Source organism: Choloepus didactylus, chromosome 7, assembly GCF_015220235.1.
Source record: "Choloepus didactylus isolate mChoDid1 chromosome 7, mChoDid1.pri, whole genome shotgun sequence".
NCBI classification, from domain to species: domain Eukaryota; kingdom Metazoa; phylum Chordata; class Mammalia; order Pilosa; family Megalonychidae; genus Choloepus; species Choloepus didactylus.
In genome coordinates this window covers 126,817,201-126,878,148 of record NC_051313.1, presented here as the reverse complement: position 1 = coordinate 126,878,148, position 60,948 = coordinate 126,817,201, and the positions used below count along the sequence as shown (strand labels likewise).

Genomic DNA, 60,948 nt, shown 5'->3' with positions numbered 1-60,948 from the left:
CATTCCAGGCATGCAAGGATGGTTCAACATAAGAAAAACAATCAATGTATTACAACACATTAAAAACTCGAAAGGGAAAAATCAATTGATCATCTCAATAGATGCTGAAAAAGCATTTGACAAAATCCAACATCCCTTTTTGATAAAAACACTTCAAAAGGTAGGAATTGAAGGAAACTTCCTCAACATGATAAAGAGCATATATGAAAAACCCACAGCCAGCATAGTACTCAATGGTGAGAGACTGAAAGCCTTCCCTCTAAGATCAGGAACAAGACAAGGATGCCCGCTGTCACCACTGTTATTCAACATTGTGCTGGAAGTGCTAGCCAGGGCAATCCGGCAAGACAAAGAAATAAAAGGCATCCAAATTGGAAAAGAAGAAGTAAAACTGTCATTGTTTGCAGATGATATGATCTTATATCTAGAAAACCCTGAGAAATCAACGATACACCTACTAGAGCTAATAAACAAATTTAGCAAAGTAGCGGGATACAAGATTAATGCACATAAGTCAGTAATGTTTCTATATGCTAGAAATGAACAAACTGAAGAGACACTCAAGAAAAAGATACCATTTTCAATAGCAACTAAAAAAATCAAGTACCTAGGAATAAACTTAACCAAAGATGTAAAAGACCTATACAAAGAAAACTACATAACTCTACTAAAAGAAATAGAAGGGGACCTTAAAAGATGGAAAAATATTCCATGTTCATGGATAGGAAGGCTAAATGTCATTAAGATGTCAATTCTACCCAAACTCATCTACAGATTCAATGCAATCCCAATCAAAATTCCAACAACCTACTTTGCAGACTTGGAAAAGCTAGTTATCAAATTTATTTGGAAAGGGAAGATGCCTCGAATTGCTAAAGACACTCTAAAAAAGAAAAACGAAGTGGGAGGACTTACACTCCCTGACTTTGAAGCTTATTATAAAGCCACAGTTGCCAAAACAGCATGGTACTGGCACAAAGATAGACATATAGATCAATGGAATCGAATTGAGAATTCAGAGATAGACCCTCAGATCTATGGCCGACTGATCTTTGATAAGGCCCCCAAAGTCACCGAACTGAGCCATAATGGTCTTTTCAACAAATGGGGCTGGGAGAGTTGGATATCCATATCCAAAAGAATGAAAGAGAACCCCTACCTCACCCCCTACACAAAAATTAACTCAAAATGGACCAAAGATCTCAATATAAAAGAAAGTACCATAAAACTCCTAGAAGATAATGTAGGAAAACATCTTCAAGACCTTGTATTAGGAGGCCACTTCCTAGACTTTACACCCAAAGCACAAGCAACAAAAGAGAAAATAGATAAATGGGAACTCCTCAAGCTTAGAAGTTTCTGCACCTCAAAGGAATTTCTCAAAAAGGTAAAGAGGCAGCCAACTCAATGGGAAAAAATTTTTGGAAACCATGTATCTGACAAAAGACTGATATCTTGCATATACAAAGAAATCCTACAACTCAATGACAATAGTACAGACAGCCCAATTAGAAAATGGGCAAAAGATATGAAAAGACAGTTCTCTGAAGAGGAAATACAAATGGCCAAGAAACACATGAAAAAATGTTCAGCTTCACTAGCTATTAGAGAGATGCAAATTAAGACCACAATGAGATACCATCTAACACCGGTTAGAATGGCTGCCATTAAACAAACAGGAAACTACAAATGCTGGAGGGGATGTGGAGAAATTGGAACTCTTATTCATTGTTGGTGGGACTGTATAATGGTTCAGCCACTCTGGAAGTCAGTCTGGCAGTTCCTTAGAAAACTAGATATAGAGCTACCATTCGATCCAGCGATTGCACTTCTCGGTATATACCCGGAAGATCGGAAAGCAGTGACACGAACAGATATCTGCACGCCAATGTTCATAGCAGCATTATTCACAATTGCCAAGAGATGGAAACAACCCAAATGTCCTTCAACAGATGAGTGGATAAATAAAATGTGGTATATACACACGATGGAATACTACGTGGCAGTAAGAAGGAACGATCTGGTGAAACATATGACAACATGGATGAACCTTGAAGACATAATGCTGAGTGAAATAAGCCAGGCACAAAAAGAGAAATATTATATGCTACCACTAATGTGAACTTTGAAAAATGTAAAACAAATGGTTTATAATGTAGAATGTAGGGGAACTAGCAGTAGAGAGCAATTAAGGAAGGGGGAACAATAATCCAAGAAGAACAGATAAGCTATTTAACGTTCTGGGGATGCCCAGAAATGACTATGGTCTGTTAATTTCTGATGGATGTAGTAGGAACAAGTTCACTGAAATGTTGCTATATTATGTAACTTAATTGGGGTAAAGTAGGAACATGTTGGAAGTTAAGCAGTTATCTTAGGTTAGTTGTCTTTTTCTTACTCCCTTGCTATGGTCTCTTTGAAATGTTCTTTTATTGTATGTTTGTTTTCTTTTTAACTTTTTTTTTCATACAGTTGATTTGAAAAAAGAAGGGAAAGTTAAAAAAAAGAAAAAAGACAAACAAGGAAAAAAAAAAAAAAGATGTAGTGCCCCCTTGAGGAGCCTGTGGAGAATGCAGGGGTATTCGCCTACCCCACCTCCATGGTTGCTAACATGACCACAGACATAGGGGACTGGTGGTTTGATGGGTTGAGCCCTCTACCATAAGTTTTACCCTTGGGAAGACGGTTGCTGCAAAGGAGAGGCTAGGCCTCCCTGTATTTGTGCCTAAGAGTCTCCTCCTGAATGCCTCTTTGTTGCTCAGATGTGGCCCTCTCTCTCTGGCTAAGCCAACTTGAAAGGTGAAATCACTGCCCTCCCCCCTACGTGGGATCAGACACCCAGGGAAGTGAATCTCCCTGGCAACGTGGAATATGACTCCCGGGGAGGAATGTAGACCCGGCATCGTGGGATGGAGAACATCTTCTTGACCAAAAGGGGGATGTGAAAGGAAATGAAATAAGCTTCAGTGGCAGAGAGATTCCAAAACGAGCCGAGAGATCACTCTGGTGGGCACTCTTACGCACACTTTAGACAACCTTTTTTAGGTTCTAAAGAATTGGGGTAGCTGGTGGTGGATACCTGAAACTATTAAACTACAACCCAGAACCCATGAATCTCGAAGACAGTTGTAAAAAAATGTAGCTTATGAGGGGTGACAGTGGGATTGGGAATGCCATAAGGACCAAACTCCACTTTGTCTAGTTTATGGATGGATGTGTAGAAAAGTAGGGGAAGCAAACAAACAGACAAAGGTACCTAGTGTTCTTTTTTACTTCAATTGCTCTTTTTCACTTTAATTATTATTCTTGTTATTTTTGTGTGTGTGCTAATGAAGGTGTCAGGGATTGATTTAGGTGATGAATGTACAACTATGTAATGGTACTGTAAACAATCGAAAGTACAATTTGTTTTGTATGACTGCGTGGTATGTGAATATATCTCAATAAAATGATGATTAAAAAAAAAAAATTTATTGTTGAGGTAAAATGCTTTAATTTACTTTAAATTTGTAAATAAGACCCAAGACTTGAAAGGTATTTCTCATATGAGTTGGGCAGCACTGCAAGGTTCTGTCCTAAAACCCCTGTGTTTAGGGCGTTTGGATGGGATCACACTGAACTGCAATAAATGAAGGAAGGAAAAGCTCAATGAGAAGTGAGCCTGTGTCTGCTTTCTACTGAAAGAGGGTGCAGAAGGTGTGGCTTTTGAGTGAAGAACAGGAGTTTGTCATGCACATATAAGGGGCAGAATGTTCTAGGAAGGGTGGAGACAAGTGCTACTATCTGGAAACCTGAAAGGGTATTGCAGGTTTTTCCAAATTCTGCTGGTGGGTGAGTAGGGCATTAGAAAGGAGGGAGAAGTGGCTGAGAGAAAGGCAGCAGTGGAATTGCCAGATCCTACAGCATCCTGCTGATCAGAATAAGGTAGCTGAACTTGGTGCTGGAGTCACTGGGGAGACATGGAGGAATTTTTAAGCAAAAAGCAACATGATCAGATTTGCATTTGGGAAAAATCACTCTCCTGGCAGTCTAGTGCGTCAACTGGAGCAGTTGTCTTTTGTTTGTCTTAATCACAATCCAAATTAAAAGGCAAATGACAAACTGGTGGGGAAGGACATTTGCCACAAATATAATCAAACATTGGGCTCTTTAATCTGTAAAAAGTTTGTACAAATTGGTAAGAAACAGCACCAGGAACAGTCTAGAGAAAAATGGTCAAGCGGCCTGAAAAGTTCAGTTCCAGAATATATTAAAAGCTACACATTAAGTGGCTAAGAAACACATGAAAAATGTTCAACCCTCACTGTCATGTAAATGTATAGTAAAATAATAACTTGATAAATTTCCATGCATCCCATTAGCGAAGAAGAGAAATAATAACCCTCAGTGCCAGTAGGGATTAGGTGACAAAGTCCCTTTTGTTGATGGTGTGACAGGTACAATATTTCAGGAAGGGCCTTTGGCAGTATGCTTACACCCTTTTGCCCTGATGAATATATTTCCAGGAGTTTATCAGGAAGTTATCAAAGATGTGAACAAAGACATGTATACAGTACATTATTTATAATAGGATAGAAAGTGCCCCACAATCTTGAAATGGTCACATGAAGTACAACAATCTACAATGTGATACTGTGTAGCTATTAACTGACGCAAAAAGTCTTATCAATTCTGTTTTTATAATGTATATAAGCAAAGAATAAAGACTAGAAGGAAACATACCAAAATGTGAATAAAGATTATCATTCATTTGTGGCATTTTGGGTGATTTCTATTTTGTTTTTATGTTTTTCTGTATTTTTCTATTTTTTTTCACAACAAGAAGAGGTTTTACCCCAAATAAATAATCACAGGCCTCATGAACTGCTTTGCAAAAGGTAACCTTGGCAGGGAGGCAGCTTTGAGGCCCAGAAAATGAAATCCTGCCTCGTGGGCTGGCGCACTCCAGCCCACCTTTCAGGCTGCCTCCAGAGGAGTAGTGCCAACAGATGCAGCAGCTTTAGTGGGCACAGTGATGAAGAAGAGGGCTGCCAGTGGTGAGGTGGAGGCTACTGCTCCCTTGGCCCTGCCCTTTCATTTTTCAACCCACAGAAATAATAATAAAATAGCAGCTTACCCTCTACTGAGCCCCTACTAAGTGCTATGCTTGAGCTCATTAAATCCAACCAACACCTCTGCAAGGAAGGTATTATTAACAAAATTCCCATTTTAGAGGGACTGTTGAGGCTTGGAGAAGTGAATTAACTGGTCCAAAGCCTGATATCTCATTTTAATATTTCATTGGCCCACTTCTTTTTCACTCTATCCCCTTTTATTTAGTCCAGCTCATTGATGTATATATAGCCTGATCTTTGAGCTGAAGACCACAAATCCACAGACTCTTCACCTCTCTGGAAAAAAAATTTGTTGTTTCCAAATGAATACACCAGACTATCTGGGGGCAGGCTTCCCTGAGAGCACTTCCTGGTTCCTCCTCCTGCCGGCCTTTAACTTTTGTCCCTGGGGCCACAACCACCTTTCTCATTTGTTAGCAGAGGCTCAGTGGTGGCTTTTCCTCCACAGTCATTGAGGTCAGTATCTGCGATTACTCGATTATTCATCCCCCTGAGAATGAGGGGCCAGCAGGTCATTCTTCTCTCCCTCCATCTCCTTCCTCCTCAGTCCTAAGTCCTCTACTCTTCAAGCCCTTTAGCAACCCTTCAGCAACCCTTCAGAATTTCCATCTCCTCCCAGCTTTGCCTCTTTTCTCCTCCAGTTCATTTCCTTGGTCTCTATCTCTGTCTCCAGCCTCTTACCTTTATTTTCATTGCTAAAAGCAAATACCAAAGTATTATATTTGAAAGAAGGCTATTTTTAGTGCAATGACTCCAAAATTTGTTCATTTATTTATACTAAACCTGATAATGTATACTATGCCTCACAACACCCTTCTCCAAAGTCTCTTTTGGGGCTTTAGGTCCCATTTTGTTGTTTTATGGATGCTCGACTAAACTGAGAGTGGTGGGTGGGTGCTGATGGCAGTCAACTGAGAAACTGCACTACGGACTAGGGACGAGAGCAGGCTCCAAAAGCAAATGACCAGAACACTTCACGTTGGAAAAGACCCTTAGAAGGATTGTGCAGAACAGAAGGTCTACACAGCCCACGGTGACTTCCTATCCATCTGTCTCCTAGGCTGCGGTTTTTGAAAGACTCACACCAGTATATGCTGCCACAGAGAGGGCAGAGATGGCAGTTTTGGCAAACTTCTACCTGCCCAGATATCTGCTCGCCCTCATTCTCCTCCAGCTGCCGAAACTGGATTCAGGTACATCTCCCTTCTGGCTCTCTCTCATTCGTTCCCTCTCTCTTGCTGGGTAGAAATGTCTCAATAAAAATTCAGTAAATACAATCCTGGGTGAATCTCCCCAGCTACCTTCCCTGGGGTCCAGATGGAGGAGGAGGCCCTTGGAGGGGTACGAGTAGGCGTGAGGACATTCCCTCTTCCGGAGTCTGGTCTGTGCCAGTCCTTGCCTTCCATCTCCACATGCTGTCCGACCCTCCTCGTTTTTGCAGCTCACTTTGACGTGATTGGACCCCCAGAGCCCATTCTGGCCAGGGTGGGTGAAGACGCGGAGCTGCCCTGTCACCTCTCCCCAAACATGAGCGCAGCGCACATGGAGCTGCGGTGGTTCCGGAATAAGGTCTCCCAGGCGGTGTTGGTGCACCGGGAGGGGCGAGAGCAGGATGCAGAGCAAATACCGCAGTACCGAGGGAGAGCGACGCTGGTGAAGGGCGACATCACCGTGGGGCGCGTCGCTGTGCGGATACACAGCGTCCGGGCCTCTGATGACGGGGAGTACAGGTGCTTTTTCAAGGATGACCAAAGCTACGAAGAGTCCATCGTGCGGCTGAAGGTGGCTGGTGAGTAGACAGGTTTTGACTTTCTCTGGTGACTCCTATGACTCTATATATTTTCCTATAGAGTTACTTTGGAAAACATTCATTCTCGAAATCCCTTTTTAAATTGGAGGGGGTTGGGGGCCTAGAGTGGAAGATGAGTGGGAAGAAGGTTTGAGTTGAGAATGGGGAGAACAAACTATCTTTCTCTTAGAGCTTTATTTCACTGATCTCCTGCCTTCCCCCCTCAATCATAGGATAAGCATTTCCCCATGTTATGAATTAAATAAGTGTAAGATGAAATGACTGTTCAGCCTTCTTTAAATGAGTAGACAATAATTTACTTGGTCAAGTCTCAGGGTTGAACATTTAAGTTGTGTCTCTTTTTCATGATGGCAGTGAGCACTCTGGTTGTATATAGTCCCTAAGGACTGATTTCCCAAGGTCATAGGGCATGGCAGTTTGTTAACATTCTTCTTCCACCTAGAAAAGCTTTTGCTTTTGTTTCCTTTTTTTTTTGCTTCAAGCCAAAAGTCAGGGTGAACAATAAAGAAAGTGGTAGGCATTCAAGAGGAAACGATGCATTGAGGTCTGACTTTCCCACTTATCTAGTAAATGGCATCAAGCAAATCTCTTTCTAAGCCATTTTTATTGTACAACTGGGAAGCACCTATCTGGAAGGATTTTGCAAGAATGAAACAAAATTAGACAGAACACAAGAAACTGTCTTGTCAATTCTAAGAGTATTATATACTTATAAGAGTTTATTTCTGTGCTTTAGACTGTTCTAAAATACATAATATATAAATACACTGCCATTTTATCATTCAAATTCAAATAATGATAAAATTTGGGTGAAATCTGGATCCCTATGAAAAAGAATCTTAAAGGTTGATTATAGAAATCTAAAGATTTGACAGTGTAAAACTGTGATTTTTTACCCTTTATGAGAAACAGTCACCTTTGATAATCTGTTGCAAGTGACAGCCCCTTTCATAAAAAAAAAAAAAAATACACATTCTCACATATACACACAAACTTGGAGTATGGATTTAAACCGTTGGTTGTGGACATGTGTTTAAGGACTCTTCTCTGCAGCTTGGTGTTTTTCTGTACTCTGTGGAGTTGTAAGAAAAGAATTAGGCAGGACAGGAAAAGAAGCCTTTATGACATTATTATATGAGGGAAGTTGAGGCTGAAACCATTTAAGAAAATTCCTTAACAGGTAAAGGAAACAAATTGTCAACCGGGATTTCAGTGCAAAGAACCTCTCATTCCTCTTCTTCTCAAGGATACTCCTTTCTCTGTAAATCCTTAAACATCCAATCCTAGTTCTCCTCCTCTCCAAAGCCTTCTCTTAATACTTCAAACCACAGATCTTCATTCTGACTGCTGGCACTCCCAACCTAGACCACTTACTCGCCTCTAAGACATTGTCTTGCATTTCTCTTGGCTGGACAAGCATCCCTCATGCCTGTCCATCAAATTCCTGCTTACATTTCAAAGGACCTCGAATGCCTGTCCTTTCCGTAGGGGTATGGCCAGTGGCTACACCCGAACACAACATCCCTCTCTGATAAGGTATATGAAATCCGTTTAATTGATACTTCAGTTTCCTTGTGTAATGAAATACAGAGATGACTTCTTCCCATTCCCAGTTCCCTTATGCTAGTCTCCCCTCCCTGCCCCTCTTCAAACTATGGAGCCCTTGTTTATAAGGCTTCCAGAAGGATTTCCACTGACGAATTAAAGCCAACTTCTCTCTCCCTAGCTCTGGGCTCTGATCCTCATATCCATATGGAAGTTCAAGAGAATGGAGAGATCTGGCTGGAGTGCACCTCAGTTGGATGGTACCCAGAGCCCCAGGTGCAGTGGAGAACTCCCAAGGGAGAGAAATTTCCACCCACGTCAGAGTCCAATAATCCTGATGAAGAAGGCCTGTTCACTGTGGCAGCTTCGATGAGCATCAGAGGCATCTCCCTGGAGAATGTTTCCTGCTGCATCCAGAACCTCCTTCTTGGCCAGGAGAAGGAAGTAGGGATTTCCATACCAGGTCAGCAGAATCAATGCTTTGTTGTGTTGACACACCTTCAGGACCAAACCACCTGGGATACCTTCCCAGTCATGATCTCATGCAATGAGTAGTACACTTCCCTACTTCAGCTCCTGCCCGCTGACTTGAGGGATCCCCAGCAAATTCGTTAAAAGAATAAAGATTCTGAAGTCACAAACTCTATCTAGATCTCATAGAAACTCCAGATTTTCTATCTTAGGAGATATATCTTAAGTAGAGAAGTCTTGTCTGTGGGGGCCTTCCTGATCCAGAGCCTTTTATTCTTCAGTAGGCTATTTTTCATATTTTACTATTTCCACCCTTGTCCTCTTTGTCCCTCCCCAGCCCATGCTAGAGCTCTTTCCAGGTTCCTGAGGTCCTCAGGAAAGCAGACCCTCTCATTTATTCTCCAGACACTACCTCTGGGTCAGGCAAGGACCATTCCTTATTCTTTGGTCATTATCTCAGGTACATTCTGTTCCACATAGAGGTGCCATTTCCCCTTCCTTATTTATCTCCCTCATCCCCTTGGCTCCCATCCTGCGCTGACTGTTAAGGAGGAATTTTCATGATAACGTGAACTGGTCTATTATATTCTATATTCCACAGATTCTGTTCCATAATAATTCTTGTTAGTCTTCATTCCTCTTTTTCTGTGCTCTCTCATACATGGGTCAAAATTTTTATAAAAAGCATTGGAGCCACTATGTTTTCCATTGGAGGGGTGGGATGGGGGTGCAGGTCACTCCTTCTTCCAAACCCTCCTTGGAATCTGGAAGCTGGACTTGCCCAGAGTTTCTCAACAAATGTCCTTTCCGGGGGTTTCGTTTTAGCTCCCTTCTTTCCAAGGCTGACTCCCTGGATGGTGGCTGTGGCTGTCATTTTGATGTTCCTAGGACTTCTCACTATTGGTTCCATATTTTTCATTTGGAGACTATACAAGGAAAGATCCAGAGAGAGAAAGGATGAATTCAGCCCTAAAGGTAAATCATAGATTCCTAGGCTCTTTGTCAGGAGTGCTTCAGAGGGGATTATATCCAAATCCTTTAGGATTACTTCCAACTGGAAGATATTTTGTTCTAGAATTCTCAAATTTGGAAGGGATCATAAAGATTCTGAAGTCACAAACACCCAAAATGAAGACTGAAGTGGGGACTGGGGGCACAGGAAGAGTCAGAACCAGTTCTAATCGAGATCTTAGACCTGATATTTACTCACTACTTACCCTCAGAACTTGTTCCCACTTTTAATTCAATTTCCCAGTAATGAACTCTTATTAAAGATCTGATCCCAAGCCAATAGGAACTTCCTGCATATTTCTTAGAAAACAAAACAAAGCAAAATCCTTGTTCTTGATTTATTGATAATGTTTCAGTAATCGGGTATTCATTAATGAAACAGTTCATCCTTTGTGTATTTCCCACACCAGTCCACTACAGAAAGCCATTTAGGCCATTTAGGTATTTCTGTTTGTTTTCCAGAGAGACTCCTGGAAGAGCCTGGTAAGTTCTGTCTGATTGTTTCATCCACAAGGTTTTCCCTCTCATGTTATATAAACTGTCAATGATTATCTCTCTCTTTTTTTGCAGAATGGAAAACGGCTAAATTGCATGCAGGTTAGTAGCTTTGAACTTCTCAAGGGTGCTGAGATTCTATTTCCCAGGGATTCAAAGTCCTATTATACCTGGAAATGAAAATACTAACACCATTTTAGTGATGAGGACACACAGGGAAGAAGTGATGACAAATGGCCTCAATACTACCCTTGAGAGACATAAAGCGCCCTTGAAAGAGGCCAGGACATTAGCCCCTTTGCAAGTGTTCCATTATGCACTGGAGACTGTCAGCTCTGATCTCACCCTGTGGCTGCTGATGAGAGCAGGACTCTGGGAGCAATGAAGACACTGAGTAGGCCAAACAGCTCCCCTGGATCCTGTCAACTCCAAAAATTGAGGCTATTTCTTTGGAAAAAGAATTGATCCTGTAACCTCTAACATTCACTGATGCTCAGACCCTCTCTCTCTCTCTCTCCAGTTGATGTGACTCTGGACCCAGACACAGCCCACCCCCACCTTTTTCTGTATGAGGATTCAAAATCTGTTCGACTGGAGGATTCACGGCAGAAACTGCCTGAAAATCCAGAGAGATTTGACTCTTGGCCCTGTGTTTTGGGCCGTGAGGCCTTCACCTCGGGGAAACATTACTGGGAGGTGGAGGTGGGAGACAGGGCTGACTGGGCAATTGGGGTGTGTAGGGAGAATGTGATGAAGAAAGGATTTGACCCCATGACTCCTGACAATGGGTTCTGGGCTGTGGAGTTGTATGGAAATGGATACTGGGCACTTACCCCACTCCGGACCCCACTCTCATTGGAAGGATCCCCCTGCCGGGTTGGGATTTTCCTGGACTATGAATCAGGAGACATTTCCTTCTACAACATGACTGATGGATCTCATATCTATACTTTCCCCAAGATCTCTTTCTCTGGCCCTCTCCGGCCTTTCTTCTGTCTATGGTCTTGTGGTAAAAAGCCCCTGACCATCTGCCCAATTGCTGGTGGGCCTGAAGGGGTGACAGTAGTTGCTGATGCCCAGAACCTTTCTAAGGACATACCACTGTCCCCCATCGGGGAGGACCCTGCTTCTGGGCATACAGACACCCTCCATTCTAAACTAATCCCTACTCAACCCAGCCAAGGGGCATCTTAGAGAATATCCCAGCTCAGTTGCTTTCCTTTGCTCTATCCTCTATCCTACATCACCCTTGAAGCTTCAGCTGCCCCCTTCACCCAGCTGTTTCCTTCTGTTAGGTATAGATAAATTAGTTTTGGGAAGGTTGTGCTGCTGCTAGAGAGAGTGGGGTGTAGGACCTTCCTAATCTATTTCCGTATCATTATTTGGGGGGTGGGGAAATGACTTTTAAATGACTTTCCATGGTCTCCAATCCCTTGAGGCCTGATCCTATAGGAAGGGACAGGTACAAACTCAAAGGACAGCTCAGGAATTGAGATGGTTTAGGTTGGCATGAGATTATGGCAGAAACATTTTGGTGTCCAAAATAGGGGCAGGTGGAAGAACAGGCTTTAGACAAGCAGAAAACCTAAAGGGTGCTGGAAAGGAAGGTCCCAGGCTAATATTCCATAAAGGAACTTGGAGAGAACCATGATGGTGATGAACTCAGGCCAATGATAAATCCTGGCCTGCCCTTGAGTTTCTAGGTTCTACATCTCAAATTTTCCACACCATGTCCTTACAGAGACAGGCTCTGCTTCTGTGAGATCTGAGCTGTTGGCAAGAGGGGGTGAAGAGGAGCTGGGATGAGCAGGTCTGTAATGGTGGACAGAAGGTGTGACAGAGAATCTTGGACAAAACTCAAAGGCTGTCTATATAGCCATGCTTCGGGCTCTGTTCCTCTCTCTGCATCCTCCTGTTTCTCTCTTGTCTGGGTGTCCAGCCAACCTCACTTCATTGACTCCAAAAGTTCCAGTTCTCCTCTTCCTTTTGATTTAACACCTCTCCATATCAAAGGCATTTCCAGGGATCATTCTTCAGTGCGGTCGCAGTTGACTCGTCTGGGGGAGGGTGGCGGCCGGTTGCTAAATCCTAGGCTCTCAGGATTGCTCCGAGGGTACCGGCGGCGGGGGCTCTTTCCCGGAGGCGAGGGCGAGGCGGGGGACTTGGCCAGGTCCCCGGCGGGAGGCGTGCAAGTATGGAGGGCGGCGAGAAAGGAACAGGCGGGACACGGTTCTTTTAGGGTGAAGAAACCAAGAGAGAGAGAGTTTATTAGGGGAGAGTACAAGCTTATATCGGGCGGTTTAGAGGGCGGGGTAGCTGTAGAGGTTAAAGGCTTGGATTGGTTCTGAGAGGGCGCGGAGGTTGATTGAAAAGGGGCGAGAGTTGCTCCCGTAACGGTGTCTGGCAGCAATGTATGCGCACCGGTGGTGATGGGAGTTGCGCTGGCAACGGGGAGTGTCCGGGCAAGATAAGGGGGTGGGGAAAAGGCGGTTCCCTCCGGCAAGCCTCCCCTAACAGTGGTATATTTTGGGTGAGGAAATGGGGCCTGCCTCCGGCCTCACTTTCCCAGGCCCGGGGGGCTGTAGAGGGCGCTGTCGCCCGTGCCCACTACCCTCCCCAGGGGTGGATCTGGTCCCCCAGCCCAGGCCCGCCAAGTTGAAGCACGTAATCAGTGTCCCGCACTTCAGTAACAACAAAAATTTATCAGCCACTGTCTCAGCCTCCTCCCCCTTAGTCCTAATCCTAACATCCAAACTCCTCCAACACACCTGCAATTAGTTTCAACTGCCATCCATTGCCATACCATCATACCACTGTTCACCCTTTCTGCACCCAGCATTTCTATGTGCTGCTTCTCTGCAGAGTCCTCTGAATGCTGTGTAATTGTGCTCAGAACAGCTGGATTGATTGCATCTGTTTATATTTTCCCCTGGGCATTTTTCTATATACATATGGCCTGTCTTACCAATGGACTGCAATTTTATCCAGGCTCATACCTTCCATTTCCATGGTATTATTCCAGTTTCCAGAATAGATATTGCCCATGGTCTTTGTCTAATAAATAAGTCGGTCTGATTGCTGAAAGCAGGCTCTGTAATGTCCTTTCTTCATCCCAACAAGTGGAACTGAAACAAAAATAGGAAAGAAACCTGTGCACATAGTAAAGCAGCTGGCAAAAGCAGTGCTAGTCACTCTGGTCCAAGACCCAGCCCCAAGCCTGATGGCAATGGGCTCACCAGGGCAGGCAAGCATAGGGGACTAAAGCACCATGAGAGCCCAACTACTCACAAAAAGGCCACAAGTGCCAATTGCTAATCCCAGCCTCTGTTTGGGTGGTGACTCCATTTCTGCTACCAGGAAGTTAAATGGCCCTGGTGTTGATAAGTGAAGCTACCCCTTCAAATTAATAGTACTTTTTCCAGTAGGAGGAAATGTTTGGAGGAAAGATAAAGCTTTAATGGTAATAGTGCCACATGATTTAAAAAAGTTTTAAAAAGTTGGATGCTCTTGGAAAACACTGATCCAGAAGAGAGGCACCTTGTATTCCTGCCTGAAGGTGCAAGCCTTCAGCTGATAAATTATCAAAATCAGAACTTTTTCTTATCAAACCACAAGATCTCCAAATTCCAAATTATGTTCATACTAAAATATTATATCCATTATTTCCCAATATTATATTTTCATGATTAAGCTAAAAACCAACTTTTCTAAATTTTATGTCTCCCTACTACCCTCATAGAGGATCTTAAAAAAATTAAAACCAAACGTTGGCTCTTAGGTGGAAATTCTGAACACCAGACAGGCTTATTGTTATTGCATTCACTCTACTTGAAGCAAAACATGACAACAATACTCCATTACCCACCTTTTGTCATTGTTAGCTCCTTGGCCCCATCTCCATTTACGTTTTAATTCTGGTTCTGGTGTCCTCCTACTGATTTGGAGTCCAAGACCTACATAATAATATATTAATATAAAATAATATTCCCATGAATATATGACTAGATTGTTTAAAATTGTATATGGTACAGGCTTATAAGTCAGGAGACAGCAGAGGTTTTATTCTAGGAAGGGGTGAGGAAGAAAATGTAATCAAACTTGAGGATGAAAGAAACTGCCAATGTTTACTCCAACTCCGTTCTTTCAGAGATGAAGAAACTGTAAAGAAATGATGTGATTTGGTTAAAGGCCCATGGCGTGTGGCCAAGCCAAGACCAGGAAGCAGGTGTCCTTGCTACCTGTCCAAGACATCTTTCACTGAGAAGATCACAATTGGGTAGGAGGACAAATTAAGTTAATCCAAAGGCTGGAGCTTTAGAAAACTTTTTAGAGAAATTACCAAGGTGGAACCCATTGCTTCAGGAAATTCTAAGTCATAGGGAAAAAAAGAAGAAAAAAGCAACACAGCAGACACCTTCTACCTGCACCTGGAGAACCAGACAGAAAGGGCTCTTTCTTTCATCATTTCTCATATCCTCAGCACCCAATATCCTCCTTTCATTGCTCCTTCCTCACGCGATTCACCCCACACCACACTGTATCCCTAAGAAGAGAACACCATTTATCCCTGCTTTAAAAGTTTTGTGTTTAAATTGTACTTTCAGAAAGTCCAAACTTCTTTAAAAATACTTGGTACAACAATGTTCATAGCAGCATTATTCAGGATAGCTAAAAGGTGGAAACAACCCAACTGTCCATCAGCTGATGAATGGACAAACAATATGTGATATATACAAACAATAAATTATTATCCAGCCATAAAAAGGAATGAAGTTCTGATTCATGCTACAATATGGGTAAACCTTGAAAACATAATGCTAAGTGAATAAGCCAGATACAAAATGACAGATATTGTATGATTACAATTATATGAAATATCTAGAATAAGCAAATTCATAGAAACAGAGAGCAGACCAGAGGTCACAAGGAGCTGGGGGAAGGGGAATGGGGAGTTAGTGCTTAATGGGTACAGAGTTTCTGTTTGGGGTGATGGAAAAGTTTTGGTAAAAGATAGTGGTGATAGTGGCACAACATTGTAAATGTAATTAATCCACTGAATTGTATACTTAAAAACTGTTAAAATGGCAATTTTTGTATGATAAAATTTTAAAATAAATCAAAATGTAAATAAATCACAGTTTAAAAATAAATTCTTGGGAACCTCAGGCAGTTGCATTGCTGATTTAATGTGTAATGTGTATCCTCAAATATGTATGTGAAACCTTCCCCAGAATAGAGGGGGCTTCCATGGGAACCCCTCCCTGAGAGTAGAAAGAAAAACGGTCACAGGTTTTAATCAGCTCTGTGGCTTCCCTCCCCCTCCTTCCCCTCCTCATCTTCAAGGGAAGTGGTGACCTGGCACCGTACCAAGCTGTTGGTAGATTCTTAGGAAACATCAGTGTCCTTCCTTTTCTCGCCAGCTCTAGCCTCTTTGCATGATCCTCTCCTGAGAAAGAACTTATCTGATGACCCAAGAACCTGCCTTGAGGCTCCCTGGCGCCAGCTACCAGAACCCTGCATAATGACTGCAGGAAACGATCAGTCTCAGTAGTTCTGGCTTAATTTCCCAATCTTAATAAAAGGAAGAAATGTCTCATCTCCAATGGTTTTCCAAAGTCTCTCTTAGTCACCTGAGGCAGAGTCAGTGATACTGTAATTTCAGAAGCACTTGAAAGGCCATTCTCCCAACACTGCAAAAAAACTAACTAAAGTATTTGCTAATGCTTGATTTTCCTTTTAAGCCAGAAACAAAAGCCTTTCACCCAACAACTAAAGATCAGACTAGAAATGCACATGCTGCTAAAACAATAATAGCTGACTTCATTTTGTGCTGCATAATGCCAGCTTTGGTAATCACATGTTTGGAAGTGCCTGCCTTTGTTCAGCCGAGACCCTGTGTGGTAAGGAGCCCAGACATCATACAACTTCCTTCTTTCCTAATCAACAGCAGCTCTTCCATGCCATCTTTCTACACATCTCAATTAATCTGTCTCTTCTTCCAGGCAGCACTCACATCTCACCTCTCCAGCTCTCAGCAGTCCCTGACAGCCCACTCCCAACCACATACACATTTACACTTGCCTCTCGTTTTATTATGTTAACATGGAAACACCTTATTTTCCTGAATACACATGAAAGTTTATTTTAAAAAGTATAAATGATCCCAAATTTCATTGCCCAGATAAAATCAATGCCAATATTTGGGTTTATCCTCCCCTTAAAAAAAAAAAAAAAAAAAAGAATTTATCCCTCTATTTGTCTATTTCAATAGATTTAAACTAATTGATTAGGAAATGGATTTCACACAAATTAAAAACTCTTTGTGGTACAGATGTAGCTGTAATGGACATAAAAAGAGGTTTAAGAAGACCACATGAATTAATGGAAGATAGACGGATACACAGTAAAATACAGAACTGTTCTCGTTTAATGCTTCCTTTTGAATTAAGGGCCCTTATTTTTATCCTGTATGGCAGAAACTGTTAGTTTTCACTCAAATATTTTCTTACCTTCTCCCTTAATGTTAGGACTCCCAAATTTTAGCTGGACACATGGCCACCCAGAATGAAGACCATATTCCCCAGTCTCCCTTGGACCTCTGTGTAGTCATATGACCACTTTTTTGGCAAATGGAATGAAAAAGGGATAGCTGGATAAACAGAAAATACTCAGTGTAATTCTTTAGCTGGAAAATGCTTAGTATAGTCTTCAATAGCCAATAGGAGAAAAAAAACTGTTTATTAAGATCACTTCATTCAAGCAGCCTTGAGTTATTCTGACCATGAAAAGCCCTTGTTAAAATAACTTGCTGTTGTTCTAATCTCAACAACAACAAAAAAACTTGCTCTCTGCTCCCAGGACCTTTCCCAGCATTGCGCACAGGAAACCACCATATGGTTTGATAAAGAACTGGCTTTTTGAAAACAAACCTGAGTGAGGGGGAGGACTTCAGGACTTCAAGATAACAAGGAGATGCTGATAGAACAGCTTTCTCTCTTCTATTTTTTCCCCCCTTTCTTTCCTCTGGCTTCTGGCCATTTCTTTGTCTGTTTGGGGTTATAAAAGCCCAACCAATTCTTCTCACGTTGAACTGGGCTTGAAAGGTTTTTCTTTCCTCCAATTCCTTGTTGATGCATCTTAAATAAACTCACCTTCTCACCAAAGAAAGAGAATTGTTTCTCTGTTTGATGCGGGATCAGGCGGGCTTGACTACCTGGGACCAGGTTTTCTACCGGTAACAAAAGCAAGTGATCGTACAACTTCCGGGTTGCATCTTTAAAGGCAGATGCCTTGCCCTTCCTTCCGTGCCCTCTGTTGCTTGGATTGAGAATGAGGAGCCCATCTTGGATATGCGGATGCGGCCAACAACCTAGGGGTGGTGCAAAGAGCTGGAAAGAGCCTTGGGTCCCTGATGATCTCACAGAACAGAGCTCCTTATCAGCGTGGACACTTCCATAAGAGAAAAATAAGTTTTTTCTACCTTGTTCAAACCACAGTTATTTTGAAACTTTCTTACACGTAATTGAAGCTCTATCCTAACTAGAACAAGTCAGAAGCTTGCCGATTTATACCCTTCCCAGTCACTACCGTTGAGCAAGGGTAACCACCAGCTGGCAGATTTTAATCAGAAGAAAGAAATGGAGGGAGGGTTAGCAATAAGCTGGAGGTCTTACCTCCTGGAATAGAGTAAATTTAAGCAAGACAATTCAATACGGGCGCGATTATTTTAATTAGAATTCTGTCGAAGCTGGGGAGAAGACACCTGGTTCTCCTCGGGTACCCTACCTATCCTGTAACGGTCCGCACTCGCTTTCCCGCCCGCGGCAGCCTTCGCTGGTTCAGAAGGAGGAGTCATCACCTCCCTAGGCAACCCCGGTCCCAGTGCACGCTTCCACTTGGGAGGCTCTTGGTGAGGGGGTGGTTTCATTGTTAAGCAAGGAATTTGCAAATTTTAAGGGAAAAAGGAATGGAATAGAGTTTAACAGACACAGAAGTGAGTTTTCGGTAGTGCTGCTGTCAACTGAGTCAGGATGGCCGAGCGGTCTAAGGCGCTGCGTTCAGGTCGCAGTCTCCCCTGGAGGCGTGGGTTCGAATCCCACTCCTGACAGAATAATCTTTTCGTGTGAGTGGGATGGTCAATGCACCCTACGTCTTCTCGAGTGTCCACCGTGGAGAGAATCAATTAAAAAAAAAAAAAAAAATATCGTATCTTCGAACGGGAACCGCTTTGCACCCAGAAGTTAAATTTGAAATTATCAAGTGAATTTAGTCTCATGTCTGTTTTCTGTCTCTATTTCTCTCTTTGTATCTAGTTGTCTCTTTTTTTTTCTCTCTTCTTCAGATACACAGTTGAGTGAATGTTACTCCTCAGTTCTTGGCCCATTTCTTTATATACTCCTTTTTAATTTCCTTTCCTCAATCTCATTCCCTCTTCTCCAACACCCATAAGAAACCATCGGAAAAGGTACCCTTTTATTTCTTTATGTTTTTGTAGAGTATCTATTATTTGTTTGCATGTCTTTTAAATTTACATAAATGGCTCTCATTATTTATCTCATTCTATTTTTACTTTATTCATTTGGCTCCAGGTTAGGAGCTTGTCTATAGTGTTATGTGCACATCTAGTCCAATTGCTTTTAGTTGCTGCATAAAGATTCCCACAGTGCGTCCTCTTTTACTTCCCCATGAATGACTCCCAGATTGGGTCCAATGCCTTGCCACTACATATAACAGTTTCCAACAATGAGCATCCCATTATAAAGCAGTGTAAGATTTTCTTTGAGACACAGAAGAAACAGAATTGCTGGTCATGGGGCCCTGCCAATATAATAATTTTGTCCTTCGGAAAAGGAGGCCCAAGGACAGCGAATTAGCCACAAGGAAGAAGCTTATGTTTAGTGACATCTCCAGAAATATGCCTTAAAATCAAGTTCGTGATGTCCAGTCAGCTCATCTTGAACATCAATAGCTATCGTTACAAACGTTAATATACAATGTTCCCATTTTGAACTCATAACTTGAGTGTTGAATGTTTTTCTTACATAATTTACTGAAAAACCCCAATGTATCAAAAACTTCAAGTGACCAGAATTTTCTTCTCACCATTATTTTTTCAAAAAGAAATTAAATTTAGCACCAGTTTACAAAAGCAGAAAATTGAACGAATCTGTTTTATGATCACTGATGTTCAAAATTGTTGTTCTCCCCTTCTCCCTCAAGTTCTTCAAAATTCCTATAATGATTCATACATACACTGAAACAAAAGTGAATTGGTATGACTCAAAAAGATTGTCATCAACACAGATAGAAATAAACAAGCAAGATTTCTCTTCATCACTAAGTTAGCCACTTATTCATTCCATTTCTGCTTGGGTCCTGGTGACATATGAAGGAAGAAATAGCAAATAGGCATGACTCCTACAGAGATAGGAGAAGCACCAGCAGATCCATCCAATGCAATTCAGGCTGCCTGGGCCCCACCCCTGTACTCTGCCACTTATGAGCTGTATTACCTTTCAGGCAAGTGACTTTGCATCACTATGCCTTAATGCCCTCCACTTTAAAATAAAGGAAAGAATCGTACCTTACCTCACAGGGATGGTATGAGGATTGCATGACTTAGTCTACATGAAGTGCTTAAAAGAGTGCCTTGAGAGTAATAAACACCTGATAAATGGTATTGTTTATTATAATTGAACATTTACTGTTTCCTATGCCCAGTGCGGAACCTTGGAGACAGCAGTGAGCAGAAGTGGTACAGTCCCTGCCCATGAGAAGGATACAGACTGGCAGCAAAAGCAGATATTTAGCAGGTAAATGAATGTTGTAATACAGGATGTAGTGAGAAGCACAGTTCCTTCCTGCTCCACTTCCCCATAGGAAAATCTTAGCAATCCATCTCGAGGTCCTATTTAATCCACCATTTGTAAATTCAAATGCCATCTGCCCTGCCTTGGTAACACATGGACTTTTTAAAAGAAAGCATGAAACATTTAACATTTTCAACTGTGGAAGTCAAGTCCATCTGTTGTCTTCATGTGGTCTTCATGCCCACAAATGAGGAGGATGCCTAAGGGCCACTGGACAAAGAGAATTTTCAATATCTGCACACTCACCTCACCTAATGCTTCCACTTACTTGAACCAGGCATCCCCCTTTCCCATCTCTAGGCCTTTATATACAATGTTCCCTTTGCCTGGAACCTCTCTTCTACTCTATCTCCCCAGCTAATTCTCTCCTGCCTGGATAAGTTCTACATCTCCTTCCTGGCTCAGCTTGGATGTCAATTCCTCTTTGAAGTCTTCCTGCACTTCCCTCCACCTCCACCAGTCTGGATTAAATGTTCAAATGTGGCCAATAGCACCCCGCACTCCCAGTGGTATTACATCCCATTCTACAATAATTGGCATTGAATTTTTTGTCTCACCCTTCCCACCAGCCTCTTTAGGACAGAGCTCATGATGCATCAGTATGGTGCCTGCCTCAACAAATAGCCAATGAAAGGATAAACAAGAATTGCAAACCACTTCCACTTTTACACATAAATCACACCCATGAATGAGATATGGAGAGTTAGGGAGACTTTTAGGTTTTGGGGAAAGATGATGAGACTCCTCACCTGGAATGTTCTGTGGCTCCAGTAGCCAGTACCAATATCTGAGTGGTACAGACCATGAGACTGATGAGGGCCACTTGGCTGGAAGCAGCCTTGTGAAAATGTTCCAGGGGCCTCACAGAGCTGGAAGGTAGAGGTTAAGGCAGTTTTGGTCACAGGGTAAAGCAGTGGTATGGTGTTAACTCTAGACCAATGACCTAGCCTGAGGGAGGTCAGCACTCTGAGTCTTGAGAAAAAGGCTTTCATGAGCTGAAGATAGACGTTCTAATCAAAAAAGAGAATCTGCGTTTCCATTGTTGCCTGATGCTTATGAAGAAATTTTGTAATTAATTTCTTTATAAAAAATTTCTTTGTAAGAAATTTTAATTAAGGGGAATTTAATTAAGTGGGAAATTAAGCACAGAGCCAGAGAAGAAAGTCTCCCTAAAAGTAGAATTCTTTCCTGAGCTATTCATAAACCTATTAGGACATTTTGCACCCTCCAGATAGGACAGGGGATCATATTTCAACCCTTGACATTTACCTAAAATAATGTTTCCTGAGGACAATATCCAGAATGGTGGAACTTCCTGCACTGGTCAGATGGGACTGGGTCTTGGGACATGCGTGAGAAAGTTGGTCATTTTTACAGCAAACTTCCATTTCCCTGCCTTGTGTGTTTTTTGTTTGTTTGTTTGTTTTGTTTTGTTTTTTTATGCATGAAATATTTATTGGTGTGTGAAGATGGTTTTGAACATTAGAAAGCTCTACACAATGACCTCATTTCGGTTAACATACAATTATTTGTCCTTTTGTATCTGGCTTACTTCACTCAACATGATGTCTTTAAGGTTCACCCATATTGTCGCATGTATCAGAACTTCATTTCTTTTTACAGTTTGATTTATTATATTCAAATTCTATGTGTAGACAATCTTCAATGCCCACTTCCATTTTAATAGAGTTGGAAGGTGGCAAGCTGGTGAACAATAAGATCATACTCTTTTACCAAGTCTGTCAGTCTTATTATTGTCACTAAGAAAATACCTCAAGGGGACATTGGCACCAATGTAAGATTCATGTGGTTTTTCAACTTGCATGAATTCAAAGTCAGAACTTCTGCTCTGAGTCAGTTCTTCAGGTAAGGCCAATTCTTCGCTAGGTTTACAAATTTATGAGTATTATTACTCTTGTCATTGAAAAGTTCAATTTGACCTAGAAATTCAATTCTAATTCCTTGCTGCTCTAGACTCTTTTCAGGTTGCTTAAAGGCTAGGTTTACCTTTCCTGAAACAGATTCTCCATCACAGAAAAGAAAGTGTTTTTCTACTTTCCTGTCTTCAGTTTTCATTTCTGCCATTTTCCTGGTGTCCCCATCATTAAGGACAACATCGATCTCACAGATGGGACCAAAAAAGCCTCCAAGAAAACTCTTGGAAGTGGAGGCAGTACAACCTCCGCAGAGGCGGGGTCCTAGTACCCAACCAGGGTCCCCAAAGCCGGAGGAGAAACGCAGGCATAGGCTCCGACATGGCCAGGAGAGCGCGCCGCTGCCCTCGGGTGCTCGGGCCTCTGGCCTTGCGTTTTTAGGCGAAGGGGTTCAACTAATAGTAAAACTCCTGACTTCTTTCCCTCTTTTCACTTTCTTGTCCTCCTCTTGGAGAGTCTGGGGAAAGGAAACTCAGTCCCTTCCTGGACATCCTCCTCAACCTCTCAGTGATAAACAATCAAACGGCTGCTTCTCCTTGACAGGCTCTTTCTGAAGTCACAATGACAAATACTTGATTTCTCTTTGATTTTCCTTTCCAAAACATCTCAGCAGAAGGTCTTTTTTTTTTAAAAAAAAAAAAAAAAGCAGTGAGATCACAGCTTGCTTTATATGGTTGGATTTTAGTCATTGCTATGAATTGTCAGAGATGCCGCAAACTTCTCAACACATTTATCTATCATTCCAGACTAATCTTTCTAAAAACATTGCCTGCAGATTAGAAAGTGCATCTATTTTGGATTTCCTCAGGAAAGAGAATAGAGAGATCATGCTGTTGCTTGTAGTTTAAACTGGGTGGCTTTGCCTTCTTTTCCTGATTCGATCTGTACTCTGAAAAGACATTACATGTGAAATAAAAAAACATAAGGAAACCAAGAAATACCGAAGAGAGAAAGAAAACCGAATCACTCTTGACCTCAGATCTGTATAAAACACTTAGCAAGGTGGAACCTCTCACGGGAGAGTAATCCTCAAGATCACAGTGAAGACCTCGTCCCCTTAGCTAGGAAAACCTCAAAAGGCCCCGCTGGGATTCGAACCCAGGATCTCCTGTTTACTAGACAGGCGCTTTAACCAGCTAAGCCACGGAGCCGACATGGCCATCGCGTTCCCAAAGCCACAAGGAAAAGAAATTGTTTGTTTCTGTTCCCGAGATATATTTCCTTTGTCCTTGTCGAGGTTCAAACACCTCCCCACACACTCATGAGGAACCCCACTTCGTCCCAAAAGACCTGAAAACAACGCAGCTGCAGAAAAACGGTACCCTTTGCGAGAGGGAAGGAAAGGGGGAGACGCGAGAGCGAGCCTGAACCCCCGGGCGTGCAAGAGAACTCCGGAAGGGCAGAGGTTTAGCAAGGATCAATGTCATCCTTACGTTGATACAGTTTGACCTAGGGCCCCGAGAGCCACGGGAGATGGAAGAAGAGGATACATTTACCCCAGAACACTCCCCCGGGTGACCCCAGCACCAACACTGGTCTCTGCAGGATGCAAACTATATGTTCTTTATTTCACTGTTTTAAATTAAAATTCCAGTCATTCCTTATCCCATTTCTTTCGGTAAAATTTACTCCAACGGCCTACTTCTTGATTATAATGCTAACTAAATGGAATTCAAGAGTTGGCCTTTAAAATGCAAGATTTCATAATTAGAAACCTAGTCTTGGAAAGAGATAAAGGAGAGGTCCTTTCTCCTCTGCAGCTAAGAGGGAGAGAAGCTTTCTTGTCATGAAACTTTTCCGAAGGGTCTGATTTGATTAGGTGTCAAATTGAGAGCATTCACAAGAATTTGTCTTTTCATGAAGGCTTGTGTATTTGTAACTGTCCCCAATTTATTCTGTTGTTTGTTAAAATAAATCTATCCTTGGATATACCATTTGAACAAAAGGGCTTAGTAAAACTCCTAAGAGTTTACAAATTGTGATGACAGTGAAAGGAATTTCCCAAGAGAAACCTGTAATTATGGCTGTCTTCAAATCTGTTGTCCTGGTGATAATGTTGAAATCACTATTTCATATTTCTAAACCGTATGACTATTTGAAAGATTTCTATGTCACACTATAGAGTAGACTTTGGGATTGACCTCTGCCCACCTACCTGATGGGGGGAAAAAGTAAAAGCCTATAACTGCTAGATTTCTTATTTTCATAAAAAGATTGAGAGTCTCTGAATTTAACACTCAGTTTGATTGAGACTCAATGAAATAAGCACCTATTTCTACAAATTATAAGTCTAGCCATCATATTATTAGTGTGTTTGAAGCCAGGATAATCATAAACAGCACAGCCATATGTTGTTGACCAAATGGTGGCAGACATTCAGCCAGACAGCAGCCCCAACAGTATTTGGTTTGGGTTTTCCTCTGATGAGCAACTGACAAAAATTTGTACAGAAATTCTAAGTCAAAGGATTTGTCTAAGTAGCTGGAGACAAGTCCTGGGAGAAAATAAGTCTTGCAGTAACCATTTCCAGAAATCTGGGTCTGAACACTATCTTCTACTTAGCTTCCAGTGTGACCAGGAAGGACCACTCAGATTGGCTGTGCTTCACACATTTTAAATTGGAGACGTTGCAGATAGTTGAATCACAGACTGCCAAAAATAATGTAAAGAAATGTGGGACTGGCAGACAGTACAGTTTTCCGTATACCTGGAAGAGAACGTGGAAGAACAGTGCACTGAGATAGACACAGAAGAGTCCAATGCTGAAGGAAAGTCTGGAAGCTGGTACTGGAAAAGATGGTTGTCAATGAAAAAGAAGACACTGTAGAAATTTCTCCAATAACAAACTGAAAGCATGCCTCAGCTCCTGTCAGGTCCTGAACATGACTGAGAAATTTGAGTCAGTAAAGAGAGGGCTTCAAAACCTGCAAGACAAAGGGAGGTCTTTTTGCCTTACATTAAGAAGAACAAATGTGGGAATGTGGACAAAGCCAGCTAGTTGAGTTCAAACTGGTCTGGGAGGAGCCCGTTGAGACCTGCAACTTCCAGGGGGGGCCTGGGATCTTGCTTCCTCTCATAGGTATGCAATGGGGATAAAACTGAGCCAGAAAGAACCCCAGTTTGCTTTGTTTCTGAACACTCAGGCACAGTCGTTTATGTTTCCAAACTTCTCTTCAGAACAGAAATCTCCTCTTGCTTCTATTGGGAAGGGGATGGTCCGTGAACTTGGATGGAAAATAAATTTTTTTTTGACTAACTTTTTACTGAAATTTTGAATTTCCTTCTATTATGAATGTAGGCAACAAACCACAGTGCTATTTCAGACTCTGACTTTATGACAATTGGAAATCACATCAACTTACAGTTGTTGCAGATTTCGGTATCATTTATGCTCATTATTGTTTTGAAATTACAGTATTTATTAGACCCCCTGCTGAATCTTGTTATTTAATACATTAATAAAGAAGCACAAATCTTACTATATCACAAATTTTCAGTATCTTGATAACATATTTTAATATAACTGGTTTCCTTTTCAAATCTTATGCATTTCCCTTTTTTCTTTACATTTGAAAGTATTATTCTGAGAGGAAGTTCATATTTACCAAACTGCCCTAGATGTCCATTGCACAAAACCCCTGTTCTATGGTGTACCGGTATGTATATATTATGCCCCCCCAAAAAAGCCATGTTCCTTGATGCAATCTTGTGGGGGCAGACATATTAGTGGGGATTAAGTTGGAATGTTTGGATTAGGTTGTTTCCATGGAAATGCGCCCCACCCAACTGTGGGTGATGACTGTGATTGGATAGTTTCCGTGGTGTGGCCCGGCCCATTCAGCCTGGGCCTTGATTAGTTTACTAGAGCACTATATAAGCTCAGACAGAATGAGCAAGCTTGCTACAGCCAAGAGCGACGCTTTGAAGAACGCACAGAAGCAGAGAGAGTAGCTGCAGATGAGAGACAGTTTGAAGATGGCCGTTGAAAGCAGACTTGTTCTGGAGAAGCTAAGAGAGGAAAAACGCCCCAAGAGCAACTAAGAGTGACATTTTTGAGGAACTGCAACCTAGAGAGGAAGGTCCTGGGAGAAAGCCATTTTGAAACCAGAACTCTGGAGCAGGCGCCAGCCTTGTGCCTTCCCAGATAACAGAGGTTACCCGGACACCATGGCCATCTCCAGTGAAGGTACCCGATTGTTGATGCATTGCCTTGGACACTTTATCGCCCTTAAGACTGTGATTGTGTAACCAAATAAACCCTCTTTATAAAAGCCAATCCATTTCTGGTGTTTTGCAAAAAGGCAGCATCAGCAAACTAGAACATACGGTCTAGGGAGGAGTCCAAGGCTGAGTCTACCTTAATGTTTATACAGAAAGAGCAAGAACATGTATATTTTTCTTATGGGCTGTTGCAACCTTATGAATTGGCAATGACTATTTCTAATCTGAATATGAATTGATAGCCTCAGTATCAGGCATTTTTACCCCTGTTTAGTAGCCTTCAATTTATCGAGAGCATTTACCAGGCATGGGGATAATTAGTCCTTCTCAGAAACATAGAAGCTTACACACACGCACAATGGAGACATACTCTGAGAAAGCAAACAAGTGAATATTCACGTATGCGAGTTGACATATAGGATGTTCCTTTTAAAGGTGTCACGTTCTGAGATGTAGGCCCCCCAGTAGATGGAACAGATGGCGAGGGTGCTTAGTAAATGTTTTCAGCAACACCCTCCAACAGCTTCCATTGCATTTCTCTCTCGTTCACCACCTTCCTTCACTGCTGGGCTTTCCCATCCCCTTTCTCAATTTTATTTTCTTCTCCGAGGGCTTATCGCCATTATTTTACTTATTTAGTGTTTTTTAAGTGTCTCCGCCACGGCAAAGTAATCAACTCCCAGGCTGGCCGGGAAAATGCAGCTTCCAGTCACAAGCACAAACCCGGCGGTACCAGAGCAGCAGTTTGTTGCCTTACGAGAACACAAAAGCCTGCCTTCCACCTACCTGCTGGGCCAGTGGCGCAATGGATAACGCGTCTGACTACGGATCAGAAGATTCCAGGTTCGACTCCTGGCTGGCTCGATCTATGTAGTATGGTTTTCCTTTTCTCCTCTAACTCCGTATGACTTCAGTAGAGCAAGAAATCCTGTCCAAGGGTGTTTGCCTGAAAGTTCTCAGAGCTCAGAAGGCGTCCCCAGTGACGGGAGCTGGGGTCACTGCTCTATCGCAGGAGAAAAATCCTCCGTCTAACCACATGGTGGCGCTGCGCAAAGCGCAGCCAGAGAAACACTCGCCACCAGCCTTGCCTGTCCATTTTGGAAGAAGGAGCTTGATGTAACCTATTGAGCAAAGGACAAGATATTTACGCCTGAAATTCAGATTGAGCAATAATAATGAGCAAAAACACATTCAGAAACATTAAAATCTTTTTTGGGTTCTCTTCCTTTCCCTCCCCAAATCTAGTGATTTGCAAAATAAATTATTATGGTTTTGGCTTTGGAACTGAACGCAGCAAGGGCTTGGTCCGTGCTTTTCATTGGCACGAAATACTCGTCTCTGCTTTGAAAGGACGGCACAAAGAAGCATGCGCATATTACCATACTCCTCATTTGTTAACGCGCAGCAACATAACCCCTATTTACTGCGAAAGTGGAACATAACCCCTATTTACTGCGAAAGTGGAATAGAAGACTTCAGCAAGGCCTTTTCATCCAGTTTCCGTAGTGTAGTGGTTATCACGTTCGCCTCACACGCGAAAGGTCCCCGGTTCGAAACCGGGCGGAAACAACTTTCTTGACGTTTTCCTCTTTTTTAAAAATTTCTTCACACTTTCTTAAACATCTTTTCCTGTCTTGCTCGCTCCCGACAGTGGTGCTGAGGTGGGCGCGGAATCCGCCGGCCACGGAGGCGGGCACATGTCTCGCGAGGGGAGAACCCGACTCTACTCGGCTGGGCGCGGGGCTGTCGGTCTCCCGCAGCCCCGGAAGCGCATCCTCGTCTGCCCTTGCCTTCCTGTTCCCGGCCTTGCCGGGCTCTGCGCGCCTCCCCACCGTCCCAGGATCCGCGCCGGCCCGTACCCAGGCCAAGGGGACTCGAGCGACAAGGGCCGCAGCTGGGAGCCCCTCGGCCCTCAAGCGGGTAAGTGCTTCGTGCCTCGCGTGCCTTAGTCCTTCCCCCTCACCCGAAAAATGGGTGGTGGGGGGGTGGCCCCGCCGTTCTCCGAATGCTTCGGGCCTTCCTGCAGTCTGGCCTGGTCGTGATTAGGGGCCTTGGTCTCCGACAGCCTCGCCCTGCCTTCCAGTCTCCAGAATAACTGCAGTGCCTCTCCTGGGCTCCGAATGTGAATCCCTGGGAAAGGCAGAATCCGGGAGGAGGGGTCACCAAGGTCGCAGACACCATCGGGATGAGAAGCTCCCACGGGTGCTATAGAGCGAGGGGCAGAAAAAAAGGGAGGGGAGGAGGGGATTTGAAAGCGTCAAACCGGTAGAGCTGTGGCGGGGATGAGCAGTGGCGGGGAGTTGGGCTGGTCTCGCCTGGGGCCTTCGTCACCACCTTCCAGGGCATCACCTTCTGGAAACCACCCCCCGAGGAGACGCCGAAAGGTCGAGTCTTCCATCACTTTTGTTGTTGTGCTTTCCCCGTCAAAAAAGTATCCCAAAGTAAAGAAAAGGATAACTATGGATTCTGCGTCTTGGCTTGCAGTTTGAGAAAAGTCATTGGGAACACCTGTTGAAAACCAGGATCTGTGGTCTGGTGGTTGGTCTCTGATGGCTGTCTGACATGCGGCTGCTTTCATGCTAATTGGATCAGTCAGACGGTTTTGAGGGAAAGATAGCTTGTAATTCCACCTAAAAGTGTCAGGTAAATCCTCGGGATTTCTTTCTTGGGTATACTATTATTGTAACTATTATTATTACTATTTCTGTGGGTTAGCCAACGCTGGCCCTTCAAATCACATTGCTCCAGGTTCCCTCGGTTCACTGATATGAATGTAATGTTTTTATGACCATAAGAAGACAAAGTTCAATCTTTACCTAATCAGCTGTTTTCTTTTTTCTTTTCTTTAAACAGGCTTTCCCTTCCCCAGCCCTATCAGCCCTGCATTTTCATACCTTGTCTGAATGACCCAAGCTTTTATCATCTTGCTGTTTCTCTGGTAGCAGGATAATAAATTTGGGCATGCGGTCAAGAGCAATTTATCTAAGGCATTTTCATTTAAACCCGTCATCCATACCACCTAGAAACACAAGCAAGTTAATGTGGTGCCTTGAAAGGGGATAAAGGGCCCAGGGAGCTAGGTTGGTAACAGGGATTTCTTCCCTATTTTTCTCTGGTGCCAGTAGGCAGGAGTGCTTTAGGTGGGAAGCTGTGTCCTAAGCCTACTGTGCCTTAAGCCAACAGGTTGCAGATGGGTGACTGTGTTTGCAACCAATGGTTCACTGGTTTTCAAACCAAGTGCATTCTGGCAGGATATAGCTGCAGCCCTATGGTTTTAGACACTCTGCCCTTTTTTACCTTCCCCTACCATGCCTTCCTCCCCCTATCTTTCTCATTAACCCCAGTTCATGCTGTCCCAGGGTCTGTAATACTTCCTTTGGAAGGTGGAGAACAAACAGGCCCTGAAGAGTGACTGGAACAATGTGACTTCTTGCTACTCTAGCACACTGCAACATGAAAATGATCTTTTATATTATTATTTTTTTATTATTGTATCCTTTATTCTCTCCTTCCTAAGCTGGGTGTCAGTAACTTCTTGCAGGTGTGCCCTCCAACCCCAAGGCACTATGTTGACAGAAGAGACAGAGGAAGAGAGTTGGGATTGAAACGAGAACCCAATTTAGAAAACCCAGCTCAGTAACATCCAAGGGAGTAAGAGGATGTTGCTGACATGTGCCTTGCATGTGTTTGCTGGGAATGGGGGTGTGGGGGTAGGGGTGTGGATGTAAATATTCCTTGAAGTACAATTTGATCCACGGATTCCTGGGACAGACTTACTATGAAAGAGACAAAATCATGGAAAAAAATTTTTAGAGATGCATGAGACCTCAAAATTTGTCCAATCCAAAATGTGTCCCAGATTGCTAAGGTGTTTGTACTATTCTTTTCCTATTTCTGAACACAGAGATCAGTGTATAATGTACATTATTGTAACGGGGATTCTCAGAAGTTCATCTCACAGGAGATTTTAGCACACCCACATCTTCCCATCTTACTCAGCATCTGTTTGCTCTTTATTTCACTATTAGTCTTTTTTTTTTTTTTTTTTAAAGCTGTTTGTGCCAGTTTAAGGACAAGCTTCACTGGTCTTTTTCTAATGGAACAATGCAAGTATTCATAGTTAACAAAAGGATTCTAAGAAAGGATGGAGCAGATGTTTCCTCTCACTTGCAGCTGCTGAGAGAGAAATACCTTTCTGCATTATAAAACAAGCAATCTGGTTAAATGAGGAGGTAAATTGAGTACTTTCACAAGACTTTCAGTCAAGTTCTGCCCAATGTGAAGATGTGTGATTTGAAACTTTCACTACTATGTTAATAATTTTGTCTTTGGAGGTGCTATTTGTACAAAGAGGAATTATTAGGTTCCTAAAACTTTAAAAATTGTAATGCCTTGGGAAAATAATCTCAGTATCTGTCTTGATAATTTCTTGTCCTGGTGAAACCACTGAAATTCATTTCTCTGGATCCTGAAAAGTTATAAAATTACTTATAAAATTTATATACCATTAATTATATAAAATTATTTCTATGTTAATAATTTTCCTTTTCTTCCCCATGCATGATAGAATATGTGTAATCCTATGACTCTTCTGTGTTTTATTATTTAGCAGATAACTTAGGTTAACACCACTGTGTGGTCAGAGCTCTCCTCCTTCCTCAATCCTCCTTGATCTTCATGGAAATGACCTTTTATTTCTCTGGTCCTTTTTCATTATTTATGTATCTGTTTCCTACATTTGTAAGGTCTCTGGAGAGTCACCTACCTCGTCTTCTGATCAGCTTTATAAGTGAGTTTCAAGGAGCTAATCCATTTTTGTACACTTTAAATACAGCATGCAGCCAGTGGCCCATTTTCCTTGAATTTATTGTCACCTGCTGTTTCTGCTTTTGACATGTGGTGATCATGGCCTTTCTGCTTGGTATGGATTGCAAGGAATCTTCCTTGAAGGAGACTAAGCCCAGGAAACAGACTATGTGAGCATTTCCATACCAGGAGATGGGCTGAGAAGAATTTCGGAGTAAGGTGGAAGGAAAATAGTATAGAACATCCATTCCTCAGGGAAGTGTGTCCTAGGACAAGAACTCAAACCTTGGTTTCCTCTCTCATATTCTGGTAATAAAAAGGCCTCTAATAATGTATGCAAAATATTTAGGATGATCTTATTTATTGTCCAACTGGACATTTTTGAGAGCGAAAGGGAGCACTGTTAATAATTATGCAGGAAAATAGGCATAAACTAAGTCACCCTCATATTAGACCAAATGATTTTTAATGCTATAAAATATCTCAACATTGGTTCTTTTGTTGTAAGAACAGCTCCCTCTTGCCCACCCATCCTTTTCTAGGCACACTATTCCTGTTTGCTAATGCTGCCATTTTGCAGAACACCAGAAATGGATTGGCTTTTATAAGGGGGGGGGGGGTTATTTTGGTTACAAAGTTACAATCTTGAGGACATTAAGTGTCCAAGGTAAGGCATCAACAAAAGGCTACTGTCAGTGGAAAAAAGCCATTGGCATTTGGAAAACCTCTGTTAGCTGGGAAGGCTGGTTGGTGTCTGCTTGCCCCCAGGTTGCATTTCAAATTGGCATTCTCCAAAATGTCAGCATCAGCTTTCAACGGCTGTCTTCAAAATGTCTCCCTAAGTTGCTCTGAGTTCCTTCTGTTTGTGAGCTCTTTTATATGGCTCCAATGATTTAATTAAGACACACCCTGAATGGGTGGGGTAACACCACCATGGAAATTATCCACTCAAAGGTCTTGCCCACAGTTGATTGAGTCACATCTCCACGGAAACACTCAATCATTTGGTTCCAACTTAATCAACACTAATACGCTTGCCCCGATAATATTGCATCAAAGAACCTGGGGTCTTGGGGGACGTAATACATCCAAACTGGCACACACACACCATCACCATACCCATTGTTGACCTACATGATCTCTGGCATCCTTCTCATTTATTTTCTTTAAAAACTATTTTCCCTTATTGTATCTGAATTTGGATTAAAAAAAAAAAACACTTCTTTTGTTCTCTAAGAATTGTTGAAACATTTCTTTAGTGGTACATTTGGGAGAGAGGAAAAGGGAACAGAAATTAGGTGTAAATTCACGTACTGTCCATGGAAGATGTCTTCAGGAGAGAGCACATCAGGTTTAGCTGCTTCAGTAGAACTGCAGTGTGTGTCTGTGGCTTCAGGTAAATCAGTGACCGCATTACTTTCTGGCCTCTCAATAGTTTAATCAACCTGAAAGGGGGAACAAAGGGAAAGCACAGTGAAGGAAAAGAAGGGTCTGGTTTATTTCACATTAGCTTTTCAGTGAAGAGCTGTTCAACATAGAACAAAACTGTTTTTCCTCTTGATTTTAATCCCTGTTCCCAGAGTGCCTTACAAGGTACCCAAGCAAATAATGACCTATTCAAGGCACACTCCCACTTTGGTTCTTCCCTCTTCTTTATACTGAATCTCATCTCTTCTGTTCTACAAAGAAGGGAGGAGAAATGTAATATTTCCAGAAGTTCTGGTTGGAAGGAAAAAATGGGGAGAATTATTATTATGTTTTAGCACTATTTATGGAACCTGTGGAATCTAGGAACATACAAATGAATCAAATCTAAGTTTGCCCAGATATGTCCATATTTGCCCAATAGATCTAAATGGTGAGGTCTGGCAAAACACAGAACAAAACTGGAGTATTTTGGAGACAGATAATTATTTTTTTCTTAAAATACGAAATTACAAAACTTCCTAGGAAATGTTTTCAAGGGTGGGGCAGAAGGTCCAAGTAGCTAGTCTTGGTCAAAAGATTTAAAGAAGTTACAGTGCACATGAATGGTGACCATTGTCCTGATTTTACTACAAGCTTGTAACTTAAACATGCTTATAAATGGATCTATACAGTATTTATTTTTCTGCAACTTGCTTTCTTTGCTCAACATTGTGTTCTGGAGATTTGTCCATGTTTTTGCATGTAGCTGTAATCTATTTGTTTCTGCTGCTGAACAGTCTTCCCTTTGTCTTAGTTTGTCAGGGCTCCTCTGGCACATACCACAGGCTGATTGTCTTAAACAACAGGAATTTCTCGGCTCACAGTTTTGGATGCTAGAAGTCCAAAACCAAGGTGTTAGCAGGCCATGCTTTCTCCAAAGTCTGTAGTGTTCTGGTGATGGCTTTCCAGCAATCATCTGTCACATGGCCATCTATCTCCTGTGTATCCTTGTCTGGCTTCTACTTCCATGTGGCTTCTTTGCTTATAAGGACCTTAGTCACTTTGGATTAAAGCTCATCCTCATTCAGTTTGGCCATACCTTCACTGGCGTCAACCTCAAAGGTTCTATTTACAAATAGGTTCAAATCCACAGGACCTGGGGTTAGGATTTAAACATGTCTTTTCTGGGGGACATGATTCAGTCCTCAGCATGCTTGTATAGAAATTACCAAAATTTACTTATCTATTCTATTGATGGTCATTTGGGTGGTTTTCAGTTTTTTGAAATTATGATGTTGTTATACACATTTTATAGGGGGCTCCTGTGCTCACCTCCAAGATTTTCTCTAGATAAACATCTAGAAGTAAAATTGCTTTAGATAACATCACATTGTTTTCCAAAGTGAATATACTAATTTACGTGCACATACACCCTAGCAGTATATGTGTGTTTTGATTGTTCCACCTTTGCTTATCCCTTGATATTTTCAGAGTACTTAGCTTTCACCAATTTGGTGGGCATGAAATGTTTTCCCCTGTGGTTTTAATATGTATTTCCTGTATTAGTAATGAGGATGAGCATATTTTCATGTGGTTATTCACCATTCATGCCTATCCTTTTCTCATGGATCTGTAGGATTTATTTATTTTAATATAGTTAACTTTGTCAGTCTTTCCTTTGATGGTTTACACTTTTTGTGTCCTCTTAATGAAATCTTTTCCAGAGCAGCGTGAGGGAGATAGAAGCACCCCCAGGATTAGCAAAGCCACCTGTCAAGCACACTTGCAACCATGCCCAAGAGAAAGGCAAAAGGAGATGCTAAAGGTGACAAAGCGAAGGGGAAGGATGAGCCACAGAGGAGATCTGCACGGTTGTCTGCTAAACCTGCCCCTCCAAAACCAGAGCCCAGGCCTAAAAAGGCTCCGGCAAAGAAGGGAGAGAAGCTGCCCAGAGGGAAAAAGGGAAAAGCAGATGCTGGCAAGGATGGGAACAACCCTGCCAAAAACAGAGATGCCTCCACAGTCCAGGCACAGAAAGCGGAAGGCACTGGAGAATCCAAGTGAAGTGTACATTTTTGATAGCTTTGTACTTCTAGTGACTCTACTGTTTGAAATACTGTTTTGTTTTGTTTTTTAAATCAAATTTTATAAAAATGTAGAAATTTCGTTTACCTTTTTGTTGTTGTTATGTTAGCACGCAGAATGCTTCATTGTTGTCTTTTGTAGAAAGGTCAAATACCACTAACAGAATGTCTCAGAAGACAGACTGAAATGGGGAAAAATAGGATTTTCTGTCCTGGATTTTGAAGATTCTTCTTGGTTCCCAGGAGGAATTCTCTGACATTTGGACACAGAAGCCTTGTCATGTGGGGAAGCAAAACTTCGTGTCCTCTTCTCCTTCCCTGATGCTTTCAGCATAGACTTGAAACGAGTGTTGATGAGGCCCTGGTGCCCCTAAAATCGACTGTGTTAGGTAACAATACTCAGGCAGTACAGACTTCTGGTGATGACACGAAGATGGTGTCATTCCAAAGAGCCATGATTCCTGTGTTTAGTTTGTGGATTGCCCCATTGAGAATCCTGCTATTTAGTTCATTTCCTCCATATCAGAGTTGGCCTATGAACAGCTCTTAAGCTACATGCTTTATGTGAAATGTCCACCTGGGTTGAAAGGTTTTCTTGTTCAAAGCAGCAAAAGAAGACTGTTAAATTCTACAGTGACGTTTTGGGGAGGGGAGTATGGACATTGTAAAATGTTATTAATTGTTGCCTATGCCCTGCTGGAAGTAACATGACTGTTTTTGAAGAGTATCTTATAAAGCTAGATGCCAGTTGGCTTGGAGAGGGAGGGATGGAATCATTTCCTACTGGAACTCATTAAGATGGTCTCCAGTACTGCCTTGTGGAAGTTTTATAGTTTTATTCTTCACATTTGTCCTTAGTCTCCCCTCAACTGATTTTTGTGAAAAGTGTGAGGCAGAAATCCTATTTAGCATTTTTTCCATATGGAAAGTAATTGTCTCAGAACCATTTACTGAAAAGTTCATCCTTTCCTCACTGATCTTTAATGTTAGGTCTTTCATAAACCAAGTTTCTGTGTGTGGGGGTGGGGGGATGTGGTGGGTCTGTTCCTGTGCTCTGTTCTGATACACTGATTAATCTGACTAACCTTGTGCCAGTATTAAACTCTCCTGATTACTACAACTTTAGAAAAAGGTCTTTATATCTCAAAGGGCAAATCCTACCTCCACCCCCAACACCACCACTAAATTTTTCTTCCTTGGGAGTATCCTGACTCTTCTTAGCCATTTGCTCTTTTGTGCAACTTCTAGAATTAGATTGGCAAGTTCTACATTAAACAAACAAACAAAAATCCTGTTGAAATTTTGGTTGGATTTATAGATTAATTTTGGGAGTCAAGTCATCTTTACAATACTGAGTCTTCCAATCCGTGAATATAGTATAGCTCTCCATTTATTTAGGCCTTTTAAATGTCTTTCAATAAAGTTTTATAATTTTCTCCATAAATATCTTCTTTTGTTAATTCCTAGGACTTTATATTTTTGATGCAATTTTATATGGTATAGTTTTAGTTATTACATTTTCTGTTTTATGCCATTGTTTTTTGTATGCAGCAAACTTGCTAAATTCTCATTCTTTTAATATATCTGTATGGTGTTTTGGGTTTTCTATATAGGCAACCAAATCTTCTTGTATATAAGCAGGGTTTGTTTTTGTTTTTGTTTTTTGCAGTCCTTATACCTTTTAATTCCTTTTTCTAATGATAGGCGTTGTCAAGGTGCTGAGGATACAGCAGTGAACAAAAGAAAGTTTTTATGATGCTAGCAGGGATAGAAAATGAATAAATACATACATTTATGTATAAGAAGTGTAAAGAGGATGCTATTTATATAGGATGGTTAGGGAAGTCCTTTCTGATGAGGAGACTTTTGAGCAGATTTCTTAATGAAGTAAGGGAACAAAAGATGTGAATTCGGGGCGAGGGGCGGGCGACATTCCGGCAGAGTGAGTAGCAAGTGCAAAGAGATGATGTGGAAATGTGCTTGGCATGCTGAACAAGAACAAGGCAGCAAAAAATGGCTGAATTCGAGGGAGGGTGGGTAAGAGTGATTGTCTATATGCCCTCAAAACCGGGGCATTGGCCCGGGAAGAGTTGGAAAGAAGAGGGAGGAAAACTTAATTTAACAGCATTTGCCCTTGTCCCTGTTCATTTTATCCTCAACAGTGATCACAGTGATTCTTCTAAAATGTACCATGTCATTCCTCTCAAAACTCTCCAGTGGTTTCCAAGATTACAAAAATAACGTACAAAACCTACAAGATTTGTCCAGAAGAGCCTCCTGATGTCCTGCCGCTCCGGCCGAGCTGCGCTCAGGCTCGCTTCCGATGCTTTCTAGGCCGCTTGGAGGTCCGCGCTTCTCGGTGTCACCTCTCAACTAGCCAGCTTTGGCTTGTATCGCGATTCCTCAGTGTGGCAGGGGAGTGTGTGGTCCTGAGGTTCTCTCCCTGTATTGCTTCCTCAGTCCGCTCGCAAACCTTGCATTGGCTTCACACTCCCGCTCCTACCCCAATCTTTGGTGAAATTCCGGTAGAAGGGGATTGCCCTCCCCGGCAGGTCCCCCAGGTGACAGTGACTATCCGCAGGGCTTCTTAACTTTTGAGGTGCCAGGAAGCCCTCTGGCAGCATGATGAAGACCTTTCAGAAATATGTTTTTAAAGGCATTTTTAAAAAACCAGCAATATAGAATTGCAAAGAAAACCAACTATAGGATAAAACAATTATGAAAGGATTAAAAAGAATTTGCAATACAGCAGTATGTGTGCTTCTTTATTAATGTATTAAAGACCCATTTCATAACTACTGTAATTCTGAAATAGTTAAGTATGATATTTGTAACAACTGTAATGTGGTAAGGAAATATCTATGAATTTTCTTGGTGACAAAGCCATAGGTACTATCCTTCTGACAGTGGTTTGTTGCCTACATTCACAAGTGAAGAAAATGCTAAAATTCAGTTAAAGGTAAGAGATTTTAAAGATGTAAATTTTTTCTCCATTCAAATTCTCAGGTCTCCAAGGTAAGAGACACTGCCAAAGTGCTTAACAGTGCCTGGCACATTGAAAGCCCTCCATAAATGTAGGGATTATTAATTTTATTATTATTATTGTTCCTGCCCCAATTACTTTTAGGTGAACATGATGAATTTAATCACAGGAGATTGAGAGTTAATCATTTGGGAGTTAAATCACTTGAGAGTTAAAGATTTCAAGACTAGTCCTAAGTGGAGTGTCAGAGAATGTTGTCCTCCCAGACAATCCTCCATACAACTCTGCCTTGTACGGGAAAATAATGTCAAGACAAATAGAGAGAGAGAGAAACACCTATATACCACTTCTGAGGGGTACTGCTTACTTCATTCAATAATTGCTTCTCATAAACCAGGAGCAAGGAGCTGTGCTGGGCAATGGGATGGGGGCATGAAGATAGATCAGAATTCAGCCCATTAATTCAGTCAGTTAGTCATGAGAACTGGAAGAGTGCTGTCCACGCACTTCAGCTGAGCTATAAAGGAAGAGTAATAAATTTGGTGTTTATGGGGGCAAGAATGGCAAAGGGAGAAAAAAGGGCAGGCTTCAGGGAGGAAGACATGTTTTTAAGGATTGGTTCAGCAAACATTTGTAGAGCTTTGATTATGTGCCCTCAGCAGAGCGAGGAGGTATTTGGCTTCTAGAGAAAGGGAAACAGCTCTTCCATCTGAGGAAAGCATGGGGTGGGGTTGGGGGGACAGATGTGAAAGCTCCAGGTTTTGACTCCATGATCTCCAAGTCATCCATCCTTGCAAGAAAAGGCTTAAAGGAAGGCATGACCTTTGATGGGAAGAACTCCTGAAAGTGCCCCAACCTTTCCACAGACATGGAAGCCACAGGAAGTTAAACGAAGCATAAGGAACAAAGAAGGGGTTGGAGGGGGGGAGTATGATCAGAGGCATAGTGGGTTTAGAAAGGGCCATCGTTCCCTTGCAAAGGATATCAGATTTTATCCTGATTGTCTGGAATGTTTTAAGACGGGAAAGCCGGTTCAGATTTGCATTTTACAAAACCTCTGTGTCAGCTGGCCTCTGTATGGTTGAATTGGAAGGGAGACATTGGAAGTGGAGGCTTCCTGACTGTAAAATATACTGCTTTATTCAGGCTTAGCAATCAGGACTTTCAGGGGATGCAGTGGATCAGGTGCCCACCCTGCTAAAAAAAAAAACCAACAAATAAAGTTAGTTGTGAGACAATTGCATTGTTGCCACAGATATGACAAGAGCCTGAATTTGGGTGATAGGATGGGAGCGGAGAAAGAAAGACTATTTTCACCAATTTCCCTGCATTTCTCCTCCTTAAATATTTGAAAGGTAGACCTGGTAATGGATTGGATGGAGGGGGCAGGAGGTAGTGAGAAAGAGTCTGGGGGGAAGGCACTCAAATTTCTACCTTTAGAATTTAGGTGAATGATTTTGTTACTAACCACGACAAGGAATACAGAAGAAAGAAGAAGAGAACGGGGTACTGATGAGTTAACGTTAAGAACTGTGAAGAGTGTGAGATTTTATACAACTTGCAAGCTAACAAGTTAGCCTGCCACAGTTTCGTGGATGCTGGTAGTTTCATGGATGCTAGGTCAGAAACAAAGGACAGCCAGATTACCAGCATTTTTGTTCTGGTTCTTCACCTCCAATTCCCACATGGCAATGCCTACAGGGCCAGATGACATCTGAACATACAGTAGATTGTATTAAGAAGAGAAATTCTAAACTTAGGGATCCCAGTTCTTTTATAATGTGTAGTAAGCATGCCTGACCATTGCTCTAGAGACGGTATCTCTACAAGCATCCGTGAGAAGATAATTCAGAACAAACCCAGTCAGTGCCTCACTAGCAAGATGTATAGAAATGTGAGGCCCATGGAGATTTCTTGCACAACAATGAGTTCTGTTTTTAGCAGATGACTTTTAGGAGTTTGAAGATATCCAGGCTAATGGAGACAAATGGACATACAGTTTTAGAGATCAGGAGAATGGCATAGGGTGGAAATATAACATGTTGTTGAGTAATCAATTGCATGCAGAAAACAACCAGCACAGGAGGGCTGGAGTTTCTGCCCACTAAGTTTCAGGCTGCAAACTAAAACTTCAAGTGGTTGTCTTTCTCTTTCTAACCCAAGTCTATTCCCAAAGACTGAACAGAAGGGGAGCTTTTGGGCTCTCATTTAACCACATATCTTTAAGGTCCTTTAAGATTCCTAATATAAAGATAAGTCTTTCATCTTCTCAAGAGGTGTAGCAGCTCAACATTTATTATTTTACTGCTTGGCACATTCTCTGAGACCATGTTGGAATCATTTTTAAACTAATATTCAATCCTATGACCTCCTCATCCTTTATTTTAAAAATGTGTGAGAGACAGTTGCCCTGTTATATTTAACTAAAGGTAATGAAATTTTCTCTTTTTTAAGAGAGAGTTGTGAAGAAACTCTGGAGTCACAATCCAAGTGAACTAGAGCAGCCTTTACAGATAGGAGAAGCTTTCTTCTACAGCTATGTGGCCTTACCAAAATTATAAGGTGATGGGCACTTAAAGAAGACATTTCTCATGTGACTCTAATGGCAATAATAATAATAGTCACACTGTGTTATCGCTTATATAGTATTTTTCTTGTTGAAAACGCTGTACTTTCTCTAAGGATTTAGCTCAAGACTTTCAGATTATGAGACTGCCATGCTGCCTACTGTGTTAAGAAGCAACTGCCAGCAAGTATTCTGTTATCTCTTCCTAGCAATATGTAGCCTATTTGAAGATTTTTAATAGAAAGGAAAAATCTAATTTCTCCACTATCCTCTGGACCTATTAGCCTGAAATTTCTGCTTTTATTACCAACTCTCTTTGGGCTGGACCCCCAAAATGGGTCTCCTGTCTGGTGTCGCTCACACCAATAAAACAGAACCAGATTCTATGAAACAAAGCAGCGTTTTATTCTTTGGTCAAAGAACGGAGAAGGGTGGGCTTGTGTCCAAAAGTCACCTTCTCCCCAAAGGGAGGTGAGTGATCTTTTATGGGGGGGGAGGGTCATGGCTTAGGTTTGGGCAAGTGGTCCAACTCAGCACCTTTGTACTTTTCATCTGCACGTGATGTCCCGCCATGGACGTCTGGGCTGTTCTTGTAGTTACTGTTGTTTTGCGCTTAGTTCCTGAGAACAGCTTCTGAAAGTAAACATAGCTTGGACAAAGGTTAGTGGAATGACTTCCTGCACTTAGTTTCTGAAAGCAAGCATAGCCCAGACAAAAGCTCTCTGGAAATTTTTGTAAGTGCTAATCCAAAGGTGACTCTTCATCCTGGTAACACTTTGGGAGATTACCAAATGAAGTCTCAACCCAGGGCTGCCAAATTGTTTAGTACTTCCCTGCATAGCAGACTTGATGTTGGTATTGGTATACTCAGTCACTGGAAGAGAGGAGACTTGTAATTTAGGGGACTGGGAGGGGCAGGCGGGTCACTCAGCACAGCACCAATCATCCTGTACCGCATGTTATGCTTCGTCTTTATGATCACCCTACAGACCAGTGTTTCCCAGTGACGGGGACGTGAAGTCAACTTAATGGTGGGAATAACCAGCATTTTAAAGAGGAGAATAGAATCAGAAATTTCAGAACGCAGCGCATGTAGTAAGAGTAAGAGTAATGTTCCGTGCAACTTTTGTTCTTGTTACATGTTGTGGTGGAGAAGTAAACTAAACTTCATACTGGAGGTCGTGGCCAGAAAATATTTCGCATGGTACTGCTGCCTGGGTTCTGAGTGACCGTAACACAAAGGTAGTTTACGTGGGTATCCCCAGAGCTGAGCAAGGCAGGGAATTAGTAAGGAGCATACCAATGTAGGGATGAGGGAGTAGTTCTGCGCTTTTTTGGCTTTTCAAGAAAGCATTCAACTTTTGATAACTTTGCTCCTGCTCTGGATGAAATGGTTTTTTTTTGCCTTGGTTTTGTTTTTTTGTTTTTGCTAGTTATGGCTTCCGTCCACCTTTCTATAAGGCTTCTCTATTTCACAGGCAAGTCCGTAGTTCGGGTTCTAGGCCGTGCTCAGAATTTCCTCTCATTTAGGGAACTAACTCTTGGAATTAAGCTTACTTTCTTAAAATTTATTGGGATAAAAACGCTTATTTGGTATAAATGGGGCGGAAGTAAAACGGGGATTCGCCCGAACAGGGACTTGAACCCTGGACCCTCAGATTAAAAGTCTGATGCTCTACCGACTGAGCTATCCGGGCCCATATATGAACAACATCTCATATATGACTCTGGACAACTTAACTGGCTATTTGAACAAGAACGTTGTTTTAGAGATGGTTCAACTGTGACTCTGGTACGGAGCTAGGCGTTCTGAAAATGTTTGTTAATAACCTAATTAGCATAGAAACTCAGCCACAGGACAGCCTTTTTTTTAGACTGAGCTCTAACCATATTACACTAATTCCAACGTCCCCCCAAATTCTCTTATAGACAGAATTCTCTATAGAATGCCGCATATAGTTTAGATAAACGCTATGTATAGTATATGTATAGATAGAGATATATTCTATATAGATACACTTATACTCTATACCATATAGAAGTCAGTCCGGTCAAGAACTAACAGAATGTTGACCTTCAGTTCCCTTGCTTCCCAGAGAAATATCTCAAGTATTCTACATTTGGTCCCAAACAGAGACATTCCAAAGGAAGTCGATCCAATACTGGTGCTTGAATCACTTTGTCAGGGACGCATTTTGGACATCCGAATGTGGGAGGAGAGACAGAGGGAGCTGTTTGATCCTGTGCAGGGTCTCAGCTGCCTTTGGAGTAAATGAACAAGGAAAGAAAGAAGCTTCTAAGATAGTGCCGCACTCTCCTTTTCATTGTCAGAATTCCAGGTAGTTAGTTTTGTCTCCCGGGTCTCTATGTTAACTGTTTGACAAGGGTCTGATGGATGGAAGATTTCACCTACTTGGAAAACCGATGAATGCTGCCCCTCTAAACATTGCAGGATTTTGATGAATAAATAAAGGAGAATTCCACTTCAGCATTTAGCAAATCCTTTAATTGCAGGGGCAAAAACGCTATTCAAAGAACTGGAGTGAGCTACATAAGGCAGCAGCGCAAGGCTGGGGATGTAGCTCAGTGGTAGAGCGCATGCTTCGCATGTATGAGGCCCCGGGTTCGATCCCCGGCATCTCCAAGTCTGTTTCTTTTGCCCACCAAACAGAAAAAGGAAGTGTTCGGTTTTTCTGTCAACTCAATATATTTTCTATACTCTTCCTTATTAATGTCCCACCATGTTCTTTTACTCCCTGTGAATAGAACTGTATATGCAGAGGTGAACAGATTGCTCAGAGATATTTTGAGATATCTTTATCTGTATCAAATGGAAATGGTAACGTAGAAAACACAACCGATGAAGAAATTTCCAAAAGGTTGCACCCTAGAAAATTGCCTGAGATCTACTAATGAATGGTTATTTGTGGTATCTGGCTGGCCTGTAGGGTGGAAATAAACTTGGCCTGAGAACACGAAAGGGGAAGGGAGGCGGCATTATTGGCCCCGTGTCGCTGCATCGTGGAACGAAAAACTAGGACAAATGTCTGAAGTGGAAAAGCAACCACCACCAAGAATTCAGATCATTTCTTCATTTAATATTTAGAACCTCTTCACGTAGTCGGCCGGTTAGCTCAGTTGGTTAGAGCGTGGTGCTAATAACGCCAAGGTCGCGGGTTCGATCCCCGTACGGGCCATTTTTTAGAATTTGCCTAGTTAGTTTAACCTTCTTGTCTGTTTGTCCAGAGATAAAGAAAAGCAATATGCCCCATAACTTCTGTGTAAGTCATAATGTTAAACTCGGGTAAGTAAAATTTTGTCAGATCCAAATCTTCCTATGCAATTCTGGAGCACCTGTCTGCAAGTCAGTGTGCTTGAAATTTTTGCTTTAATTAAGTAAGTAGATAAGCAAGACACCTTAGGAGTTAAATTTAAATCCATTAGAAGGAAAAAGAGTGTTACCAGTATTCGGTGGCCAGACATTACCCTCGAAATAGTGTGAAAACATAGATAAATTTTTCTTCAGTTACTGAAATACAAGTCAGGTGTGAAAAGGCGGCGCTCTATCTCTGCTCAGCTGGGACTCCCTCTTTGAGCAGAGCATCACTCACACAAGAATGCCATCCTGAGAGAAGCGTTTTCTCGTTACCTTGATAGTTCAGGTACCAAAGGACTACCGTTTTCCAGAATCTCCTTTGCCTTCTGTCACCAACCTGTTGGTCCATTTCTGGTTCTCTTGAATCAGCCGAAACCGACTTTCAGCACGCTAATTGTGTACCTCCTTGTTCCTTGTACATTTCATTTCCTCTATTTATTCGTGACCTTACAGATGAATGTACTGTTGAGTACATTCTACGGTGTACGGTGGGAGACACAATAAAGCAACGAAACCCGTTTTGTCCCCTGTTTATTTTCAGTGGACAATGATGAGATCAGGCCTCGAACTCCACGTAGGTTTTGGGACTGTGCAAGCTGGTCCTACGACAGTTCTCGCCTCACGTTAAGTGAGCTCAGGAGTTTGTTGAACCTTACAGGGACTTTTCTTCAGTAACTTCGGGGAGGGGAAGAGTCCGGGTTTCTGCATTTTCAACAAGTGCCACGGTTTTTTCTCTCATACAAAGAATAGATCAAGCAAGCGCCCATTGAGAAACTAGGCCTTAACCAATCCTAAAAGGATTGAATTGCAGGAAAATCCAGTAAATTCTGAGAGCCACCGTGATTTGGTTAAAAAAAAATTAATGATAAATTCTATTATTCCCTACGTACACACAAAAAACAAAACAATTTAAAAAGCAGAAACGGTGAGTTATAATTTGAAAAATCTAGGAAAGTTTGTCTCCTAACCGGCTCGTTGGTCTAGGGGTATGATTCTCGCTTAGGGTGCGAGAGGTCCCGGGTTCAAATCCCGAACGAGCCCTCCTTTTCTTGAAAATTTTAGATCAAAGTTAAACTTCTCCAACAATCTAGAACTCAAAGTTAAAATTCTCAAAGAATCTAGATCGGAAGCGCTGCCCTCAAATTAAATTACTATGCCATTGTGCTGAAGTATGTGAGCTACATAAGCACGTGATCCCCACAAATGACTTGATAATAATTCTTATTAAAAGGTAAGTTTGTTTTGGTTTTTTCTTTTTAATTTTGGCTTTTCTTCACTTTTTCCCTCAGCACTAAAGTGGCTAAAGTGACAAATGCAAATGTTTTCTACTCTGCTCTTTAAGCTCCAACTCCGCGGTTCTAATTACTTGAAACGTGTAGTTGGACAATGGTCACCTCTCAATTCAATGTCATCCATCATTCGTTCATCACATCGGAGAAATTGATTTAAATGTAGAAATCAAAACACCGACGTATGGAGTAGGAATCTTGGAAAATCTTTATGAGTTACTTCGATATTCCTCGTTAGTGTAGCGTCAAGTATTCCCCCGTCATGCAGGAGAGCGGGATTTCGTTCCCATATTGAGACGAAGGGGCAATTTCTCTCTTTTCCTAGAACGTCCAGTCGGTATACATTCATTAAGATACTTGTTTAGCACCTACTGTGTTCTATGCACTTTTGAATCAGCGGTAAACAAAACATACAAAAATCACAGGATCCTACATTCTAATATTTGTCAGATACTTTAAATTAAAATATAATTGCAACCCCTACCCCCTTTGCTGCGTTTGTAGTTCCTGTCTATAGAGAAGACGACAAATGAACAAGGATACAGGGCCTGAAAAGGAGAAAGATTTTCTTCCGGGTCATATCCAGGTAGAATGACGGGAAGGGCGAAAGTTGACGGGTACTGGGGACAGCAGAGAAGTGCTTCCTGAATAAGCCACGAAGAGGACAAGGGCTTGGGCTGGAGGAGCTGTACACTTGGGGACTGAGTTTGGAGTCGCGTTGACGACCGGGCCTGGAGCTCTGGGAATGCCAGAGTTGAGAATCATTCTTATAGCATCCAGAAACTTCAACTGTTAGGTCCCGGAAACATTTTGAGGTCTATCAATACAGAATGCGAGAATGGAGGAGAGGAAAGATGCAGCGAAAGTGCAGAGACGTGGGCCTCCAAAATATAAACTCTTATAAATTCTTACAAATCTTGAAACTCGCCCCAAGATTTTGGAGATTCTTATAAATCTTCGGGAGAGTAGTAGTGTTTTTCACCGCCCGGCTAGCTCAGTCGGTAGAGCATGAGACTCTTAATCTCAGGGTCGTGGGTTCGAGCCCCACGTTGGGCGGAGATTCTTGGTTTGTCTTCTAATGGTTTTATTTTCTTTTCTTTTTTATAAACATCAGTTTGGTTTCGGCAGATCGTACTGCTCGGTAATTTCCAAGACAAAGTCCTTTACCACGTTAGACAAGAGCATTTTTAGTGCCGAACACTTTGAGGATCAAGTATGGAAACGTGCAATTACCATGAGCGGTAGGGTTCACTGGCTGGATTGAGTGCTGAATTTATCTTCAGCGACCCCTGGCGGACATGCATCTCTCTGGCCTACTAGAGATTTTGTTTTGTCACCCCAGATGCTTGTAAAACACAAATGCCCAAGTTCCACCTGGTTTAGTTTCCGTAGGTCCGTGGTAAGGCATGCACTCTGTATATTTAACAAACTCTTCGGGTGATTCTGAAGCACAACTCCCACTACCAAGGGTTTGGAATCCAAGGAGAATGCACAGATGTTGGAAAAAGTAGAGTCTGAAGGTAGAGAAGACAATCCTAGCAAATGAAACAGTTACTTACATGGCCAGAGGCTCAGAAGCAGCAATATCTACAGAAAGTTTTGAGAATGGTGACTCCACTCTGACACAAGCAGGTGTCACTTTGGAATAACGGTAGGTGAGCTTTCTATTACCACTGTATACCTCCTGTATCACACCCCTGTACATATACAGGAACATATTCAGTTCCTTATCTCACAATAGATATTCTAAGAAATAATGCAGTTTACAACTGTTCTTCCCTTCATGCATCAAAACAAAGAGCCAACCAACCTAGAACAGGTTGCAAATACCTACAAAATGAAATTAAAAGATCAAGGCTTGTTTTTCAAAGCCCAAACTACATTTCTACCTCCGTCTCCTCTGAACTTTCCACCCTCAAGAAATAAACCTGCGGTTTCCAGTCACTGGTGTTCGTTCACTGTGCTCCTACTGTGTGCCCTTTTTGTTCATACTAATTCATGCTGGTTGTGGAAATAGGTCAAACTGGTCTTGTGCTTCAGCAATATTTTTCCAGGAGTGGATTTTGCTGTTATTTGAGTGACTTGAAAATCTGTTACTTGTTAAACTGGCCAATAGACCTTTTTATGAGAGATTTCCCTGTCCCACTGTGAAAATTCCACAATGCATGTCTTCCTTTATCATTCCTTTGACCTTTCATAGGCTCACCAGCATATGTTTATCATCAAAACACGCATGACCAGAAGTAGAGAAAGCACACACATACTTCTTCCTTGATTCTAAAAGCCCATTTAACCACATACTGCCCTGTTAACTTCACTAAGGTTGTTCTAATGTTCCTCTCAGGCCTCAGCAATTCAAAGGAAATGCTCTAGCACAGGTATTAAAGTCTGCCTGCATATGTGAAGCACCTGGGAACCTTCTAAAATTTCAGATTCCTAGGCCCCATCTCAGACCTACTGAATTTCAATCTCTGATAGTTTAGAAACCACTGCTTTTGAGGCTGTTTTTTTTTTAATTTTAACATGGCTGATGTTGGCATCTGCAAGTTGGCTGGGCTGCCTATTCAGGATGGAATTACACAGGAATCAACACCTTATGGGAGACACCATATTTTGAGGCATAAATCATTAGCTTTTTGGTAGAAACTTGATACTATATATTTTCCTTCCATTTTCTCTTCCTCTTCACAGTTCAGGTAAACTCTGAACAGATGACTTCTTATTTACCAAATGAAAAATACTCATCCATTCATTCATTCCACACATTTATTGACTACCTCTATGTACCAGGCATTGTGTTGGGTGTTTGGGATTTATCAGTGAATGAAATCAAGTTTCCGGACCTCTTGGGGCTTACATTCTATGGAAAGAGGCATACAATAAGTAAAAAAATAGAAGAGTAAACTATATAGAATGTTAGAATGTGATAAGTAATTGGGAGAGGTACGAATGGGTGGGACACATGTTGCAGTATCAAAAAGGGTATTCTGGATAGGCCTCATTGGGAAGCTGACATTTGTGTAAAGACTTGAGTCATAATGATATTTTCAGTAAGAGATTCTAGGTAGAAGGATCAGTGGAGCGAAGACCAAAGGCAGGAGCACATCTGTTGTATTACAGAGCAGCAGGAGAGCAGTGTGAGTGGAGCAGAATGTTTGAGTGGAGTAGAGTAGGTAGAGGAGGTAAAAATGACGTGGGGGCCTTACAAGCTTTTAAAGACTTCTGCTTTAACTCTGAGCGAGGGTCTGAGCAAAGGAATAACAGGATCTGACTTATCTTTTAAAAGGATATCTCTGGCTGTTGTGTTAAGAAGAGTTCTTAAGGAGACAATGGCAGAAAAAGATCATTTAGGAGGCTCCTGGCTCCTCTAATTCTCAATTTTTGCAGTTACCACTAGAAGCTTTTAATTTGGAAAACATCACCTTACAAGGTAGTCATGTAAGTTGTAAAACAACTTCTAAGTAAAACAAGTCTTTTTTCTTTTTTTTAGTAAATTACACTTCGCTCTTGCCAGCATTACTAAGTGTGTCCCATGGATAGTGCCTTTTGCCCTACTTCTCGAATATGGAATCACAGAAGTTTTGGAAATGATATATATCCTATTGCTTACTCTTGGGCAATTTTTAATAAAAGTTATCAAATTAAAGCCTTGAGAAATCCTATTATAAAGAAAGTTGTTTAAAATGTATCTGAAGACTCTTGGATAATCCTATGTAACAGATTCTTTTGGACAATGGTGAGTACATAGTTCTTCCTTCTGCAAATTAAGGGATTAATATTGTTCCTAATATCCAGTATTGCAAAGTTCTGAACATCCCATCCCAAGAGACAATTTATAAATGTTGCAAGAGAGGAGAAGAATAAAATCTGAAACATACTGCACAATTGGTCCAAAAGTTATTTTTGTTTGCCAACTTAATTTTTTTTTTTTTTTTTTTTTTTATTTGACAAGGAAAAAGCATGCCTTTCAGTATCTGGAATGAACACCGATGTGCCTAGATATCTTCATGATCCACTATTTCTGTCCCAGAGAAACAATAAATGGAGTCAAATACTTCCCTTTTTAAAATATTCACAAGAGGGCTTGGCTGTGAAAAGATATACTCAAACACATCCCACTGTTCTGCCTCCAATGTCTGAAAAAGGGAGAGTTCTCTCACCAGTGGAGAGCTGAAAACACAGTGAGATGTAGTATGGGAAATATTAACTAATATTTAATAATACCATATAATAAAAGAAATGAAGGAAAAACTCTTGATTGCTGTTTCCTGGGGTTCTGAAATTTAGATCTCCTTTCTTATGCTCAGAAAAGAAAATGGAGTCAACACTTTTTTTTTTTTTTTTTAACCCAAATAACATCTATTAACATCTCAAGGAACTATTATTTAGCAAAATACATTTTGGAAAATGCTGTTCTTACCAAATGTAAATTTTTCATAAGGAGAGGCAAATAACCATAAACAAGACTGCAAGAGCTGGAAGAAGACATTTCTAATGTCATAAACAGTTTGCAAGTAATATCAGTAGTTTATTACAGGAATATCTTGTACTTTTTACTTCTCATTGGTCTGTTCTGGAATACTTTGATGATATCAGAATCATCTGAGAAGGAGAAATGACAACAACCAAAAATACAATTAATCTAAGGAAAAGGATATACATTTCAGAGACCAGGAAGACTGGAGTGGTGGCTGAATTGCTGTATGTTTATGAACCCAACTCCTAGATTCTGAGGACCTTTATATAATCATCTCTAGGGGAGAAAAAAGACTCAAAACATGCACAGTTTTGACCTTGTGTGTGTTTACAATCTTCTGTTTGCTATAATAATCAGGATTGTGTGACTACTGGCCCTTCCTCTGGATCTTATCAACCCTGTATAAGGCAGGGTAGAACATGAGCATATTAACTCACTGAGATGTTCCTTACCTGTACTGTCCAACATGTAGCTACTAGCCATATGTGGCTATTGAAATTTAAATTAACCTAAATTAATTAAGATTAAAAATTCATTTTCCTATTCACATTAACCACATTTCAAGAGCTCAACAGCCAGCAGCTTCCATATAAGAGAACAGATACTGAACATTTCCCTCATAGCAAAAAGTTTTATTGGACAGCACTGTTCTACATGATTCTTCCATTCCATAAATTCATTAATCCTGCAACTCCCAAACTATGCACCAAGGAGCCACTAGGTGAGGCGGTAAACTCATAGTGGTGCCATGGGATATTTTAATTTTCAAGACAAACATCTCTCAGGCATTGTAGGACTAACTCCAGAGAATTCGGTTTCATTAGAATAGTGCTACATACATTCCTTTTGATGATATCACATCTTTGTGCAGTTGGGTTTTTGGTGGTTGCTGGCATGAAAATTAATATAGACCAGGAAGAGGGTAGCAATGTTCAATCTGATTCCAAGGTTTGAGAAGTTGTGCAATGTCTAACAGCATACACACCCCGTCACTTTGTAACTGTGATTACTTAAGAATGAAATAAATGAAAATTTATTTTTTCCCATTGTTTTGCTTTGTTTTGTTTGGAAATGTTTTTTTATTTGATAAAGTTAATTTTTTAAAAAAGAATGAAATATAAAAAAATAGATATAGCCAATTTAATTGTATTATTTTGTTAAACAGCTATTAGGTTGTTAGGACATAAATACTTTTAAGTTTTCTGGATGTAACCACTTAATAAATGGAATTGTTAGGTATTTCTTTTGGCCTAAGGACACTAAAGGTGCTGTGTATTGAGAACTTCTGGGGATCTTTGCTCTAATCTCTTTACTAAAGCATTACTTCTTGTCAGCAGTGTCCTGGGGTTCTCCCAAACCTTGTGAATTCCATGTTCCCTTAACTCTTTTCAAATGTTCATGTTTAAAAAAAAATTCTTTAAAAAGATTTAATAATTAAATTAGCTTTGCAAATAAAAGTTTTTTCAAGCTTGGCCAATCAATTAAATTAATTAGAATATCGGTCTCTTGTTAAAAGGGGTGTAACACTAGTTCTGTGTACTCAGCTTACATGGTTGTTTTGAGAATCAGCTGTGACAATATGTGTGAAGTGCTTTTTTCCCTTTTTTCCTGCAGTCCCAGTTGTTTTTCTCTGCAGTCCCACAGCTATAAGAATAACTAACTGGTCAGGGCAGGGGAGGCTGCAGTTAGAAGTTTATAAAGAGCAGGGCAGGCAGTTTGGTTGAGAGAAGGAAAATGTCTTGGTCCTTACCAAACACAGAACCTGTAAATTTAAATTCCAAGCATTCTGAGTCAGACCTTCAAGATGAAAAACTTGAACTCCACGACTGACTCAAATCTGTTTGCACTTTTAAACTTTACACAGCTTTTGGGGACAGAGACTGTCTTATTTGTCTCTGTGTGTTCCCAGCACTGAGCAGAGTGCCTGGAATAGTCAACATACAATACATGTTTGTGAGTATAAAAGTCACTGTTGTATATAAATTGGTTCCTTTCATTAATTTTAGTTCCCAAACTCCAATAGCTGAAGTTTTCATTCATTTATGTCTATTAAGTCCAATGTAAAAAAAAAAGTCAAGTAACATTTAGGCCTTGATCACGTACACATGATCTTGGAATCAATTCAAAATGTTTCTACTCTTGTCATAAGGGATTTTATCAATCACTTCCTTCAAAATCCCTCTCTAAAGACTTTCACCCCATCTAGGACGTCCTATAATAATCTCACTGGAATGTGATCTTTCATGTAGTCTAAATTTCATGTATTTAGGTTTTTTGTGTGATATTGTTTTGGACCTGTTTTAAGAATTAAATTGTTACCCTTATGTTTCATATGGTGTACTCTTGAACTCCTTGACTCCTTACCCAAGGATGAGGCCCAAAAGAAAGCCTTTCAAAGGACCCTGTGAGGGTTCCCCGGCTTGAGCCTGTGGGGGTGACCCCATGCTCTGTGTTTTACAACATTTCATTTGAATATGATTCCGTTAGAATTTGTATTATTTTTACTGTAATCACCCCTATTTTGCATAAGACATAGGTTAAGTTAGGTCACACAGCCAGCGAGGGAGAGGATTCAAAAGTGGCCTCTGTGGCTGCAAAGCCCGTGCGTGTTCTTTACTTTCCATCATACACACGACTAAATACCTGTCATGTTTCTCTAATTTCTACTATAGAAATTATTTAGTTTTAAATAGTGTTCAGTAGGGCATCCGATTAGTTTAATCCATATCTACTCTTTTTTGGAAGCATTACAATACAGTACCTATAAAAACACATTCCACAGAAGCTACTTCTGCACTTAACTCCCGCGAGACACTGGCAGTCTCCAATTAAAGAGTTCTGGCGTTATCCCGCGCTGCTGTATTATATCTGCTTTGCAAACGGGAGGTTGGTACTCGGGTTTCCTTACACTCAGTGGGCCACGAGCGCACAAGGAACGCAGAGCCTCTTCCCCCAGCACGCAGACGCACGGTAAATGTTTACAGAAGCAATGAATGAAAGTTCGTGGATGAACGGCATGTTAGTTCGCAATGTGGGCTGCATTTAAGATCAAATGATATTTATTTGACTGTTCACTGCACGGATGCACCGTGCGAATTACCGAACTTTCTCCTCCCGGGGCCGTCGGAATTTTCGGCTGGGCGGGCTGAGAACCCAGCAGCTACAGTCACCACCGCAGTGAGCGGAAGTGCAGACGGGCCAAGACCCCGGAGCCACGTGACCACCGACACCACGTGACCCTTCCACCGCTCCTCACGCCCCGCCTCCGCACCTCCCCCGCCTTCCTTTTCTTTCTTGTTCCCTGGACCACCCTCAGGCCACCATTTCACAAGTGACCCTTTGCAGAACAACCCAGGTGCCAATATACCAGGAAAGAAAGCGGGATGGGGACGAGTGAAAAAGCCTAAAAAAAGTGGAAGAGAGGGCGCATAGCTCCGGCGCGGAGCCCAAAACTGTGGGGCGGCTGAGGTACGCAGACGACTCCAGCAGAGGAGTACCGAGGGTCTCGCGATGCTTCCTTTTCTGTGTTTGTCCAGCCCACTTCCCGTTTCAAAAGTCCTTGCTATCTTCCTAATTAGCACATTAAATAAGTCCTGAGCTCCCACACCTATTTAGGGGCTCTCAGCGTCCCGCACCGGCCCCTCTGTCTGGAGGACCAAGAGCGCTCCTGATTCAGCTCGGTGGACTGGGGTGGGGGAGCCTCCTCTACCCACATCTAAGAATACTTATAAAGTAGAAAAAGAAAATGACACAAAAAACATCCCCTTTTTCTCGTTGGGTTATACTTTATTTTGAAAATATGGAAGAAAATTTTCGAGATACGTGGAGGTATTACCCATGAACCTATAAGAATACGTTATTCATGTACAGTCACACCTTGGAATCAGCCTTATCCCCCGCCTGTTCCGCCCACCTTCCCCGCCCACCTCAAAGTTCCTTAAGGTCTGTCTCAGTCTCTTTGTCTCTCTGTCTCTGAAACTTCTATAATGTGGAGCGGGAGAAATTGAAGAAAGGAGTGGATCCTATCGCCTGGCAGACGTAGGGTTACACGCAAGGTCACACAAGAATGAGCCTCAATCCACAGTCACAACAGAGACCTGTCTTTGGAAAAATTCATAGCTTACATTCGTTACACACTAGATGGTTCTGTTGGTATATCCGACGTTTAATATGAGGTTTCAAGTTTTTTTTTTTACAATAAAAGGCCTGTGGGGAGAGTGGCAAGAGGTAGGGATTTCCTTTAATGGTCCCCAATATCATGGACTTCTAATTCCTTTCAGTGAGATCTTTCTGGCATTTGTGTGGCGAGCAGAACGGAGGGGACAAATCTGGGGACCGGAAGCTAGATAGACGATGACTGCAGGAATCCAGTCAGGAGAAGACGAGTGTCCGAATGAGGTGGTAGTTGTAGAAATTGAGAAAAGAGAATGAGAAAATGTTAAGATAATAACTCAGAAGTTTAGAAAAAAATGAATGTGGACGAGTAGAGAAAGGTACAGATTGAGAGTGACAACGGATATGTATTACTTAAAAAAAACAAAACCTTAAAAATGAATGAATGAACTCCATTAAAAAAAAAACTTCATACTGACTGACTTCAAAAAATAAATTGATTGCATTTGCTATTGTCAGGTTTTCCAGCCGTTAGATAAAGAAAAAAGAGAAAGAAGAGGAGGAGAAGAAGGTGGAGAAAAAGATGATTGCATTTCTTTTCAATGTCTTCCTAAACCTAGAGCATTTCTAATAGGTCTGCCCAAGGATTAGCTAATTGTCTAGGGCAGGGAGAGTTTCTTAACCTCCCCGCACTGTTGACATTTTCCTTGTCGTGGTGTCGGAAATAAAGTGGTACCTGTAAGGGAATAAACGCTCTCTCGGTTCTGGAGGAGAAAAGAATTTATTTACGATCTTGCAAGATGGGGCGTCCAGCCAAACACGCGGAAGGCTGGCGCCCCAGAGGAAGAGAATGGTGATGTTTAAATCTACTCTTAATTCGCAAGTCCCTCCCCTGTTTCTCCATTGACTGGGTACTACAGAGGTTACAGCCTATCCGAGAACACTAACTAATTTATCTTTTGAGATTTTAATTTGTACAGCCAATCCCAGAGAGCTAACTAGCTCATTATTGAGATTTTGAACTGATTAGCCAATGCCCCCCCCCAAATTTTTATTTTTTTGCTGTGAGTTCCCGCCTCTGATACTACCTCATGTCTCTTTACATCAGGCAGATTCTCTCTTCTCTTTGTCTGGGGCTTGTTTAAACTGGTTTTGCCTCCATTTCCCTTATTCCATGCTGTCTCTATGTGAAAACGAAACTTATTCCTTTCTTACAGATTCCCTCCTCTTTTTTTTTTAAACACTTTTAGTTTTTACATTTTAGATTTTTAAATTTGTTAAGGGCTTTTTTTACATTCCTCATCATAGGGATTTTTCTTATTTTTGATTCTAGTGGTTTTGATGGCTTTTTGAACTAGCCTTTGAGCACACGGGATTATGTAGCACCCAGCTGTTATAAACATTTTGGCTGGAATGATAAGGAAAATTAAAATAGATGTTGCAATTCCTTTTCATTTATCGAACCAATTTTCCAACCATTCTATGAGTGGGTTGTTAATGCTAGAATTCTTTTCTAGTTTTTGAAATAAGGCTGTTAAGCCTTGTAGGGCTTTGGTGATAGTTCCATTAGGTGCAGTATTATTGGGGATGAATGTGCGACAATTTCCCCCAACTATAGTACAGATGCCTCCTTTTTCAGCTAGCATCATGTCTAGGGCCATTCTGTTCTTTTATGCCATTCGGCTAGTGGCATTTAACTGTTCTGCTATTTTTTTTAATGACATTCCTGGTATAGTTGATAAATTTTAGCTGATGATTGACATTTTTATTGATGGTGACCTACTAGAATAAGGATGATTTAAATTCTGCAGCTAATTGATTTCTAGCTTTAAACTCATTAGGAACTTTCTGGGGAACCCTTATACTATTTACAAACATTTTTTTATTGAAGGAACTAGGTACACTTTGTACATTTTTCTTTTCTACTTTGCCTTGGGTTGGTACTTTATTACTTTCAAATGCTAGGGTAAATGAGATAGCCAATTGAACCAGAGCACAGGTTCCTCCCCACCTTTCAGGTAGTGTTGGCCAGAGGATGCCCTTCTCACAGTACCACCAGAGGTCTGCTCGGGATATAGTTAGGCTGGAGAAGTTGCCAGTACTATCCTTGCTCACATTCTACACCTGTGTACACAAAGCCATGGTACCAAGATTCTGGAGCCCTTTTTCTCATCTGGAGAGACAGGCAGAGTGGTTTCCGGGACTAAGGTGAGACGCTGGTATGGCTTTGACACTTCCCTCCTGGACTGGAGGGAAAAGGGAGGACAACGTACTACAACTTTCACCAGGAGTAGCATTTTGAAAGAGGAGTGTTATACATTTAAACTCCCTTTCATGCTTTTTCATCCCCAAGGGGAAGGGCATAATCTGAACAGTGGGTTGTTTGGTTGCACAAGCAAACAGTTACTGCTGTTTAGACTCTGGGTGGTATGTTTGCCCCATTTTACCCAGGCATTTGTATTTCCATAACCTGTCTCTATTTCTGTGGTTTGCTTTAAGTCTTTGGCCTTAAGTATTCTAATGACCTTGGGGTCAATTTGTACTGGAGAGTTAAATTCCAGCCAAGTTTTCCTTAATGGTTTTTCCTCCAACCTGGGTTAAGACCCATCCCTCATACTGTGTGGTTCACCAAGCAGTGTTCTAAGGATAACAGGGGTTTGGTGTTTCATAAGTTATACTCTCAAATGTTCGCCCCCCAACAATCTTGCTTTCTATTTGAACAGTCTGCTTACATAAATGCTTATATTCCTCTCTCAGTTGTTGCTGACGTTTTAGATTTTTACAGCTCATTACTTGACAAACATCAAATTGTACAGTTTGAGACTTTAAGCCTTTGACTACACTTATAACCAGCTTAGCAGAACCTGTTACTCCTTGAATACAGAACATTATGATCAGCATAAGCAATTTCATCATTAAGCTATACACAGAGCACAATGCAAACATAGGGTTTAATCTAGCCCTTTCTCCCTTCTAATATGTTTCTTTAACTGTTGCCTATTTAAAGTGATCCTTAGGGGATCTGAGGTAGGAGTCACTTTTCAGGATTCAGGTTGAGTTGCTGGATACTTATCGTCTGGTTCAGGCACCGGTCCCTTCACTCGTGTGTAATGAGTCCAGCCTCTTTCTGCCGTTCGGACTGCCGTCTTAGTTGTCAGCAAGACTTGATAGGGTCCTTCCCAGATCGGTTGAAGTTTGGATTCTTTCCACGACTGGATCAGAACCCAGCTGCCAGGCTGATGTCAATGGGCAGCAAATTTAAGAGGCGGGGTCTGAGCCAGCAGTCCACGGTGCCTGAGAGATGATAAAGTAGAAGACAAGGCCAGTATATAATTCTTAAGAAAAAGATCTTTTGTGTCTAGGGAGGGGAGCTCTCCAGTCCTCCTGGGGAAAGGCAAACCAAAAACCAAAGGCCTACACCTTGTAATTGCCTAAGTACTAAATTACACATGGCTTGCACCTTTCTAATGACTTTCCTAGTGTAAAACTGCTAATACCTGCTTTAGGTACAGACACTCCTGAAGTCATGTGCATGAAGAGCAGCAAGAACTTACCAACATTTCAGGCTAGAACAATTAGACTAAAGGACAACAATAATTTACAATAACCTAAGATTAATGAACACAAAAAGGCTTACCACTCTTAAATGCTAAATTAAAATTTAGTTTTTAGTACACCTAGTTTAGTGATGCTTGAATATACGTGATTCACATATATGCATACCTTGAACATACACACAAGTTTTGCTGTTAGATGAGTAAAAACCCACTCTCCAGGGAGAGGAGGACAAGCCTTGGTGTGTAGTATTTGACAATATATGTGGTGTCTTTATTCCTATTAGACTTAATGTTAAGATAGCAACCTGGCATTACCAAATGGAGACCTGGGAAGAGATATGAACCATTCACTGTTTTAAGTTTGTTTAATTCAGCTTTAGTGAACCTTAAACCCTTTTATAGGAACATTTACTTGCACTTTGAGTATGGACCTTTTGCTTTTGCCCAAAATATATTAGAAAAATTATTCTGCTTTTTACAAGAATACACAGTCTCATATATCTGGAATACAGACACATATAACTTATATACACACTTATAACCATACGAAACAGACATACATTTCCATTTACAAGCATGTATAGCCAATACACTACTGTTACACATACATAGAAAACTTTTACACAGTTTTTCTCACCTTTTTTTTTTTTTTCATTTTTCACACTATTGTGAAACTGCACACAATTGCCCAGCTTTAGAGTACACACAAACTAGTATACGCTATAAAGATACAAAGAAATAGCTTCAGTTTACTATAGATGAGTACACAGGAAATTTTTGCCAAGCTTTAAATTACACACTGACAAACTTTTACAGTTTGAAAGACTCCTACGTAATTGTATTACATGCTTTTATTACATACAAATACAACTATTCCACATTCCTGTGTAAACATACAACTTAAACTCCCATTAGATTCATGAAGTTTTAACTCTCAGAATGCATCCAAATACAGTTCTAAAAAATGTGCATATAACTTTCTATATACCCTGATACACACATTAAGGGACTTTAAATGTAGCTTCTACATGCCTTAGACTTAATTACACAGCACACTAAAATATGTAAATGTATTTATTAATACCTGTTTAGCCCCACATAAGTATATGAATAGAGAATTACACAAACCCCATGCTACAAATTTCCTTCCTCCTTTTTTTTTTTTTTTAAACTGCTTCAATTACTTCTCTATCTCACTTTTGTCTGTTTCCTCCCTGGCTTGTTGATTTTCTGAATATTTCCTCTAATGGCTTATTCAGCCATTCATCGATTTTTGGATCTTCTCTGAATATTAGGCTAAAATTCCTTTATATAACTGACCTTTTAAAGTCTGAGTTATTAACAGAATGATATTGTATTCTTGGGGCTTGAGGGAGTGGGAGTCCAACCCTTTTTGGAGGCTTTTGTGGCAGCCCTTTTCTTTTCAAAGTCTGGGGTGATGTTGGGGAGATTACCTTTTTGGCCCCACCCTTCTTAAACATCGGGGTGCCACCCAGACTCTGCCTCTTCGGGGTAAAGGCTCTACCTTCTCTGAACAGTGGGGTGGCAGCCAGGCTTTTCACATTCCCCTGGGAATGTGCTCCACCCTCTGGGTCCTGAGGCGGCAAAACTTTTTTAGAGCATTGAGGCGGAAGGCCCACCCTTAACCCCCAGGGCAAACTCACCCTTTTCATGCATGTGGGCCACTCCACTCTCCTAGCCTGAGACCACTTGACTTCAGACCTCAACTTTCATCGTTCTTTGGGGATATGGGTACAGCCAATTTTATTTTAGGTGGATGCAGTCTCTCTCTTTCTCTCATAGCCTCCCTCTTTCCCATTTCCCTTTCTTCTCCCAAGAAAGGGATATTTACATAAACCAGAGTTTAAGAATCAAGTTAATTGTTATTCAGCTAGCCTTGCTAGGCTTTTTATTAATGATTCTTATCTTTCTTTCTTTAAGAGCCTTTAGAAACAGAAACTTTTGGAAATCTCTCCATTTTTTTTTTTTCTTAACTTTTGGTGGGTTGTAATTACTGGAGCAGTTAGCATTAACTGGCTCTCCAATTGCCTGGGGGCATAGACTGCTTCCACCAAAACCCCAGGCTTTAATGGTTCCCGCCCCAGTGGGGGAGGGGAAACCATAAGGTGGGGGAATGCTTATCCTAGGTTTTAGTTTCTTTTTTCCCTGCAGCCACCACATGGCACAGTTCAATTCTGCCTTGGAAAAAGGTTTATTTTTATTAACATGACACACGAGGTCAGCACAAAGCCAACTCTTATCTGCCTTATATTTTGGCCAGAATATATTTGGCAGCAAAATGACTTTTTTTTTTTTTTTTTTTGTTTAAACATAACAATAATATTTGATCATTTTCTTTTACCCTTTCCCTTGGTTCAACTACTTTTAGCCCAATGTTTTAACATGTTTTCCAATGGATTATTTAGAGGAATGTTCCCCGGGGACCCTAAAGGTACCCCCTTCCCTTTATTCCCAGCCGGCTGACTGCCTCCATTCCCCATTCTGAGTCTTGCCTGAGCATCTTTCCCTTAGGATCAGCTCTAGGCTCATCAGAATGTCCCCATTCTGAGTCTTGTTTGGGCATCTTTCCCTCAGGATCAGCCCCAGACTTTCAGAATGCTTTAACCACCAAGGTAATATAATATTTCTTTCCTTACCTTGGTCCGTGCACGGAGTTGCCTGGTTAACCAGAGGCAGGCCTTTTCTTTTTCCCCCTTTTCTCATCCACAACCGGCAGATCCAAGCATCTGGTCTCGGGCCCTTTAGCTGCCGGAGATGGGCCCCCAATGGCGGAGTCCGAGACCGCTCAATCAGCGGGGCGCGCCTTCCCTTTGTCCACCTCGGGGGTCCCCCTCCGAAGCTTTGGATCCCGGACGAGCCCCCAAGTTGTCGGAAATAAAGTGGTACCTGTAAGGGAATAAACGCTCTCTCGGTTCTGGAGGAGAAAAGAATTTATTTACGATCTTGCAAGATGGGGCGTCCAGCCAAACACGCGGAAGGCTGGCGCCCCAGAGGAAGAGAATGGTGATGTTTAAATCTACTCCTAATTCGCAAGTCCCTCCCCTGTTTCCCCATTGACTGGGTACTACAGAGGTTACAGCCTATCCGAGAACACTAACTAATTTATCTTTTGAGATTTTAATTTGTACAGCCAATCCCAGAGAGCTAACTAGCTCATTATTGAGATTTTGAACTGATTAGCCAATGCCCCCCCCCCCAAATTTTTATTTTTTTGCTGTGAGTTCCCGCCTCTGATACTACCTCATGTCTCTTTACATCAGGCAGATTCTCTCTTCTCTTTGTCTGGGGCTTGTTTAAACTGGTTTTGCCCCCATTTCCCTTATTCCATGCTGTCTCTATGTGAAAACGAAACTTATTCCTTTCTTACAGTGGGGACTGTTCTGTGTGTTGCAGAATGTTTAGCAGCATATCTGGCTTCTACCCTCTATGTGTTAGTAGCACCCCCTCAGTCAGGACAATCAAAAATGTCTCCTCACATTGCCAAATGTCCCCTGGGAGGCAAAATTGCCCCAATGAAAAGCACTGACTGCTCTTTGAGTGTGTATCTTTGTTTTAATTACTTATTGCTTAGGGTATCTTACAACTCTGTAAGGCTAAGTGTTAACCCCTTATAACTGATGGTGGTGCAGATGTAGTTTTTCTGCTCTGAGAGAAAGTTAATTTTATTGATTTGTAGGGCATTTTCCAATTCTGTAACTTATTTAGCAATGTGATTACAGCTTTGCTTCTTTCAGTGACTAAAAACACTTCTGTTTTTGCTATAGTTCTTTGAACTAGTTTTACCATCTACTGCTTCCCT

General features: G+C 41.5%; 2 protein-coding genes, 1 long non-coding RNA gene, 9 other non-coding genes and 1 pseudogene across 14 annotated transcripts; 9 read left to right on the top strand and 4 right to left on the bottom strand.

Moving 5' to 3' along the window:
- The first annotated feature begins 6,228 nt into the window (after positions 1 to 6,228).
- BTN1A1 (butyrophilin subfamily 1 member A1) lies at positions 6,229 to 11,640 on the top strand. Its single transcript, XM_037844739.1, has 7 exons — positions 6,229 to 6,307; positions 6,556 to 6,903; positions 8,651 to 8,932; positions 9,766 to 9,915; positions 10,414 to 10,434; positions 10,522 to 10,548; positions 10,967 to 11,640. The coding sequence occupies exons 1-7, from the start codon at positions 6,229 to 6,231 to the stop codon at positions 11,638 to 11,640; spliced, it is 1,581 nt and encodes a 526-aa protein (XP_037700667.1).
- A 6,830-nt stretch (positions 11,641 to 18,470) lies between these two features.
- On the top strand, positions 18,471 to 18,553 carry TRNAL-CAG. Its single transcript has one exon. It is a non-coding gene; the product is annotated as a tRNA-Leu (tRNA).
- A 3,369-nt stretch (positions 18,554 to 21,922) lies between these two features.
- LOC119540804 lies at positions 21,923 to 22,572 on the bottom strand (annotated as a pseudogene).
- A 357-nt stretch (positions 22,573 to 22,929) lies between these two features.
- Positions 22,930 to 28,547, bottom strand: LOC119539117. The gene is made up of 3 exons (XR_005217793.1): positions 27,924 to 28,547; positions 27,257 to 27,591; positions 22,930 to 23,138 (listed from the first exon to the last, which is right to left on the bottom strand). It is a non-coding gene; the product is annotated as an uncharacterized LOC119539117 (long non-coding RNA).
- Positions 23,327 to 23,400, bottom strand: TRNAT-AGU. Its single transcript has one exon. It is a non-coding gene; the product is annotated as a tRNA-Thr (tRNA).
- TRNAR-ACG lies at positions 27,262 to 27,334 on the top strand. The gene has a single exon. It is a non-coding gene; the product is annotated as a tRNA-Arg (tRNA).
- Positions 27,967 to 28,039, top strand: TRNAV-CAC. The gene has a single exon. It is a non-coding gene; the product is annotated as a tRNA-Val (tRNA).
- Positions 28,024 to 36,211, top strand: HMGN4 (high mobility group nucleosomal binding domain 4). Of its 3 annotated transcripts, XM_037842257.1 has the most exons (3): positions 28,024 to 28,390; positions 31,216 to 31,259; positions 34,408 to 36,211. In XM_037842257.1, the coding sequence occupies exon 3, from the start codon at positions 34,475 to 34,477 to the stop codon at positions 34,745 to 34,747; it is 273 nt and encodes a 90-aa protein (XP_037698185.1). In that variant the 5' UTR covers positions 28,024 to 28,390; positions 31,216 to 31,259; positions 34,408 to 34,474; the 3' UTR covers positions 34,748 to 36,211. The 3 variants fall into 3 exon arrangements, with proteins under 3 accessions (XP_037698185.1, XP_037698186.1, XP_037698184.1); XM_037842258.1 differs by lacking the exon at positions 31,216 to 31,259 and having other exon boundaries at positions 34,413 to 36,211; XM_037842256.1 differs by lacking the exon at positions 31,216 to 31,259 and having other exon boundaries at positions 28,027 to 28,390.
- Positions 36,212 to 41,940: 5,729 nt separating this feature from the next.
- TRNAK-UUU lies at positions 41,941 to 42,013 on the bottom strand. The gene has a single exon. It is a non-coding gene; the product is annotated as a tRNA-Lys (tRNA).
- An 875-nt stretch (positions 42,014 to 42,888) lies between these two features.
- TRNAA-CGC lies at positions 42,889 to 42,960 on the top strand. Its single transcript has one exon. It is a non-coding gene; the product is annotated as a tRNA-Ala (tRNA).
- A 479-nt stretch (positions 42,961 to 43,439) lies between these two features.
- TRNAI-AAU lies at positions 43,440 to 43,513 on the top strand. The gene has a single exon. It is a non-coding gene; the product is annotated as a tRNA-Ile (tRNA).
- A 1,148-nt stretch (positions 43,514 to 44,661) lies between these two features.
- Positions 44,662 to 44,733, top strand: TRNAP-AGG. The gene has a single exon. It is a non-coding gene; the product is annotated as a tRNA-Pro (tRNA).
- A 1,231-nt stretch (positions 44,734 to 45,964) lies between these two features.
- On the top strand, positions 45,965 to 46,037 carry TRNAK-CUU. The gene has a single exon. It is a non-coding gene; the product is annotated as a tRNA-Lys (tRNA).
- The last annotated feature ends 14,911 nt before the right edge of the window (positions 46,038 to 60,948 follow it).

What these genes read in the sequence shown, in the direction of transcription:
- HMGN4 (XM_037842258.1), top strand. Translation starts at nt 34,475, where the DNA reads ATGCCCAAGAGAAAGGCAAAAGGAGATGCTAAAGGTGACAAAGCGAAG.
- BTN1A1 (XM_037844739.1), top strand. Translation starts at nt 6,229, where the DNA reads ATGGCAGTTTTGGCAAACTTCTACCTGCCCAGATATCTGCTCGCCCTC. An exon ending in GCTGCCGAAACTGGATTCAG is followed by an intron (nt 6,308 to 6,555) that starts GTACATCTCCCT and finishes TCGTTTTTGCAG; the next exon opens with CTCACTTTGACGTGATTGGA. An exon ending in AACGGCTAAATTGCATGCAG is followed by an intron (nt 10,549 to 10,966) that starts GTTAGTAGCTTT and finishes CTCTCTCTCCAG; the next exon opens with TTGATGTGACTCTGGACCCA.